General features: G+C 51.4%; 1 protein-coding gene across 3 annotated transcripts; it reads right to left on the minus strand.

Moving 5' to 3' along the window:
• Positions 1-332: 332 nt before the first annotated feature.
• LATS2 (large tumor suppressor kinase 2) lies at positions 333-49,225 on the minus strand. 3 transcript variants are annotated; one of them, XM_060080314.1, is made up of 8 exons: positions 49,128-49,225; positions 39,384-39,935; positions 12,296-12,428; positions 10,015-11,294; positions 8,532-9,114; positions 7,416-7,598; positions 5,747-5,853; positions 333-2,537 (listed from the first exon to the last, which is right to left on the minus strand). In XM_060080314.1, the coding sequence occupies exons 2-8, from the start codon at positions 39,726-39,728 to the stop codon at positions 2,040-2,042; spliced, it is 3,129 nt and encodes a 1,042-aa protein (XP_059936297.1). In that variant the 5' UTR covers positions 39,729-39,935; positions 49,128-49,225; the 3' UTR covers positions 333-2,039. The 3 variants fall into 3 exon arrangements, with proteins under 3 accessions (XP_059936297.1, XP_059936295.1, XP_059936296.1); XM_060080312.1 differs by having other exon boundaries at positions 6,993-7,598; XM_060080313.1 differs by lacking the exon at positions 49,128-49,225 and adding an exon at positions 48,674-48,907 and having other exon boundaries at positions 6,993-7,598.
• Positions 49,226-69,860: the final 20,635 nt, after the last annotated feature.

The following is a 69,860-nucleotide window of genomic DNA, read 5'->3' on the forward strand; positions in this document are numbered from 1 at the left end:
GGTGAGGCGTGAACCTTGTCCTGTCCGTGTGACTGTCCCGAGCAGGGGAATCAGCTCCCACTCACGATTTACCTGACACCCCACTTAACCCGCTCGACAATCTAATGCCGTATACTTGTCACCACCTTCACGAAGAGAAGCTGGTCACACCACTGCACCCCTACTTGGACCGTGTGCTGACCTGAAACCCGATCTCCTCTGGGGGGGCTCCTCCCCCTCCCCCTCCCGATGTCAGCCCTGGCTGTGCGTGAATCACAGGAAAGCCTGGGGGAGTCGCAACACGTGACACAAGCAAGAACTTACAAATGCCAATGACGCGTGACACCCGTGGATTTGGACTCAAAACTTTAATAATCAATTGTGCCAGTAGAAGCTTTTCAAAGGCAATGATATATCAATAAATAATAGTTAAATTGAGTTCCTGAGAAAGAACCTACCACATGACGTCTGTCAGAGCGTAAATAACAACACGGCGTTACTGCGAAACTAGAGAAACGCTGACAGTCACGACGCAGCACAGCAGACCCAGAACCTGCCACTCACACATGTAAACCAGTGCACAGGCGTCTTCTTCTTCAGTTTGGCCATCGACAGACGCGTAAGTGTGCTGCCTAGAGATACACTAACTAATGGATACATTATGCTAAAAACCTCAAGGAAAAATACATGGAATAACATAATGAAAAATAGGATGCATCAGGTTTTTAAAAAGCAAAAAAAGAATTTAACGTTTTATTCAAATATAAATCACTTTAAATAGGAATCATACTAATTTGAAATAGGAATATTTTGTTTATCTATGTAGTTATATATACATTTACACTCCTAAGAAAATATGTATGGCTTAAATATCTTTTCTTTTTCAACATCACTTTGCTGTTTCACAAAGATTAAAAAATGTGCTTCTAAAACCAAGTTAAGATGGATCCTTCAAAGCACACTAGAAAGCACACGTGCTGATCGTGGGCACGTAGGGGGCAGGCTGCCTCCAGTGAGAGAACCCCAAGATCCCTGCCCTTCCGCGGGGCGCCTGCCGGGCGGGGCTCCGGCTACCCGTGGCGGCTGTACCACCAGGACAGCATCCTGACTCGCGAAGCAGACAGAGGTCCACGACTAACTTACATTTTTTTGGCAGAGCTAAGAGAATCCCTTTTGATGTACACAAGTGTAGTGCAGGACAAACGTCTTTGCCCCCCAAAGAATCCAATCACACCCACGACACATACAGTCACATCAGCTCTCAGGCACACGTGCATTTCCTCAACGAGAGAGGAGGGGTGCAGTCACAGCGAGGAAGTCACCACAGGACGACACGGCATCAGCACACTGTCCAGAATTACTCACTCAAAACGTATTCACAGAACCCGCTGTGAATGGCAAGACACGGTCACGCTTTAATAGAAAAACCCTGTTCATGCAGCGATCTCTCCACACTTGGCATCTGAAGTCACACCCGCGTGATCACCTGCTCACACTTCCTATTATACTATAATATGCAAAAAGCAAACAGAACAAAACAAAAGCAGCTTTTAACATATATCACAATTTTGAAATGTGGGAAAAATATAAAACAAAAACCACTGTGTGAATAAAATGGTATCAGTAACATCAGAACAGTGTTATCTTTTTTTTTTAACATTATTGCACAGAGATTTCTTATCACATGTTCTTCAATCTTTACGTCTTTCCCTAAATGTGAATAAGTGCTGTGGATAAAATACAAACGTAGAAAATAACAGCAGCATGATTTGTCAAAATTAATCCCTATAATTTAGTAAGAAAAATGGCTATAAACAAAATAAGTGCTCTTTCTAAACTGTACTAATTTTAAAAAATATTGTTTTAATGCAGTGAAGGTCCTCAAAAGCCAATTCCAGGCCACGTTGACACCCGCCCCGCCATCAACCAGAATGTGGAGAAGACGTCAGAGGCGAGTCCTCTTTCAGAAGCTTTTCTGCTTTGGTTTTGGGTGCAGACCAGACTTTCAAGGGGCAATGGGCCGACTGACCTGAAGGGCTGACCCCCCGGTCCCCCAGGGTCTACACGTACACGGGCTGGCAGCCCCCGGCCTGTGCCCCTGGGGCTGGGCCCCCCGCCGCTGGCTGCTCAGCCGCAGGCCCGGCCTCGGCCACCGCAGGCTTGGGGCACCGGAACGGGTAGCCGTTGTCGTCGAAGAACCTCCGGAAGGTGAACTCATAGAAGGCGTGCTCGGGGTGCCGGCTGCCCGGGGGGCCCAGCGCGTCCCAGGCCTTGGAGCTGTCCTCGCTGCCGTCCTGCCAGGGGCCCTCCTCGTCCACTGGGTCGAAGTTGGACGTGTCCATGGGGTGGCTGATCGTGGGCACGTAGGGGGCAGGCTGCCTCCGGATGTCGCTGGAGAAGTCGATGGCGCCCAGGAACGGGTGGGCCTTCAGGTCGTCGGCCCCGTTGCGGCCCAGCCGGTGCTCAGCCGAGCAGCAGAGCTTGGCGATGAGGTCCCGGGCCTCGGGGCTCAGCTCCACCTGCGCGGGGATGTGCAGCGTGCTCTCCCAGTTAATCACCTGCAGGGACAATACACCCGGTGTTCCTTCCTCCTCAACCTCGAGGCCGATGAGGGCCGTCCCGGGACAGGGTGTTAAAGAACGTGATCATTTCTTAACATTGCTAATCATCAGGGAAATGCAAATCAAAACCACAATGCAGTACACCCCCTCACAATGGTCAGAATGGCCATCATCAGAGTCTACAAATGATAAATGCTGAAGAGGGTGTGGAGAAAAGGGAACCCTCCTACAGTGTTGGTGGGAATGTAAACTGATACAGCCACTATGGAGAAGAGTATGAAGGTTCCTCAGAAAACTAAAAATAGAGCTACTATATGATCCAGCAATCCCACTCTTGGGCATATATCCAGACAAAACTATAATTCAAAAAGATACATGCACCCCTATGCTCACAGCAGCACTGTTTACAATAGCCAAGACATGGAAGCAAAATGTCCATCAACAGATGAATAGATAAAGATGTGGTACATATGTACAATGGAATCCTACTCAGCCATGAAAAATGAAATAATGTCATTTGCAGCAACATAAATGAACCTAGAGATTATCATAATAAGTGAAGTCAGACAGAGAAAGACAAATACCATATGATATCGCTTATATGTGGAATCTAAAACATGATACAAATGAACTTATTTAAAAAACAGAAACAGACTCATACACATAGAAAACAAAGTTATGGTTACCAAAGGGGAGAGGGAGGGAAGGAGAGACAAATTAGGAGTTTGGGATTAACAGATACACACTACTATTCAATATATATAAAATAGATAACAAGGACCGACTGGATAGCACCGGGAATTATATTCAGTATCTGGTAAGAACCTATAATGGAAAAGAATCTGAAAATAATATATATCTGAATCACTTTGCTGTACACCTGAAACTAACACAATATTGTAAATCAACTATACTTCAATGAAAATAACTTTTTTTAATTTAAAAAGATCTTGACAATTTCACGATGGGAGAACAGAACAGACGTAGGAGGATCTGAGCAGCTACAAATGGTCAGTGTGGTTTCAGGAGGAGCCCACGGCCTGAGGCACAGGGCGAGGAAGCCACCCCCATCTGGTGGTGCTCAACCACACACATCAGCCATCAGGACGCTCACAGAGACCTGTCTGCTGTGAGGAGGAAGCCTAAGGGACTTCTTGTTTACACCTGGAGTCAGGATAAAGCAAGGCCAGTATAACCAGGAGTGGCAACGGGGGCAGGCGGTGCAAGGGCTGGCTTGAAAATGAGTTGTTGTTTCAGTAGAGCCGAAGTTATACAACTCACAGAAGAAAACATAAAGGAAAACGTTCACGATGTTTGGTTTGGCAATGATTTCTTGGATATGATACCAAAAGCACGGGCAATAAAACAAAACAAATACATAAACAGACTTAGTCAAAATTTAAAACTTTTGTGCATCAAAGGACACTATGGACAGAGTGAAAAGACAAACCATGGAATGGGAGAGTGTATTTGCAAAGCATATAGCTGACAAGGAATTAATATCCAGACTATATAAAGAACGACAACTCAACAAAAAAAACCCAAAGAACCAAATTAAAAAAGGGCAAAGGACTTGAATAGACGTTTCTCCAAAGAAGATCTACAAATGACCAGGAAACACATGAAAAGAGGTTCAACATCACTGAACCTTAGGGAAATGCAAATCAAAATCACAATGAGATACCACCTCACACCCCCTATAATAACTACTATTTAAAAAAAAAACAAAAGGAAATTAAGTGTTGGCAAGGATATGGAGAAACAGGAGCCTCTGTACACTGCGGGTGGGAATGTAAAATGGTGCAGCCACTATGGAAACAGTATGGAGGTTCCTCAGAAAGTTTCAACATAGAATGATCGTAGGACCCAGCAATTCCACTCCTGGGTACATACCCAAAGGAATTGAAAGCAGGGACCAAACAGATACTTGTACACATACTTATGTTCACAGCAGCACTACTCACAAGAGCCGAAAGGTGGAAACAACCCAAACGTCCGTTGCCAGATGATGGATTAAAAAAATGGAATGTTATTTACACACAATGGAGTATTACTCAATATTACATACAATGTAGTATCATTCAGCCTTAAAAAAGAAGGAAATTCTGACACAGGCTCCAACATGGATGAACCTTGAAGACATTATGCTGAATGAAATAAGCCAGACACAGAAGGATAAATACCGTATGATTCCACTTATATGAGGTCCCTAGAACAGGCAACTTCATAGAGACAGAGAGTATTGATACAAGAGCTGTTACAGGGACAGAGGAGAGGGAGGAATGGAGTTAAGCTCCTGCTTGGGATGGTGAAAATGTCTTGAAACAGGCAGCGGTGACTGTTGCATAACACTGTGAATGTACTTAACGCCACTGAATTGTACAGTTAAAAGTAGTTAAAATGGTAAACTTCATCACAATTTTAAAAATTGGGTTATTATCATGCAAATTAGTAACTAGTTCAGCAATTCAATTAGGATATAGATAATGCCAAATTCCAATTTCACTGTTACTGTAAAGAAACCAAGCCTTAATTTAGGGTTTTTCTAATTAAGAGGTTATTAATTTCGGGTCCACCGTGGACTCCGGGGTATGTGAATACATCCTAGAACTGTCAGTGAACATGTGTAAAGGCAGTGTTCTGAGAAATTCCAAAGGTTTCATCAGGTTCTCTATTTAGTCTTTAAGTAATCAAGTCATTCATTTCAGAGAGTAAATGGCTACCATTCTAAAACGAATTCTTTAGTACTGAGTTATTACTTGACGGAGTAATTTTTTAATTACTTGAAATGAATATCAGAAATGCGCACAACTAGCCTGACACATAACTTATAATTGGCCAACGGTAATGACAGAACATCCAAGTATCAAACCGATTTCCTCGGGCACAGTCACAAAGCCGTGTTGGTTGCTGCACGGGGCACCTGCCGCTGGGCCCAGACCCGCGGCCTCGGTGCTTCGCCCACTCCTAGTTCTCACCTGGAAGCACCACATCGGCAGGCGACCATGGTTCTGGTTCACGCGCACATCACAACTCAGCTCTGACCCTGTGCCTCTACTTACCCAGATAAAAAATTAATAGGTAATAACAAGAATACTTGAAAACATCCCATGACATACAACTGACGTCCCGACACTATTCGGAATAAAAGGTCAAATGTTGGCCTAAGCCTCCTGGGTTCATCAGAAAACCACGTGCCCCGTTACCTTCAGCTGCGTCTCCGTGGGAGTCGGCGCCAGGAAGGGCGGCTGCCCCACCAGCATCTCGAAGAGAATCACGCCAACACTCCACCAGTCGCAGAGCTGGGTGTATCCTGAAAGACAGCGTCACTCAGCTCCCACCCGGCACACGTCCTCCTCACACACCCCGAGAGAACCGGCTCACGTCGGCGGGGAAGCTCCAGGCGGCGCACAGGTGACGTCACCGCCCCACCCGGCGGCGCGCGCATGACGTCACCGCCCCCCGCATGCGGGGCTTAGAAGAGTCCACGAGAAAAACGCTGCCGGGGCGTCCACGGTCTCCACGTGGGAGAAGCGTGGTCACGAGCATTTTCTTATTTTCCACCGTTAGTCTGTGATAAACACAGGATGCTCTTGTAATAAAAGGCTTTTTAATTTTAAAAGATTACTGTTATTGTTAGTAACAACAGTAACCAGAATTTTAGGTTCTTAAAGAACACGAACAGACGCAAGTTAAAATCGTAGAAAGTAAAAAGCAGAAATTCTGTGATCTGAGGTCAGGTGAGACCAGTGATGAGGCTTCCCGGGGAGGCTTCCTGGGGAGGTTTTGGGAGAACCGGGGGGAGGAAACTGGCAAAGGGAACGGCTGCCACCTGTCGCGCCCCTTGGGGGCACCGAGGGAGCCAGGCCCCCCCGCAGGGCTGCGGCGGCCTGGGGCTCGGGCCGGGAGGCCTCGTGGAGGCTGCGGAGCAGGCTGATCTTTGATTTTGTCCCCCGTCCCAGTCCGAGCCCCGCTCCCGTCTGCTGTCACCGAATTCTTGCTAAGTGTCACCTGCAGCCCCTTCCCGTCTGGCCCCGGAGGCTCCGCTGGGCTGCTGCGAACCGGGGGTTGGGGGAGACGGCTGTCCTGCCCCGCAGGCCAGCACCCACCCCTCCCTCTTTGAAAGGAGGGGGAGGGGGAGAGCTTTACTGGGCAGGGAGGTTAATACTCTAACCTCTCAAGGCACTGCTGTTACACGTGAGGCGGTGAGAGGCTAGTAACCCGCGCTGGGTCACACAGCTCACAGAGAACACGGGCGAGGACCGAGGGTCCTGGCTCCAGTGACTGGAAACAACACGTGAGGACAGACAGGCCACTGCTCTCTGGGTTCATCATACGGAATCCCATGAACAAACGCAGCGCTGCGGGCCCTGCCGCTGACTGTCAGATGCCTCTCGTGCTCGGCCAGGCGCCCGCTGGATGGGACGGGGCGCTGCTGTCCCCACATCTTACCTTGAAGGTGCTTCTGGGCCTGCGGCGGAGAACTGGAGGACACGGTGTTTGTATCCTCACACCCGCTGACCAGTGAAGGTGGTTGACCCAGGTGGGACCCCCCGCATCCCCCGCCACAGTCCTGTCTATCACAGGACTCTGTCAAAACCAGTTCTGGAGCGACTCCTCTGGGCTCCGGGGAGCAAGCCCACCTCGCACCCAGCCTGTCAATTCCAGCCCAAGGAAGGGCAAGCGGAGACGGGCCAGAAGCGAAGGCAGCTCCCAAACAGAGGGACACACACTGGAGGCCGTGCTCGCTAAGGAAAGAATCCGGCTCTCGGGCTCCCGTGAGCACAGACACAGCGGGGACACTTGGAGTCTCTGGAAGCGGGGGCTCGGGACCCTCCGAGGCCCCTGGCTTGGGCGCAGGGCCGGAGCACGCACCGTTGCGCAGGAGCACTTCCGGGGCGATGTAGTTGGGGGTCCCGACCAGGGAGTGGGCCAGACACCGCTGGTGCTGCCCCCACGCCCGCTGCTCCAGCGTCTTGAGCCGCTCTCCACAGCGGCAAGTGGACACGGCGTCCCAGAGGTCGCTGGGCTCCATGCTGTCCTGCCTGCTGTGACTCCCTTTCACCCAGGAAGCGGGGTGAGGAGAGAAGAGAATGAAAAGGTTAATTTTCACTCTTCAACGGTGCAACAAACCCACAGCTCCAAAAGGAAGAGTAATCCAACCCGGCTCCTGACACAGTGAGAGAAAGATTCCTCCCGCCATCTCGCAGGTGGCTGAGGTCCTGGGTCTCACACCCAAGCCGTGAGGTGCACACCCGGGCCAGCATGGGCGGCATGGGGGAGGCGGCCGCAGGGGCTGTGCCCTGTGCTGGGTGACAGTGCGGGGCCGGTGGGAAAGGCTCAGGGGCCCCAGAGCCTCTCAGGCCCGTCTCAAAGGCTAACACCACCTGTTTGATAGTCATGTTTTAAGACGGGCATGGAAAAGAGTGAGAGGATTTAGAAAATATGAGCACAAATGACTTCAGTGCCGAAAAATGGGAATGAATAAAATGATTTAGGATTAGTTTTGCGTTAAAAAATAGAAGCCTGAGCTATAGAGTATTAAAATAACTATTATAAAAATTCAAGCCATGAATAAGATAATGACCAGCGGTTTCTGACTTTTCCAGGTAGCAGGACCACAGGAGGTGGAGTTAAGCTGGCTCCACAGCCAGGTCTGTGCCTGCAGGTAGATTCAGGGTGGCTGTGAGAGAGGGCTCCTTGGGAGGCTGGGAGGCTTGTTTTTTAAGGCTTGTTTTAATAGGGCACAGTGATGGCTCCTCAGCAAGGCCCCATGGGACCCTATGGCCTACTGTCCTAAAAACATATTAGTAAAATTTGAAGCCACTAACTTACAAAAAAAAAACCACCTCACACATCATACGACTGCTTCAGGGAGAAAAAAAGGATGTCACACCAAATTATACAATCACCCCGTGAGAGCTGTGCCCCAGGAGGGGAAGGAAAGGCCTGAGGCGGCACAGCTCCATCCACCCTGGCCTGAGACGGTACCTTTCTGGTAGTATTTGGAGTTGTGCGTCCACCTGAACCCAGTGCAGAGGCCAAAGTCTGTCAGCTTGATATGGCCATCGAGATCTATAAGAATGTTGTCCGGCTTGATGTCGCGGTGGATGAAGCCCATCTTGTGGACGCTCTCGATGGCCAGTGTCAGCTCCGCGATGTAGAAGCGGGCCAGGTGCTCGGGGAACACCTCCATGCGGATGAGCAGGCTCATCATGTCGCCACCCGGGATGTAGTCCATGACGAAGTACAGGCTGTCCTTGTCCTGGAAGGAGTAGTAGAGCTTGACCACCCACTCGTTGTCCGCTTCCGCCAGGATGTCCCTCTCGGCCTTCACGTGGGCCACCTGGTTGCGATTCAGGACGTCCTTCTTCCTCAGCGTCTTCATGGCGTACAGGGCGTGCGTGTCCACCTTGCAGGCCAGGCACACCTCCCCGAAGGCGCCGACGCCCAGGGTCTTCACCTTCACGAACATGGACTTGTCCATCTTGGCCCTCCTGAGCCTGTTGTAATTGGATTCCTTCTGGAAGAGGATCTTCCTCATCTGCTCCTGCTCAGCTTCGCAGAGCCCGGCCTGTGCAGGAGGAAACAGGGGAGGGTCACCCTGGGGGAGCCCAGGGGGAGGGGGGAAGAGGCCCCAGAACGCAGGGGACCCCAATCGATCCGCGGAAACCAGGGTGCACAAGAACGGGGTCAGACAGTACAAGCGAGAAAATAACTCTTTGTTCTTTACATCCACACAGAGTCACAGATCTGGAATCGAAAGGGAAGACATAGTAACAGGGACTTCTTTCTCCAGGTGACCTTAGGCTCTAAAAACTACAGGAAGCTTATATTAATAAAAATCTGGGGGAAAGGGGACCACAAAATTCCTGGAGCTCTAAGAGCAGTGTAATAATTTAATAATAGTTCAGGGGAAAATGGGAAAACAAACAAAGCCAACGAAAATGGGACAGCGGGAAGGGCACAAAGCTTATTTTTAGAATTTGGAGTTGCCGGCTCTCTGTGATTTAAATTGACCATGGCACTTTAATCTAAATAATTTCATTAATAATTACCTTTTCTAACAGTTTAGTGCCAGCTAGGGTATATTTCAAACCTTATTTGCTAACTATAGACTTAAGCAATAGATGAATCACTACTAGATATATTTGTCTTTATAAATCCCACAATTTCAATGTATAAAACCTCCAACTTTCTACTCTTTCAAAATGTTTCCTTAGCAGTTAGAAAAACTTGGTGGATTTGTGCACGAGTAAGGACACACCATAAAAACCAATGCGTTCATTTACGTGCCGGCACATCAGGCAGAGCCCGTCCCCTCTCGAGAGTGAGGGGGAAGGGGAACGCGATGTGCTGGACTTCTCCAGGTGGGACCCCCGACACCAGCCCCGCTCCCCGGGAGACCACCGGCCTGGAGGGGAGGTGCGTGAAGCAGAAGCAAGAAGGGACCCGCGGCGACCCCACGACCCACCTTGGCCATCTCCTGCTCCAGCTGCAGCCTGCGAGCCACCTTCTGCTGGTAGGTCTTCAGCACGTTCTCCACATGCTGCTCCATAAAGAACTTGAAGGCGGACGGCGAGTAGCTCTTGATGCGCGACTCCCGCTTCTCCTCGTCGCGGCAGCCCCTGCGCACGGGCACCGGGGACGTCTGGATCTGCTTGCGGTCCTTGCCCGCCTTCTCCCCTTTGGCACCCCTGGGGCTCCTGGGGCTCCCGTCGGGGGGCTCGGCGGCCCGGCTGCCCCGGAGGCCCTGCTGCAGCCCCGCGCACAGGCCGTCCACGTCGTACTGCTCGGCGCGGCCCTGCGGCCGAAGCAGGTGCCGGGGGTAGGGCGGGGGCCGGCCCCGCGCCTCGGCGCCCCCCGGGGCGGGGGGATGCTCGTCCTGGGGCTCCAGGCCCTCGAGCGCGGGGCCCGGTGGCGGCACCCAGGCGGGGTGCGAAGGCCCCACGGCCGTCTGGGGCTCGGGCCTCATCACCCGCACGCTCTTCACCGCGTGCAGGATGTGCGCGGCCGTCACGGCCGTGATGGCGTTGGGGGAGGGCGCGGCCGCCGCCTGGTGGCCGTTGAAGGAGCCGGTCCTGCTGGGGCCCGGCTTCTGCAGCGAGTCCCGCCGGGCCAGGCCGGCGCTCGGCCACTGCGGCGCGGGGGGCGCGCTCTGCTCAAACCGCTCGGCGCCGAGGCCGGTCCGGGAGGAGGTGGCTAGGCCCGGCGGGGGGCTGTCGCCAGCGAACACGGTGCCCCGGGGGCCCCCCGCGTGCACCGGGTGGGGCTGCTTGGTGTGCGGGTGGGGTGCGTACGCGGCGGCGCCGCCCGGGGGCGGGAACGCGAGGCCGGGCTGCACCTGCACCTGCACGGCCGGGCCCTTGGCGGCCAGGCCCGCGTACCCGCCGACCTCCGGCGGGGTCTTGCTCTGGAAGGAGGGGCTGCGCTGGACGCCGTAGCCCAGGGGCTCCCCGGGCACCAGCAGGGGGGCCCTGTAATGCGGGCCCTGCAGCGGGGGCGCCGGGCCCCCAGGGCCGGGGAGGCTCATCCCGGCGGCCTCCCCGGCGGCGGCGTAGCCCTTGGGTGGGTGCGGACGGCAGTGAGGCCCGACGGCGGCGAAGAGAAAGTCCGGGTACTGGCGGGGCGCCTCCTCCAGGGCGGCGGGGCCCTCGAAGGCCGGCCCGCTCACCTGGGCGTAGGGCGGGAAAGGGTCACCTGCTCCTTCGAAGCTCGGCCTCCGCGGCACAGAGGCTGGCGCCAGGCCCTTTCCTGCAGAGGAGGGAACGGGAGGCTGACGCCGCGGCACGGCTACTCCGCGGCCGAGGGCCTGGGAAGGCCCCTGACGCCAGTGACGGCCACGTGGGCAGTGCCGGGCTCCCAGTCCAAAGGCCGTGCCCTGCCTGTCCGAGGACGCCCCCGCGGAGCACCTGGCCGAGCCCAGACCCTCTGCAGCTGTGCTTCCAGCAGAAGCCACAGCAAATGACACTGTTCTCAGGCTAAGATGATGCATCAGAAAGACCACGAGCAAGGCAGGTGCGGGGTCATCAGAGAGTGGGCGCTGCCTCCTGAGGGGCTGGGCTGCAACACAGACCCCGGGACCCTCAGAGTCTCGACACGGTGGCCAGCGAGGCACTGTTTAAGGGAACTCCTCAGTCAAGAAGAAAACAGAAACCTGTGTCCTCTTCACAAAGAAGATACGGCTACAAAGCCCGTGCAATTTCCCCCTCAGCAGATGAACTGGGCTTATCCAAGGTCTCCCACAAAACAGGGAACACTCCTGTTCAATATCCTGAATCCCTTACTACACCCAGGGACCTCAGGTCACCAAAGTGGCCCCATCTGCTCTACCAGCAAACAAAAAGATTCAGTGACAGCCAGCAAGGCAGGACATCTGGTGTTGGGGCCTCTGGCCCTCCCCAGGGGCACCAGGGGGCTTTCCCACACCTCTGCCCAAGGTGTCCAGCTCTGGAGGCACCTGCCATTGGGCAGCCTGCTCTCAGAGGCCACAGAGTGGGAAACGGTGTGTTTCAGAATCAATGAAATAAGCCTCCCCTCAAAGACTCCCCCACAAGCCCAAGAGAAAGCAGAAAGAACCTGCGGGGTTGCCTCATTTTAATATCCAGTGAATTTTCCGATCTTTCATAAGCAAAACAAGTCCACAAACCCAGCAAGTAGGAAGCACCCAGCTCAGCGTTATATCTGCCACCCGCTGTCCCCACCCTTGGGCGACCGTCAGGATGGCCCCTGCCCGCGGCTCCCAGCGTGCTCACCTGGGGAGGTCTGCTTGACGACCCGCACAATCTGCTCCTTGCCCGGCTCCAGGTAACCCATCTTACTGATGAACTCCAGGGCGGCCTCGATGCTGCGGCTGCCGGTCTGCTTGAGGGCCCTGCCCGCCATCTCCTGGGGGTGGGGTGGACACAGAGACGTCAGTGGGGGCCTGGGTGTGCGTGCCCTCGACACGAAGCCTCCAGGACTGCCTTCCCGCCCTGCGCCCGGCTCCAAGCCAGCACCACTGGGGCCAATGACAACCTCACACAGACTGACCCCCAGACGGCGACGATGGGCCTGGAGGACCATACGTCCTGCTCCTGCTGAGAAAACTTCTGTGACTAGACTGAAATTCCCGTCTGGCCTGTGGAAGTCAGAGAACTGGCCTTCCCCACCCCAGGCTTCCTGGGGGAGGGATCCCTGCCCCGAGGGGAGAGCTGCACTCTACTGTTTACAGTGCCCCGTGCCCATGCGGGCGGCAGCGGGCGAGAGAGGACATCAGCCCAGGACAGGCCCCAGCACTGCTGGCGGGATGAGCACCCGGGGAAGAGGGCCGGAGGACGGAGAGGGACCAGGGACTGATCACAGGCCAGACGGAAGCACAGCCGGCTCTTCAAGGACAGCCGGGATTCGGGCAGCCGGAGGGCTCAGTGGAGGAAGGGTATTCTTGGCAGCAGGTGGTCAGAGCAGGGGCCTGGAGCGGGGAGAATGGGGAGGCGGGAGGGGACAGCGGGGAGGCACCACAGACCGGGCCCCCTATCTGAAGGCGGTCGCGGGAGCTTTCCAAGCAGGGTCAGGGGTCCGTGAGAGGATGGGCCAGGGGCAGAGCTGCAGACACCGTGGTCGGGTGCGCAGGCCGGAGGGGGAGGGCTGCGAGGGCTGTGGCCCAGGCGCCCGGGGTCGGCTCTGCAGAGCTGTGGGCAGACAGGGGAGCCAGCCTTCAAGGATGGAACCCGGAGGGGCAGCTAGAGGGGATTCTGTGGACAGACGGGGGTCTTCTGAAGGTGGAGGGGTGGGTGGGCGGGGAGGAGGGGACTGCAAATGCAGGAAGTGGGTGGTGACCGGAGGGGAGGGGTCTGAGAGCAGCAGGGGTGGGAGAGCCTTGACAGAGGCTGCTGTAGCTCGGACCGGAGAGGAGAAGGCAGTGAGCAGGCAGCAGGACCCCAGGCCGACCCCAGGTCCCCAGAGGACAGAGGCCGGTCAGCAAAGAGCCACGGCAGGAGCCCAGGAGATGCCCCGGACCCTGAGGACGGATGAGCCGCTCTCCCCGCCTGCCGGGCCAGGGGCTTTTCGCGGCTAACAGAGTGGACCTGTCCCCGCGCTGGTGTGTCTGCCCCTCTGTTAGGACTGCGACAGCCTGGGGGCCTGACCCTCCTGTGGCTCAGGGCTGTGCCCACCCACCTAACACAACGACGGTAAGGACTCCGGTGCTTCACATCCACTGACTGTGTACATAATATTAAACCCCATCCTGGCCGGGCCCCACGGGGTGGCTGGACAAAGCGCGCACGCGGCCATGACCTGTGCCTGTGTCCTCGGGGAGAGGCAGGAAGAGCCCCGCCCGCGAGCCAAGGGCTGGGGGGGAGGCGGCCTCTGGGGGCAGCAGCGGGAAGGGACGGCTCGCGAGGCTGGGCAGCGGTAGCCAGAGCTGCCTTGGGATCGAAGGAAAGGGCACGAGCTGGGGGAGAGCCAGCCCCCTGCGGACAGAGCCCATCTGCTGTGCCTGGGACGGGACTGAAGACTTGGCTTCTTGCGGGTGACCGGCCACACGTGTGCGTCGCTTCAGACCGGCTACGTGTCAAGGAAGCGGCGACCCTGAGGACGAACCACGCCGGACCGTGTGTGTGTTCAAACTCCCTGCTGCGCACTGGCCTCACAGCCTCAAGATTCCAGCCTTCCTTACGCTTCGCTTCCAGTCGAGGAACTTAACCAGCAAAAACACCGGGAGGCAACCACAGGTTGCCTGCTCACAGGGCTGGGTTTTTTTGTTTTTGTTTTTTGCTTTTTTTTTGCGGTACGCGGGCCTCTCACTGTTGTGGCCTCTCCCGCTGCGGAGCACAGGCTCCGGACGCGCAGGCCCAGTGGCCATGGCTCACGGGCCCAGCCGCTCCATGGCATGTGGGATCTTCCCGGACCAGGGCATGAACCCGTGTCCCCTGCATTGGCAGGCGGACTCTCAACGACTGCGCCACCAGGGAAGCCCCCACAGGGCTGTTTTGAATCGCACAACGAACCATACACCCATCACACACCCGCCCATGCTAACGCGCCCTCCTGTTTAGTGAACAAGACAGTCAGGCAGTGTTGCCCTTGCCGTCTGTGCCTTCCACCAAATTGAGCAAGTGTGCAGTTTCCGTACATTAACTCTCAGAGACACCACGGCCTTTTGCTTTAAAAACTGCAGGAAGGGACTTCCCTGGTGGTCCAGTGGGTAAGACTCCGCACTCCCAATACAGGGGGCCCGGGTTCGATCCCTGGTCAGGGAACTTGATCCCGCACGCATGCCGCCACTAAGACCTGGCACAGCCAAAATAAATAAAATGTAAGTAAATAAATAAATACTAAAAAAACCCCACAGACTGCAGGAAACTCGGGATCATTTTTAAATCTTTACATCAGGAATCACAACCCTGTCTTGCCTCCACCCCCCAGAAAGCAGGACCCCGTTTCTCTGACTCCAGTGCCCAGATGTCAGGCCGGCAGCGTGGCGTGCCGCTGTAAGAGCGGTGCCCGGTGCCGCCCACAGCCTGCCCCTGAGCTGCGCCCCAGCCGGACGGCACGCTTGCCCCCGGCCTTCGGGAGCCAGGTGCGCAGGGGCCCAGGGTCTGCACGGCTGCCCCCGCGCCACCCCCTTGCCCCTCGGCTTCTAGACCCACGTCCCCTCCCGCCTGCCCTCCCTCTGTCCCTTGTGCTCCACCCCCCGAGCTGCCCGGCTTGAAAGTCCCGCAGCGCCAGAGCCCGGGGGCAGGCAGCTCCTCACGGCCGTTTCCCGGAGCTTCCAAGAGCCTGAAGGGCGGGTGGCTGTCTGTGACGGTGAAGGAAAGGGTGACCCAGCCTGCCCGGGGCCCGAGCCAGAGACGCAGGCCCCGCGGGGCGAGTGGATCCCGAGCCAGCCCGACACACCCAGCACCGCGCAGTTCCCGAAGAAGAAGAGAAAACTAAGGCCAAGCAAACCCGCAAGGGGCCTCTGAACTGTGAGTGGGTGACGAGAAGATGAGGCACCACTCCGGCCCTCGGCCCCGGCGTGGCCCCTGGAGGCCCCGGCCCGACAGCAAGGCCGCGGGGCAGGGCGCCCACTGAGCGCTTCCGAGGAAAAAGATGTTTTTTAGAGTAACTTATAGGTAGGGGATGAAGAAGAAATTTGGGCTAAAATTAAACACACATGGAAAATGCTCAACCTTACCAAGGATCAAAGAAACACTTTTAATAAAATAGCGTTTTATATTGAATTGTTAACACCAAAACAAAACAGTTATAAAGGCAAATGGGCTGGTGAAACTCTTCACAGTCATATATATTTGGTCCTTTGAGGTGACTATTTGTTAACAAGTACCAAAAGTTATTAAACGTGCGCCCTGATTTAATAATTTTACTTCCTAAAATTCTCAGGCCAATTTAAAAGAATCCTATTTTAAAAGTCAACTTGCATAAAGATGTCTGTCCGAATTAGATATAATACAATAAATCAGCCCCTCAAACAGAACCGTGTGGGGCAGGAGAGGGCTTAAATAATCCAATGAGAGAATGATTATGTTAATTATAATTAATGTATTCCCTGGGATACACTTAATGCAGCCCAAGAATACTTGCTATGGCCAAATTCTCTTACTGGACAAGCACTAAGCATCTAATATTCTCCTCTACAGAGTGCACAGCAGTGAACAAAATGTGCGACTTTCAATAGGGTAAACAACATGAAGAAATAGTGACGTGCAAAATGTGTCTGAGCATCGTCTACAAACAAGGGCTTGATTAGAACACGAGGAAAACAAGTCTGACAGTTTTATGTTGAAATATGCAATGATTTCTTCTTGTTAAAGAGCGTAAGATGATGGGAAGACTTATGCGTACGTCCAGTTCCGTTATAATAAAGCTGCCAGTGTTATCCAGCTACATAATTGTGGGCAGATGACAAAAATCCTCCAGATCACAGCTGAGTCCAGTGAGAGGGCAAGATTTCACAAGGTCATCCCAAAGCTCCCTTCAGCTGGAAAGTTCCATGATTTCGAGGGACGTTTGCTAAAACATTAAGGATTTTCTGTTGGCACTATTGAGATAGGTGAGCGGAGGTGTGACCCATTCCAGGGAAACTACCACAATCCCCTATGAGTTTACACACACACACACACACACACACACACACAGAGGAAATGAGAATGGTATCATAATATTGATTAGTGGTGTGATTAGTGAAGTCTGAGAACCTAAATAACGTCTTTATTTCAGTCTATCCAGCAGGTTATTCCAGTTGTCCTATTATGAGCCCAATAATAAAATACCTACTTTGCTTCTATTTATCATAATTTGGCTACACAGTCAGCAGGAAGTACTGCTTTCTAAATGCTCTTGCAACTTCACAGGCCCTTAAATAAGTATTTTACTTGGGTTAATATTTAACTACAAAACCATTCTTACATCTTCGTGGGATTTGTTCTTAAAGGAGCACTACACTCCTGGATATGCCTGTTACGGTAACTTAGGTCCAACCTCTTTTTGAAAAAAACACTCCCATTTTTGTCAATAATGAAAAGCCATAGAGAAATAGAATATAACATACAAAACCACTTTGCCGTGTTCCAGGAAAGGGTAGGGAACCAGTTTTAATAGCACATGTGCCGCCCAGGGTCAGGGCCTCCTAAGGACGGTCAGCGGCATGAACCTGCCCGTGGACACAGTGGGCCCGCCGCTGGGCTCAGGGAACAGGCTCTGCCGGGCCTCCCCAGCATGCCCCGCCCCCCCCCCCCCCCCCCCGTGCTCTGTCAGGAAGCCCCTGACCGCACCCTCACCAGCACATGCCTGCTTTTAGGGAGACCGACAGGTCCTCTAAAACCTGGCTCGCACAAGTCACCCAATAAATAGGCACACACACAAAACCACGTGCCTCCCTTTCACAAAATCTCTAGGACAGTCTCTTCTGCCCCAGGAAACAAGGAAGGAGCCAGACCGTCCCTGCCAGGGAGTGACGAGCCCTGGCGTTCTGAGTTCTGGGGGAAGCAAGGAGCCTGTGGCAGAGAGCACAGGGGTGGACGGTGCGGGCCCCTCAGAAGACAGGTTCCAGGGGGGAGCTGGTCACCACCAGCCAGAGGGCCTGGCGACACGAGTGGGTAGAGGTCCGTGGTGTCCCAACACAAAGAACGTGACGCTAAGTTAGAGAGACAGGCGCGTTCAAAGCCTGAGCCGAGGATGCCAGACGGAGGGTGGAGCTGGGGCGGGCAGAGTTCAGAAGAGAAGGTCTCAGGCAGAGAAAGCCTGGGGACAACACAGCCTCACTGGGTGGTCTGAACTGGGGCACGCGGTGCGACCGGGCCCAGGGCCAGCCTTCCTGCTCCCCCGCTGGGCAGGGCCCCGGCTCCTTTCAGGGCAGATCAGAGGTCAGGACAAGGGTCCAGAAGGAAGGGCTTGCCAAGCTCTGCACACTTGGTTCTGAACTGCACTGTGGACTCTACAGGGTAGAGAGAAGACACCGGCGAGAAGGCAGGCCCAAGGGCCTCCGGCCACTGTCCTCCGGGGCCAGGAGGGGAATCGAGGAGGGGTTTAATGGGAAGCTTCGGCTCACACCCTTGTTGGGAACTCTGTCGTCAGAGGTACAAGGTTTTCACGAAGGAAAGGATTCGGTTGTTGTCTCAGCCCACGATGCTGGACGACGAAGCAGGAGGTGGCGGTCCAGTGCGTGAGCAGTGGGACCCTGGGCCCAGGAGACGGGGGCGGGGGCTGCCCGCCGCCTGGTACCTGCGGACACAAGACGGAGCCACGAAGGCCAGACCTGTGCCGCGACTGGGCGTCAGGACGCTGGGAGATGGACCAGCCAGCAGAGCTCAAGCGCCAGCGGCTCAGCGTGATTCTGGAAGAACAGATTTCTTCATCAGCTACAAGCCAGGCTTGGCTCCCGAAATTCAGGGGCCTGAGTGTGTGGGGAGACTCTTCCCGTGCAGACAAGGGCCACCGTCAACTTCTGCCATTCAGACGTCTCAGCCACAGACAGCACATGCGCCTCCCCACCAAGCATCCTTAGTCACAGACCTTCGAGCTCCTTTCTGCGCTTTAAATGAGTAGCTGCGCTTTTCCTGTGTGTCCTGTAGCCCTCTGCACGGCCTCCGTCCCACTTTGCTGGGGACCATCAGCCCACGGGCATCAAAGGGAAGGGACGTCTAGATGCAGATTTCAGGGAGCTCTCTTCTCTGTGGTTGTTTTTTAAAATGTTACCAAGTAAATGGAGTGATCTAGAAAGCTATGGGCTCATTTAAGAAGGAAGACAGTCTTCTGCTACTTCTACACCCTTGAAAGATACAGTGAAATTTACAAAAATGTTTAATTATGAAATATGGTACTGAAGACAAATTTCCAAGCTAGTTTTTATGTAATTTTCAGAAAAAGTTAGGGAGTTCCCTGATGGCCTAGTGGTAGGATTCCAGGCTTTCACTGCCGTAGCCCGGGTTCAATCCCTGGTTGGAGAACTCAGATCCCGCAAGCCTCACGCGGCCGAAAACAAAACCAACCAAACAAAAAAAACCCCAAAACAAAAAACAATCTATTAAAAAGAAAAAAAAAAGCAAAGAAAAAGTTACAGTGTAACCTTGAAATGGACATACACAGGCACATAGCTGCTTTGCAGGCACCCTTCTGGCCGACTCAACCCCGTGGTTCTGAAATCCTTTAAACTGGGACTTCCCTGGTGGTCCAGTGGGTAAGACTCCGCACTCCCAATGCAGGGGGCCCGGCTTCGATCCCTGGTCGGGGAACTAGATCCCACGCGCGTGCCGCAACTAAGACCCGGGGCAACCAAATAAATAAATAAATATTGTTTAAAAAACATGCTTGAAATCCTTTAAACTGATTTCAGGGTTTAAATGGATGTTGACCCCCAGTGTGAAAGCCCATTGAGTGGGCCGGGACAAGGATGCTGGCTTTTACCCTGATCGAGGCAGGAAGCCACCTAGCGTTTGGAGCACAAGATCCGACTTCTGTTTTAAAAGGGTCCCCTGGCTGCGCTGTGGAGAGCACAGTCTAAGGGGGATGAGGGAGCTTAAGGGGCCGGCGTGACCGTGCAGACGCACCGACTGTCCAGGTCCCCACAGACTCCTGCTGGGTTCCCGGGAGGGCCCTCGCAGCCCAGGGGGACCTCAGCTCCTCTCGTGCTGCAGACCAGCCTTTGGGAGGGTCTCTTCAACGGAGGCGCAGACTCGTGGGCCTGTTGGTGGGAGGACTCGGGACTGAGACAGGGAGCGGGAGCTGTGCACGAGTCTCCGAGTCTTGGAATCGCCCTGAAATGCAGGTGCTTGTATTTTATCAAAATCAGGAGACTGGGACTTCCCTGCTGGTCCAGGGGCTAAGACTCCGAGTTCCCAATGCAGGGGGTCCGGGTTCAATCTCTAGTCGGGGAACTAGATCCCGCATGCCGCAACTAAAGATCCCGCACGCAGCAAAGAAGATCCTTCGTGCCACAACTAAGACCCGGTGAAGCCAAATAAATAAATAAAATATTTTTTAAAAAATCAGGAGACTGAGGCTCAGAATGAGTAATCATTTCCCAAGTTCATACAGTCAGTGGTAAAGTCAGAACTCAAAATGCAAATAGTCAAAAGAAGTCCAACATCATCAGTCATCAGAGCCTGCACTTTTTAAAACAAGGGGCCATCTCACACTCATTAGATGGACAAGTTATTAAAATACCTGACACCACCAAGTGTTGGCTAGGACAGGGAAGACCGCCCCGCAGAGGCTGAGGACGAGATGCTGACCCGTAAACCACACAGAACACTGTGACAGCTTCTGGTAAAGTCAGGGATGCTCACATCCTGTGACCCACAAACCCCACTTCCGGAGGAAGTCCCCACGTGTTCACAGGAAGACACACAGGAGAACGCCTGCTGCACTTCTGTCGAGAATGGAAAACTGGAAACAATCTAAACACCCATTAGTGGGATAACGGAGACGTCAGCGACGGTGAAAGGACAGCAATTACAGTGAACGGGAGCCTCGACCATCAACGTCGACAAGCCTCAGAAACATGATGCAGACGGAAACAGGAAGCTGCAAAATCATATTATACAGGGGTTTTTAAAAACTTGTAAAACTGCACCGCAGATTGGTTACAGAACGCGTCTGAAGCAACAGCACCGAACACGAATGGGGATGAGGAACCCAGCCCGGAGGCACAGAGAAGCTGCTCCGTGTGACACGGCGCTTCTCCCGAAGGTCTCCGGAACAAGGTGGGAGACGGTTACGTCATTCTCTCTGCTTCTATAGACGTCTGAAATATTACATCGTCATCAGTCATCACAGGCATGTGTGACAGGAAGGCCAGCCCCGGTGCTGCCTGCCCACGCACAGCCTGTGCCCCTTGTCCACAATCCCGCCTGCTCATCCTGAAGTTCTCGGGGCCAGAAGCTGCGTCCTGCTCACATCTGTGTCCACGGCTTGGCAGACAGGAACTGCCTGGGCACTCGGAAAGCGATGAACGAACGGAGGAACAGACGGGCCAAAGCCCAGCCCTTCCTGCCCTGGCGGCCCCACCTTGTGAGCGCGCAGGGGGCGGGAAGAGCGCCGTCCTGCGTGGTCTCCGCCCTGGAGGCTCTCAAGGCGCCGAGTCCCACCCCCCTCCGCACCTGCTCCTGCCTCAAACAGCCCCTCCTGTGGCCCAGCGGGTCCTGTCCATCAGTGAAAGAGTTAATGAGGGTCCTACCCACTGGCTGTTGCTTACGGGTGACAACGTTCCAACAAGCTGGGTGCCCCATAATAGACCAAGGTCTGTCATCAATTCACTGGAATACGACACTTTGTTTTTTTAGACAGTGTGTCGGAGAATAAAATGACACGGGGCAATGCTTACGATATACTGTAAAGTAAAACAAGCCAAGCACAAAAAGTGGGTCACAAAAACATACACGGGGCTTCGGCTCATACCTGCTGCATCAGCCGCCAAATCACTCTCATCATTTTCCATCCGTGCTCTGACGCGACAGTCACAGTGGAGGAGGGACCTCAGGACGTTTTGGAATAGAGAAGCCAGAGGGAGGGGGTGAAACGCCCAGGAGCAAGCTGTGAGCCCACCGGGCAGGAGAGGATGAGGACCCAGGGTCCCACCCGGCCCGGCCCTCCCCTCCCCTGGGGACACTGAACCCGAAGCTCCGACCAGAGACTGCAGCACAGCGAGGGGCAGACGGGTCAAGGGAGCCAGGACACGGCCCCTCGGCACCGCCACACCTCACGGAGCTGAGGGTCTCCCCTCCCCCGGAGAAGCCAAGCCCGGACGTGGGCAGCAGTGAGCCCGGCCTCCAGCCAGCCACCCTACAGCGCAGCCCCTGCCTTCAGCACTGTGGCCATCACCCCCACGTACAAACAGCCTCCAACACAAGCCAAAGCAAACAAACCCAATAGCACATACGATATGACCTCATTTTGTAAATTAAAAAAAAAATCACACCAGATACCAACATGTTCACGGTGGCACCTCAGAGCGATGGGGGCCTGACGATCTTCCAGAAACGCAGCCAAGTAACCACCAGGTTCTCTGGTGTTGGGACCCACGACCCCCCCTTACTTCCTCTCACCTCTTCTTTGGCTGCTGTTTAAAAATATGTTTCCTTCTCTCAGCTCTATGGAGACGGGCTTCTAGAGACCATGTGTGTGTCAGCTCCGGCTGCGGGTCAGAACCCGTGTCCTCTCCACCCTCCACGGACACGTGTGACACCACAGCAGGGATGCTCCTCGTTACAGGGACGCCTGGCTTTCTCCAGCTGGTCACGTGCCCACAGGCAGCAGACTAAACACCAGATGATAACTACACATGTGCTTGGAGGTGCACGATCGTTTTCTCTGAGAAAACAGCTATTTTAACCCACCTTGGGACAGGTCCGTACAATGGGAGGCTCTGCCCTCGGCCAGGAATTTCAACATCTGGGCTGCTGCAGGGTTAAGAGTTCCAAAGACGACAAGCTTCATCAATACCTGCCGGAGCTCCACTAAGAAATCTTCCAGCCAAACTTTCTACCTAGCAGCGGTCCCACTTTAAAACGATGCTCTTAGAAAATGCCATTAGCACCCCTGTCGGAGAGTCGCACGTACAGGCTGTTGGCAGATTTGTAAAGAAATGAGCAGCAGGAAGGCCTGTGGAGTGAATGTGTGGACAGAGGGCTCTGCATCTGAGCCCCGTCCTGTCCGCCACAATCACCCCGAGAACTGAGTGTTGCCAGCCACGTGTCAGAGATGCAAAAACCGAGAGAGTAAGACGGATTAGCAACTTACCCAAAGCCACAGTGACAGCAAGGACTAGATAGGAAGGAGAGGCACTCAAAGCTCTTGTAGCGGGGCTCCCCTGGTGGCGCAGTGGCTGAGAGTCCGCCTGCCGATGCAGGGGACATGGGTTCGAGCCCCGGTCCGGGAAGATCCCACGTGCCGCGGAGCAGCTGGGCCCGTGTGCCACAACTACTGAGCCTGCGCTCTACAGCCTGCCAGCCACACCTACTGAAGCCCACGTGCCACAACTACTGAAGCCCCTGAGCCTAGAGCCTGTGCTCCGCAACAAGAGAAGCCACTGCAACGAGAAGCCCAATGAAGAGTAGCCCCCGCTCGCCGCAACTAGAGAAAGCCCGCGCGCAGCAACGAAGACCCAGCGCAGCCAAACATAAACAAACACACACAAAAAGCGCTTGTAGCTGTTACAGAGCAACTGGCGGCGCTCGAGTCGGCGGCTTCACGGTCTCAGCTGCGGGGACGCGGGGGTGACAGGGAGGCGCCCCCTCGGGCAGGAAGAGGCCCACTTCCCACACGCTGCCCGGGCCGGGTAAGGCCCAGCTGCGGTGGCAGGTGAAGCAGAGCTGCTCCGGGGCCTCCAGTGACTCACCAGAGCTGTGGCCTCACCGTGCCAGTTCCAGCTGGACGGGAGCAGGCGCCCTGACGTGATGCCGAAGGATATGCGCATTTCTTAGACTGAGCAATGGGCTCCAGGGAATACGTATCACTATACCTTATAGAAGCTCCAGAATCCATGCAGAGAGTCTGATTTTCTGTAGACAAGCTCTAAAACAAGCAGGAAAGGTAATGAAAGGCTCTAAGCGACACACGGCCCTGACCTTGTTAAAGGCCGGAACAGAACCCTGTCTTACAGGGGCCCTTCCGTGTTGTGTTGGAATGTTCTTTTTATTTCCTCTCTGGAATGTCCTTGTTCTTGTCCTTCCATTAAATGTCAATAGATCATTTTAAAATTAAACAAGGAAGTGGAACTAAAATGCTAAATATTTAGGGGAAAAAAACACCTAAAATAATTCTAGAAAACTAGAACAGGCGGTGAGGTCTGTAACGCAGCTGCCATCACCAAACCTGGTGGAGACAAACTGTCTGCCTGAAACACGCCCGACGCTGAGGCCGGAGCCAGAGGAGGGAGGCCGGAGCCAGAGGAGGGAGGCCGGAGCCTGAGGAGGGAGGCCGGAGCCAGAGGAGGGAGGCCGGAGCCAGAGGAGGGAGGCCGGCAGGTGAACAGTCGCCCGCCCACCTCACCCCGCATGGGGCTCCAGCGCTGCAGTATGAGTGCCACGATCCCTCGGCCAGGACTCCTGTGAATGGCTGTTTCTGGAGGAAAAGCGTATGCTGGATCCTTTCCTGAAAGTCACCCACCAGGACGGCTTTCTGGCAACTCTCAGGCAGCATGGAGATGCTGAGACCCCCGCGGCATCGCACCCTCCATCCCTGGGTGAGAGGCGTGACTGCCAGCCCAGCAGCGACACGAGCTCTGCCGGCTGCTCTCAGGCTGAAAGTCTAATCTGAGCGACAGGCCAAACATCCCGGGGCCAAGGAAGGAGGAGTGAGACACTCAAAAAAAATAAAAGTTTGCTGAGTAGCTTAACTTTACAGATTCAACCAAATGAAAACTCCTTCCTCAGAAATTCACAAATAACATTCTTTTTCCAGCGGAGCGACCTGACCTGCACTAAGATCGAGTCTGTTTTGTGACAATTAAGTTAGCGCTGCGTCTCGTTTCCCCCCCGGGAAGCAGGTCCAGCAGCCCACCTGCCGCCTCCTCTTCTCGCCTGCCGTGATCACGCACCTGTGTGGTGCCTGGTACGCAGAGCGGCAGTCCGCACAGTAGCGACCACAGCTGACAGAGGAATCGGACATTTAGAAAAATGAGACCATGTTGTCTTTTTGCTTGAGTTTTTAATTAAATATTTTAAATCTCTCAGAAAACTAAGCTTGTTTGTTTTTTCATTGGCACACTTTCCTGGAGAACAGGAAGCGTGGGTTTTCTTGTGAGTGATGCCGGCTGTGCTGCAGGGGTTGAGGCCGGTGGCCGTTCATCCCTCCCCTTCCAGATAGAACCCACATACGTCAGGTGTCACCTCACACCGGGCAAGAGTGGCCAGCATCAAAAACCTACAAACAGCGGATGCTGCAGAGGGTGTGGAGAAAAGGGAACCCTCCTGCACTGTTGGTGGGAATGTAAATTGATACAGCCACTATGGAGAACAGTACGGAGGTTCCTTAAAAAGCTAAAAATAGAGCTACCGTTCAACCCAGCAATCCCACTACTGGGCATATACCCTGAGAAAACTATAATTCAAAAAGAGACATGTACCAAAATGTTCATGCAGCTCTAGTTACAATAGCCAGGACATGGAAGCAACCTAAGTGTCCATTGACAGATGAATGGATAAAGAAGATGTGGCACATATATACAATGGAATATTACTCAGCCATAAAAAGGAACGAAACTGAGTCATTTGTAGAGATGTGGATGGACCCAGAGTCTGTCATACAGAACGAAGTAAGTCAGAAAGAGAAAAACAAATACCGTATATTAACGCATGTATGTGGAATCTTAGAAAAATGGTACAGGTGAACCTATTTGCAGGGCACGAATAGAGACACAGACGTAGAGAACGGACTTGTGGACACAGCAGGGAAAGGGGAGTGTGGGATGAACTGGGAGATTGGGATTGACATATATACTACCACGTGTAAAACAGATAGCTAGGGGGAACCTGCTGTATAGCACAGGGAGCTCAGCTCGGTGCTCTGTGATGACCTAGAGGGGTGGGACTGGGGGGGGGGGAAGGGAGGTCCAAGAGGGAGGGGATATACATATATATATATATATATATATATATATATATATATATATATATATATATATACACACACACACACATACATATAACTGATTCACTTAACTGTACAGCAAAAACTAACACAACATTGTAAAACAATTCTACTAAAATAAAATAATAACAAAAAATAAAAGAACGTCCCCGGAGCACAACGGCGACTCCGCTGTGACATGGGCAAGCCTGGCAGGCGTCTCCATCAGCCGCGAGGACCTTGTGGTCCAGGTGCGTCCGGCTCCCCGGTGCCTCAGGGTCGGGACTGCGGGCGCCTCCCGGTCCTGGAGCCGTGGGGAGAGTCCTGAGAGGGGGGGTGTCAGGGGAAGGGGCCCTGCGCCCGGCCGGATAAGCGTTTCCGTCCCCAGGCCCCCGCCCGGACTCACCGCAGACCGTCCAGACATGGCCACCTGGCCACAAACACCTGCGCACAGACGAGGCACCCGGGCCCAGCTGCACGAGGTCAGCAAGGACCGGCCCCTGCCACCCGGAGGCCACGGGCTTCCCCTCCGCACTGCGCCTCTGGAGCCCAGACCAGCCCCGAGGCGTGTCCCCGGTGCCACGTGGCCCTGGGAGGCGGGCGCGTGGGGCGGTGCGTTCCATTCCGGCCGCCCCTGAAAGTGAGCGGTTTCCAGGACGAAGAACGTGGAAAGGCGCGGCTGCTGCGCACACCCAGGGTTCCAGAGAGAACAGGCCCTGCTCCGGCTCGGCCTCCAACCCGGCACGGCTCCTCGCTTCCCTCCCGCCCCCGGGAAGCCGGCCCAGGAGGGGAGCTCCCAGGCCCCCGGACCCCGGTCACAGAGCAGCACCGGGTGCGGACCGGCCGCCCTCTCAGCCCCACGACCGGGAGTGAAAACCTCCACTGGGCCTCCTGTACTTTCGTCCTCGAATCGGAAGAGCTGACCTCACCCAGTGACCCTGCGGTGACCGGGGTGAAGGTAGAGGGTCCGTCCACGTGAGGAGGAAGAGGACAGACACCACGGAGGAGCGGGGACCCGGCCCGGGGCTCCGCGACCCCGCCCCCGCCGCCCTCCCAGCCCGGCTCTAAGCAGACCGACCGAGTCAGAGGACGGCTTCTACGGGCTGGTCGGCAAGCAGGGGAGAGACCAGGGGTGTCACACACACAGACGCAAGTCACTCCAGATAGGAGTGTTTCCACAGCCTTCACGCACGTGTTTTTGAGAAACTGGAGCTGTTAGTTACTCGCCCTGATTGAGAACAGAAGAGCCTCACTTTGCTCACAAAGGGATTTTCCAGATACTCTGGCGGCAGAAAAAAGCGTCGAGGCTCTGCTTTCAAAGGAACAATGACTTTTTCTGGGACACATCTATTATCTTCATCATATGTTTTAAAAAAAAGTAATAAAAATTCCCCTTTTTACTCTTCAGTGGGATGCTTTGCCAATGGCTGGCGTTTGGTATTCCCCATTTAGGCAATCTTTTTTTTTTTTTTTAAATTTTATTGGAGTTGATTTACCATGTTGTGTTAGTGTCAGGTATACAGCAAAGTGATTCAGCTATACATATACATATATCCATTCCTTACAGATTCTTTTCTCATATAGGTTATCACAGAATACTGAGTAGAATTCCCTGTACTATACAGTGGGTCCTTGTTGATTGTCTATTTTATATATAGCACTGTGTGTATGTCAATCCCAACCTCCTATTTTATCCCTCCCCCCATGTTTCCCCTTTGGTAACCATAAGATGTTCTTCGATATCTGTAAGACTGTTTCTGTTCTGTAAATAAGTTCATTTGTATCTTTTTAAAAATTAGATTCCACATATAAACGATATATGTCTTTCTCTTTCTGACAACTTCATTTAATATGGTAATATCTAGTTCCATCCATGTTGCTGCAAATGGCATTATTTCATTCTTTTTTATGGTTAATATTCCATTGTATATATGTACCACATCTTCTTTATCCATTCATCTGTCGATGGACATTTAGGTTGTTTCCATGTCTTGCCTATTGTAAACAGTGCTGCACTGAACACAGGGGTGCATATATCTTTTTGAATTATAGTTTTGTCTGGATTTATATCCAGGAGTGGGATTGTTGGATCATATGGTAACTCTATTTTTAGTTTTCTGAGGAACCTCCATACTGTTCTCCATAGTGGCTATATCAATTTACATTCCCACCAACAGTGAGGAGGCTTCCCTTTTCTCCACACCCTCTCCAGCATTTATTGTTTGTAGACTTGCTGATGGCCATTCTGCCTGGTGTGAGGTGATACCTCATTGTAGTTGTGATTTGCATCTCTCTAATAATTAGTGATGTTGAGAACTTTTCATGTACTTTAGGCATCTTTTTTAATTCCTTTTTTTTTCTTTCTGTTTTTCCTTTTTTTTTTTTCTTTTTTGGCCGCGTCGCACAGCATGTGGGATCTTAGTTCCCTGACCAGGGATGGAACCTGCGCCCCCTGCACTGGAAGCACGGAGTCTTAACCACTGGACCGCCAGGGAAGCCCCCCGCGCTTTTTTTTCTTAACATCTCTGGTGCAGTCCCTAAAAGTTCATTATAATTCGAATAAAGAAAATTTTACACTTAACTGTTTTTCCCCCTTTTTCTTCTAGAGCCAACTTGTCCCAATGCAGGAGTGATAATCCTTTGGGAGGGTTGTGTCGTGAGAATAACAGTAACATTGGCAACAACTGAGTTTACTACCGCTATTTACTGTGTTTTCTTTTTACCCTTTGACCCCTTCACCTATTTCTCCTCCCACCCCACCTGCCTCTGGTGACACGGATCTGTTCTCTGCATCTCTGAGCTTGCTTCCTGTTTTGTTTGAGGTTCCACGCGTGAGATCACACAGTACCTGTCTTTCTCCATCAGGCTTATCTCACTGAGCAGGTCCACGGCTCCTGTCACACACGGTAGGGCTTCCTCATTTCCATGGCCGAGGACCATCCCACTGTGTGTGTCCATCTGACCTTCTCTTTGGAGGTGGAGGAGCACCGGGGTCTGTGCCGCACCAGCTTGTAGGAGCGAGTGGGTGCTCACTCGGGGTGCTGTCCTGGGGCTGGACACCTCCGCACCCCATGCTGGCCCCAGGATTCAGCTTCCCTAGACAACTTGTTCCTGCATCAGCACTGAACCAGGGCTGGAGCACAGGGCTCAGGGGCCATCCCAAAGCCCCGGGACTGGTGTCCACATGAGGGACAAGAACTGGCTTCTACTTTTCAAGGGAAGCGAAAAACCCAAATTATAATATGAAATCTCCTGATTTTGAAAAAGCGACAACAGACTTTTTAAAAAATGGGTAAGGGCTTCCCTGGTGGCGCAGTGGTTGAGAGTTCGCCTGCCGATGCAGGGGACACGGGTTCGTGCCCCGATCCCGGAAGATCCCACATGCCGCGGAGCGGCTGGGCCCGCGAGCCATGGCCGCTGAGCCTGCGCGTCCGGAGCCTGTGCTCCGCAATGGGAGAGGCCACAGCAGTGAGAGGCCCGCGTACAGCAAAAAAAAAAAAAAAAAAAAAAATGGGTAAGACACCGTGTGGGGCAGAATAAAACACAACTGCCCAAGAAATAAAGCGTTAGGGTCCAGTCTGAGAGCCCTGCGTCGCACAGCCTGGGCTCGCACGGTGCCCGCGGTGGGGACCGGGTTCACTCAGGATCAGCTGCTCACCCGACAGCGCCTGCAGGCGGGGAGCCTGCGACCCTCAACAAGAACACTGGGCTCCTGAGTCGTGAAATGGAGGACCGACAGTGAAACAAGATCTGAGGGCTCCAAAAGAATGGGAGAGAGGTCCAGTTAATGACACATTCTGTGCTACTGGCTACGAGAAAAAGAATCGGGGGACTTTGGAAAAAACAAAGCAAGTATCTTGGCATCCTGTGGGGATGCCACAGCGAGTTACAGACCTGCACAGAGAAAAGTTCAATATTCAACTGTGAAAAAACATGAACGGACTTAAACACAAGAAGAAAAAGAACCAGTATATGGAAAGAAACAGCAATTCATAGAATGATAAACCTAAAGCCTTTAGTAAAAATCAAAAAGTTGTTTTCTTGTAAAATACATACATATTGGACTTTCCTGGTGGTGCAGTGGTTAAGAATCCACTTGCCAATGCAGGGGCGCAGGTTCGAGCCCTGGTCCAGGAAGATCCCACATGCCGCGGAGCAACTAAGTCCATGCGCCACAACTACTGAGCCTGCGCTCTAGAGCCGGTGAGCCACAACTACTGAGCATGTGTGCCACAACTACTGAAGCCCGCGTGCCTAGAGCCCATGCTCTACAACAAGAGAAGCCACCACAATGAGAAGCCTGCGCACCGCAATGCAGAGTAGCACCTGCTCTCTGCATCTAGAGAAAACCCGTGAGCAGCAACGAAGACCCAACGCGGACTGAATAAATAAATAAACAAATAAATAAATAAACACACACACACACACACACATACGACTGAAGGTGCTTATCTATCAAAATATTGATGTTAAAAACGTAATCTTATCAGTGGCTGTCTTTCAGAGGTAAGATTTTCAGCTGCTTTCATTTTCATCTACAATGTCTAGAATGTTCTATAACGAACATAAATTACGATTTTGAAAACAATACACCTATAGTAGTCATGAAATTATGAGTTGCCCTTTCCAAGCTGGTTGACATTTCTAGTGCACGAGGTCTGGGCAGGGAGTGAGCGAGGGTTTGACCGCCTTCACTGGCACAACTGACCACTGCCCGACAGAGAGCTAACGTGGGCCACAGAGGGACTTTCATTTTCCTGTAGCCGCATTTAAGAAGAAACAGGTAAAGGTGGAATTAGTGTTAATACGTTATTTACCCCCATATATCTCTTTCAAGTGCAATCAATATTAAAGGTACAGAGGGCTTCCCTGGTGGCGCAGTGGTTGAGAATCTGCCTGCCAATGCAGGGGACACGGGTTCGAGCCCTGGTCTGGGAAGATCCCACATGCCGCGGAGCAACTGGGCCCGTGAGCCACAATTACTGAGCCTGCGCGTCTGGAGCCTGTGCTCCGCAACAAGAGGGGCCAAAATAGTGAGAGGCCCGCGCACCGCAATGAAGAGTGGCCCCCGCTTGCCACAACTAGAGAAAGCCCTTGCACAGAAACAAAGACCCAACACAGCCATAAATAAATTAATTTAAAAAAAAAAAAAAAAAAGGTACAGAGATATCTTACATTCTCTTTTTTGCACCAAGTCCTCCAAATCAAGCGTGTATCAGGCTCAGCGCAGACTTCAACTCAGACGAGCCGCCTGGGTCAGCGCAGGTGCCCCCCACGGGCAGTAAGGGCCTGGGAGCCTCCGCCGGGCCCACCGAGCGCCCACTGCAGAACTCGGCAGGCTGCAGCTGCCCACTGACTGGCCATCTCATTCTGTTTTGCTTTTTTTTTTTTTTTTTTTTTTTTCTTTTTGCGGTATGTGGGCCTCTCACTGTTGTGGCCTCTCCCATTGCGGAGCACAGGCTCCGGACGCGCAGGCCCAGCGGCCATGGCTCACGGGCCCAGCCGCTCCGCGGCACATGGGATCCTCCCAGACCGGGGCACGAACCCGTATCCCCTGCATCGGCAGGCGGACTCTCAACCACTGCGCCACCAGGGAGGCCCTGTTTTGCTTTTTGATTCATGGATTTTTATTTATTTAACAGGTTATTATCAACTACGTCAGTATTCCTTTACGTCTAAGCTACTATTTACTACTCCCAGTGAGTTCTGCACGGTTAATGAACTAGAATTCAAGTACACTGACCGAGAAGTTTCTGTTGGTGTCCCGGGGCCAGCACGGGCGCACCTGCGGGAACACCATGCAAGGCATCTTCAGAGGGAAGGCGCCCAAGCTGGTGGCACCTTCTTGTTCAGCAAGTGCCTTTCAGCACCTCCCCAGACGCAGGGTCATTCGGGTGTTCAGCTCTGTCCATGACGCGAGGCACAGCAGCCTGAAACCCTGTCTGGTTTTTATTGGCTCGGGATCAAAACTACTGACCTACCCAATTCGGGCCTCGACTGTCCCCGTCAGCATCTAGAATCACTACATGTGAGTGGCCGGCTGATTCACGGAGGGCGGGGCCTCCCCCCCGCAGCACGGAGGAAGGACCCCCGCACGATGCTCCAGGCTGGAGGGACGCGGAGCTGCGTGTCCTGCATCCTACCGATCCTCGTCGGCCGCTCCATCGACCATGGGAGAGCCAGGTGAAGGCTTCCACGTGCGACCATGGATTTGTCTATTGCTCCTTTTAGCTCCCGCGTGGCACACCTCACCCCACAGAGCCTGAAGCTTTGTCTTCAGGTGTGTTCTCCCTGGTACATCATCCTGACGTACTGGCCCTTTTATTATGGTGCCCCTGTCTCAAGTAACCCTCACCGTGGAGGGTACTGTCTGATTTCAACGTCGCCACCGCCATCTACTTTATGTTTACGTTTGCAGGGCAGACGTTTCCCCCAGACTTTGGCTTTCAGTCTCTTTGTGTCCTTGTCCTTGTAACAGGTGTGCCTTGTAGACGGGACAGAGGTGGATCTTGCTTTTTTATTCAGTGTGACAGTCTCTGCCTTTTGATTGGGGGGCTTAATCCCTTTACGCAGCGAGTGTAATGATCACTATGGCTTCACTTAGGTCTGCATTCCTGCCCACGCATCTGGCTTTCACTCCGCCACTCCGCCCTCCCCGGCTCCTTCCGCGCTAAGCAAACGCTGCTTTAGTCGTTCGCTTGAATTCCTCACTGACTCTGCAGCTCTATCTCCTCCAGCTGCATTTTAGCGACGGCTCTAAAGGCTGCAACGTGCATTTTTAACGTACCACAACCTACTTAAATGTTGATTTCTAATTGTGTCAGGAAAAATATAGGACCCTTGCTACAGCTGACCCGGAGCAATGGGGGTCGGTTAGGGGTTTCAACTGCCCACACAGCCGAGAACCCGTGTACAGCTGTACAGTCGGCCATCCGCACTCGTGATTCCATGTCCGTGGATTCAACCTACCACAGAGTGCGTGGGACACATGTGCTGAAGAAAATCTGTGGATAAGTGGCCCCGTGAAGTTCAAACCCAAGTCGTTCAAGGGTCAGTGGTATCTCCACTTAAGCCCCACCCCCCGGTGCGCGAGCCGCGACAAAGCGAAGCCTCGTTTTACTGAGATCTGCCTGTACCTGAACGTTTTCACCGAATTCGGGAAGTTTTCGGCCATTACTGCTTCAGATGTTTTTCTGTCCTTTCCTCCTTCAGGGATTCCAGTTCACACACGTCACACATCCTGGACCCCTCGTTACTGTGCCACAGGCCGCTGAGATTCTGTTTACTTCTCTTCAATCTTTTCTCTGTTTTTTGCTTGTGTGATGTCCACTGATCCATATTTAATTTCACCGATTCCTTCTACTGTTGTGGGTTCTCAGCTAATTCACCTATGAAACGTGCCAGGTGGGCCAGCGAATCCCTAAGACCCCGTGTAAGCCACCACGGTTGCCTGGGGGGTCCTGATGGAAACGGGGATTCAGGGAAGGGAGAACGCGGCTCACGCGGGAACCCATTGCCCAAGGAGGCCACACAATGGACCACAGAAGAAGTGGGCTTTGGCGGGGTGCGATGCAGCGGGGCTGCCGGGGAGGCCCCAGCAGGAGGACGGACAGTGCGTGCGGGGCAGTTACTCGGCCTGGAGGCCGCCGGCATGTAAGGAGGGGGATACGGCCGGGGCAGGCGGGTGTGCCTGGCAACGAGAGAAAGGACGGGGTCGGATGAGGAAGCGCAGCAGCTCCCAAGGGGGTGGCTGCGGCCGCGTTTCAGGAAAAGGCCACCGGGAGGAATGCGGGTCGGGGGCCTTCTCAGGATTATCTAGGGTAGGGCAGGGTGTTAGCACGGAAAAGACAGAGATGTGAAAGCTACTTGGGAGGAAAACATAGCAGGCATCGGGGAAAGTGTTCATTAAACAATGACTGAAGGAGCGGCTCTGGTCAGGGACGATCCGAGACAGATCTCACTCATTGCTGGAAGGGTTGAAAGCGTAAGTGCAACTTAAACACTTCTCAAGAAATGTGGCGATCCAAATAAAAACTATAAAAAGGCTCTTATCACTTGCCCTAGTAATTCCATTTCTAAAATTTATTCCCAGGAAATCAGTGAAATCCGTTATGATTCCCACAGAAGGCTGTTCATCGCCAGCGCTGAGCTGCTCAGACGAGGAGGCCGCGAGCCCCGCGTGGTTTGATGCCATGTCAGCCCGGGCACGAGCCCGAAACTCCGCCCCTCGCAGTGGCCAGGCCTCGCTGCAGCCCACCGGTACCTCCTGCTTCCCTCTCCCCTGCCTGGTCACTGGAGCTCCTAACAGTTCCGACGTGGTGCTGTCCAACTCAAATAGATTTTTACTCAAACAAACTCTTAAAATGTTTAATATGCCTCGGTTTACCTTTTAACACCAGTTATTTACAATAAATTACAGAACATCTGTTTGAACAATGGAATATAACACAGATGTTACAAACAAAAATGTGTATGATGAAACCTTTATCCCTTCACTTCTGAGGGTTTGCACAGTTTTAGGGCCTAGAGGATGGTGATCAGAACAAAGCCACTGCTTCACAGGTCTGAAACCTGAAGGGAGAGATGGTTACTGAACAAAATACACAACTACACACATAGAAACAAATTCTGATAAAAGCCACGGAGGGAACTTCCACTGTAATGAAAGAACAAAAACGGGGTTCCAGTTTAGACCAGGGATCAGAAAAGGCTTTTCTGAATCCATGACACTAAGACAAGCCTCCAAAGAGGAGAGGGCATCACCCAGGCAAGGGGGGGCTGGAGTTGGGAAGCCTGAGAAGAGGCCACACAGCCGGCGGGGCCAGGGTGCTAACCGCGGGAAAGGGCGGGACCTGAGGCTAAGAACTCGTCCCCAGCACAGTGGGAAGGTTTCCGGAGGGAAAGGACAGGATCCTTCCTTTCCAGAGTGACCGCTCGGAGGGTTCTGTGCAGGGAACAGATGGGGACAGGAGCCTGTGGTCCCCGGCCTGGCAGGAGAGCTGAGTGAGAAGGTGAGCAGGGAGAGAGTCAACGCGTATATTTCTGCAACAGAAGAACTGGGATCATATCGTACGTGCTGTTTTGTGATCAGCCTGTTTCTACCTGTCACCCCGGGCTCATCGCTCCTTGATAACTTCCCTTAATTTCCTTTAACTAGAAATAAAATGTGGCCACTTTCATACCAAAATGTTCAGAGTGGTCATATCTGGGCTGATATAATTGCAGGCAATTTTTATTTTCTCTTTATACTTTTCTGTATTTTCCAAAAGTGCACAATGAACGCACGCTACTTTACTAACCTGGGGAAGCCTGGGGGAAGGTACGACACAAAGGTATGATTTGCTCGTGTCTTGTGAAAGTAACTCTAAATCCTATTTAGAAAGGTATAGTTTATCTTTCGGCAGGGCTGAAATTAATTTGAAAATCAAAAAAAAGAAAAAAAAAAAGAGGGGGAAAAGGCAAAGGCTGCTACACCCACAGTCATTGTTAAGACAGTTTCCTGTTACAGGACTGACATTCCTCAACTCAAGTGTTTCTTTTTTCCTCCTGCTCTTATTAATATTTCAGGGCAGTGACAACCCTGAACACTAGTCCCCTTTCCAGAGGAAGAGGAGGAAACACACGAGTCACCTGAATCCCTGCATCTCTCTCATAAGCAAAACCCCGGCCTTAGAGTGAGACCACCCGAGGCCACCTGTCACCAGGATGAAGGGATGGCAGCCTCGCATCGGCGCCCCTCAGGGTCACCCCCTGGCCCTTTCCTGATAACGGACAGCAAGGCAGAGCTGTGCGTCTGTCTGTTCCAGTGCCTGAGACTTAAGGGACAGTTTAGTGGACCAGCGGCCGGAATCCTCTCTGCAAAGCTTGCGTTTCCCACCATCACTGCTCCTGCTGAATGAGGGGCACAGCCCCATGTCCACGCGGGGCCTCCAGGGCACAGGGGGGGTGCACTCGTCGGTCCAGCCCCGAGAGGGGTGGCCAACCATGGGCCTACGAGTTAGAAACGATGGACCCCGGGACCCTCCTGCAGGTCCAGTGGTTAAGACTGCGCGCTTCCAGTGCAGGGAACAGGGGTTCGATCCCTGGTCGGGGAAGTTCCACATACCATGCAGTGCAGCCAAAAAGAAAAAAAGAAGAAACAACGGAGCCTGGAGGTCTGACCAGGGTCGGCTCAAACCCGGAGGCAAGAACCAGGGTTCCTGCAGGAGGAGAGCTGATCAGACGGGGACGAGGGGAGATGGCATCACCGCCGACAGTGTGACACGTCCACAGAGCCCCGGCGTGAGCTTGTCCGGGGGAAGGGGGGCTGGGCAAGCGCGGCCGGGGGGAGGAGGGGGGCGAGAGGAGGGGCCAAGCCGCTGAGGAGGAAGCCCCTCCGCGGGCACCGCTGGCCTCCCTCCGCTCAAGCATGTGTGACAGGGACGTGCGACCACGCTTAACGCGGCGGGGGGAGCCCGAGTCACTGGGGTCGCAAGTGGAACCCTCTCTGACCGCTGCCACGCGGTCTCAGAACAGGGCGGGGACACACGGGCGCAGCCACCACCAGGCCTGTCCTTCCGCTCTGACAGCAGCGTACCCAGCGCCGCGGCCTCTGCAAGAGGACCTGGGTCAAGGGGCGCCCTGTGTGACGGGCTGAGAAACGCGATCCTTCGGCCCTTTGTCGCGTGAGGACGCCAAGAAGTCTCTCCCTTTTCCTACTGACCAAATCACCCCAGCCTACCTGGTGCTGTGCTCGGGTCCCTGACCACTGGCTTTCTTCCTCAGGCCGAGCTGGGCACAATAAATCGATTTGTTTGTTTACATTGCTTCCTACCTGCATTTAGTTAAAAATTTTAATCATTTAAACACATACAATAAAGTGAGGAAAACTGGATTAAGTCAGGATTAGGAAAATTATACCAACAGAGAAATTCGGGGCCAGGGGAACATAGCCGCGCCAGGCCACAGCCCTGGACTCAGCACCGCCCACGGCAGAGCAAGGAGGGAGGCCGGGGAGGGTCAGGACACAGGTCATCCACAGGGAAAAAGCACGAACCAGTCCCAGGACTCCCGTCTGAAAGAAATTCCTCACCTGAGTCCCCCTCTGGGGACACACCATGATGGAACGTCCAGCTGCTCTAAGGGCCCAGGAGCCATGGGCATCCTTGCTCTCCCAAGGCCCCCACACAGACTCTGGGCAGCCCCAAGGGCTGCAGGCCCGTCCGGAGGGCGCCCTACCTGCGCTAACCCGCCACGATGCGGCAGGAGAGTGCAAATCAGTGCTTCCGAGAAGCTGCAATGTCACACACACTAACCTTGCTGCAAAACTGAATTAGCCGTTTTTAAAACTGTCTCAGGAAGAAAAAGAGAGAACACCTGGTAATATGGTCGTTTGGAACCATAAAGATTTAAAGTGAAACTAAATTTTATAAGAAAGATAAAGTCAAAGCTAAATTTAAATCGTCACTTGTGCTAATAAGAGACTACCCAATGAAACAAAACGGATGCTCATAATCAAAAACATCTTTCCAACTCCTTAAATCTATATTTAAAGAACAGCTCCTTCCTTAAGAAATATTAACCTATTGGCCTCTTTGTTTTCCCTATAGAAATTTTCATAAGTCTTTAGTGATTTATGTGCAAAAGATTTATGAACATTACATCATTTGACATAGACATTATACCATTATGCAGTGAACAGTCTTTTACTTTTTTCCAGGAACTGAATCAGAGTCCCAATAAAATGTGGGAAAAAATGTGTGTGCACATGCAATAGATAAAACACTGCATATAAAAGTGTGTTACCACCAACAAGGACCTATAAGACCTTGGGAAAACTGGGAGTTTACTGCCATTCTTAATATAGGGTTAAAATGGCATTTAAACTCAAAATATAAGAAAACAAAACTGAACCTAAATTAAAAGGCAATACAACAGGAGACAAGGGGAAAAGCTGCACCAACAGGAATTCTCTGTACCTGTTAAACACGGGAATTCTAATCTCCTGCTTTATCCAAGACTCACAACTCTAGAGGTACTGCTGAGCTTTTTCTCACATTATTTGGGTTCACATAATGACTTTCCAACCAGAATTCTCTGAAAGCAAATGTACCCTCTAACCAGGCCAGAAAAAGTCTGAGTTGGAGGGTCAGAGCGCAGGCAGAGTTGTTTTAAGTCATAAAGTAACACTGCACACCAAACTGACGGATTATTTCAGGAGCATTAAAAGGGTAAAAGGTAAAGAGTCTTTTCTACTAGCAATTAACATAAATTAAATGTTGATGGGAACTTATGGGTGTCCCGATCCTTAATTTTACCATATCTGTGTTTTACTACAAACGGCACCAGCTTCATGATTTTTTGCACTGTAATTATCACGAATGGATTTTACCACAATGAGATCCCACCTGTATTCTGGATCATTTGCCTCATTTGTTTGTTTTTATCATGACCGCAAGAACAGCGGCTCTGATTACCTCTTTTGTTTGCAAGGGATTTACACAAGGTTTTCAGCTTTGTTATTGGGCTGAGTATCTGCAATCTCACCCACTGTTTCCCTGGGACAGCTCCATCCTATCTTCAAAAGCATCAAGTTCTGTGGGTCAGGGGACAGCTTCATATTTTCACAGAGAGAAAGGCCACGGCTGTGTAGTCAGCTCGCACTGCTAACCCTCTGCGCCCACTATTCACAGCCTGGGCTTCAAGAAAGCAGCTAGTTACCCAGGTCAATCCCAGCACATCCCGGAGGGTCAAGGGAAGCCCCACAAACAGCGCCACTAGTTTCCCAAACAGATCATCTGAGAAATGTAAGTTTCTATAAGAAACTATAGAAACTATAAGAGGGCTAAGGTAGCTTTTGGAAATAAAAGAGGGCGTTGTTTCTCTTTCCTCCCAGTTCCCGTGACTGTGAGGCCAGGAGTACGTAGTTAGGCTGTTTCTAAGAAACTACAGGTGCCCAAGCCATCCTGATGTGCTCTGTGCATGAAATCCTACTCAGTTTGCAAGGCGGCAGACGTGCCTGGTCTATTTCCACGTTCATGCAGCTCTGACTTTCACACGACAGGTGGTGATACAGCGCTTGCTTTCAGAAGCCATTTCATAAGACAGTTACATGTCACGGACACGTTTTTACCTGGTTGGACATGAGCTCCATTTTACACGGTCCTGCCCCTCGGTTCGGACTTTATTCAGCTACGTGAACAGCACAAGATCGTAAACGCACGGCCCCGCGTGTGTTTCTGGGTAACTGATGTCTCCTCCATTAACTGGCCTTTATTCTTAAGCAGTGAGAAGTCAGACTGTGTTGTCACCACCTTGATGATCTCTCAAGCTTTTTATTTTCTAGTCTTTCTCATTCCCTTAATATAGTTACGTCTCCTCTAATAGCATAGATGCTACCTTTTAAAACAGGAGAAAACAGAGGCAAAGAGCCGACTCATGTTAACCAACCTTCCCCTTAGCTGAGTTAGAAAATGCACAAACCAAACACCAGTTCAAAGAAGCCAGTCTCTTCCCCATGACAGCTCAGAATAAGCCAAATAAACCCCAAGGAGAGGGCTACGTGGGAAAGCCTTCCCATCCTCACAGGGACAGGACAGAAAGTGCACGTGACACAACTTCAGGAGAGTTGAGAAATCTCTGGATCTTGCCTGAAAAGGAAAGCAGCTAACAAGATGGTTTTGGAGAGAAGGTGGAAAACAGTGCAATGGGACGCAGAAAGGGCCTCGGGTTTGTAGCCTAGAAACCCCTCTCCAGGGACCTCTGCTGGTCTCCTCTGCACCCCAGATGGGCAGCCTCCCGGGAGCGTCCACCCACCTGGTCACAGCCCGCGTCCACCAGTTCCTGCAGCATTTGTCGGTTTACTTCTGCGGCGGCCGAAGGGCCCGATTCATTAGCAAAGGGCAGCAAGGAGTATCTGATTTCTCTCAGGGCTTTCTGGTAAGGCCCGAACTTCGGGGCTGTCCTCGTCTGCTGCTGCTGCTGCCTGGCCGCGTCCTTGCCCCCCAGGGCCTTGGCATCCAGGGCGGCATCAGTGCCCGGCCCCGCGGGCGGCCCCGGGGCGGGGGTCTTGGGTGGCTGCTTCAGCCCCTCGCGGATCTCCTGCAGCCGCTGCCGGCTGTTCCCAGAGTAGGTCGTGGCGGGAAAAGTCTTCGGCCGCATGGTTAGTCCAGTTTCCTTTGACCATAAATACAATCTTCTTAAAGTGTCTATTAGTTAAAACGAAAACGAAACCGCCAACAGTATCAGTTAGTTGTAAACACACTTTCACAACAAGGTTGTTTTGAAAATGTTCTTTCCTTCCATTTTTGCAGTTCCTGCAGAGAACCGACCATTTTCCAGAGGCTTCATTTTGAAGATCATCTCTACCTGAAAAGGAAAACGAGAGGTGCTCAGAAATGGACAATGATCCTGAAAATATTCCACTTGGAAAGCTAAAGAAAGAACACACCACCTCTCAGAAAAGATAAAGACACGGTTCAACTCTGCTTAGAGCCCGTGACAGGCAGGGCCACCCCAGGCGTCTCCTGTAACATGGAACCTGCAATGACATTCCGCTCCGGAAGCCAACGCTTTCTTATAAGTACTCAATCTGGGGCAAGAACAACAGTAGTAACAACCGACAGCTCAGTTAAAGTTCTCCTGTGTAACATGACCTCACTTGGAAATCCACAGCTTGAGGGGTCAGCGGCTGGTCCACATCACGTCCCGCATCCCCACAGCTTGACTAACCAGCCTCTCCACTCACTTCAACCGGGGGTCCTTCCACCTCTTGGGAACTCTTTCTTATAAAACCCTCCCAAACCTCCTGAAAGAAACCACAGCCTGTCACGCTGAAGGTTCACACAATGTGTTATGAGACTTTGAGGGTCACGACTCCTCTGGTTTTTTTATAAAGTGGTCAACTTCTTACCGGCATTTTGACCTAAATACTAAAATAAGAATGTCTCGGGGCTTCCCTGGTGGCGCAGTGATTAAGAATCCACCTGCTAGTGCAGGGAACACGGGTTTGAGCCCTGGTCTGGGAAGATCCCACATGCCGCGGAGCAGCTAAGCCCGTGCGCCACAACTACTGAGCCCGCACGCCTAGAGCCCGTGCTCTGCAACAAGAGAAGCCACCGCAATGAGAAGCCCACGCACCGCAACGAAGAGCAGCCCCCACTCACCGCAGCTAGAGAAAGCCCGCGCGCAGCAACAAAGACCCAACACAGCCAAACATAAATAAATAAATAATAAAAATAAAATGAGAATGTCTCGCTTGTGGAAACTGACACTTGCATGGAGGGGTCTGGTAACAGCATGTGGGTGGTCACGCGGTGACCACAGTAACAAGGGCTGTGTAGATGCAAGTCGTCTGCATGCGGCACTCACCCCTCAGCAGGGAAGCAGCCTCTCTGTACAGAACTCGCTGTCACGAGGGCACTTCCCACAATGCTTATACCTGCTGCCGGCTAACTCACTGAGCGCTGCCATGCTGGCAGTCAGAAGGCGAGCCCAGCCCTGACGCTGCCTGGCAGCACCTGGCTCAGGGGCTCAGGGCTGCGTAGCCTGGGACAGGTGAGGTCACCGCCCTCCGCTCCGCCCAACAGGGGGCAGAAGCGGGTGAGCACAGAGTGAGGCTCAGCGTCCCGTGGTCACTGCCGCTCTGTCCTGAGCTGTCCTGCCCTGGAGGCAGCCCACGTGGCCGTGACCACAGAACCCAGTGAGCAGACAGTGAAGGACAATCACTTTGAGTTTTAATGAACAAAGGAAAACTGATCCCTTCTTGGAGCATCCTTTAAAAGGCGAGGGGCAAGGGGTCTGGACTTCTTTCAGTGAGGAACTTAGAAACTGTAAAATGGAACTATGCTTCACAACCTTTTTCACCCCTTTTTCCCCGCTGGGGTCGGGAGATAGCTAATGTTTATCCAGTATTTACTAAGCGCCAGGCTCTGTTCTAAGCATTTCATGTGAATTAGCTTACATAGATCTATTACATTACCATACACAACAGTAAACCTGAAAACATGACATAAAATTACTATTCCTTTCTTAGAGATGGGAAGATGGAAGGTCTCAAAAGGTTTTACCTGTCCCCTTTTCTCACTGTAACTATAAGAAGATTCTATTTAGAAAGTAAGAAGCAGGCTACATAAAATTTTCAACATGAAATTCGTATTTTTAAACACAACATCTAATACGTTAAAGTCGCTGAAATGCCCTGAGTACGCGATAGTGACCCACTGGCTGAGACACAGCTGAGGCTCCCGGGCCGTGGACCCGAGCCCAGAGCCCTGCTGCACTGGTGTCATATGGGGCACGCTGCACCTACACTCATTCTCAGTGACCTCGTGGTCTAAGCATCTGTTCTGAAACACCTAACTGTCTAAAACCACAAGTTCACATTCCAACAAAAATGAACAGATTCTCAAGGAGCTGCTGAGCACGTCTGGAGTCTGAGAACAGACGGGAGCTGTACCTTTTCCTATGATCTTCACACAAACCACTCTGTTTCCAATCTGTAGTTCTCTTCCCTTCCTTTGAAAATGGAAATACAGAAGTCATAAATCATACTGTCCTCGCAATAAATACCCGATGTGAAGGAGGGGCCTGACAACACGCAGGGAGGGTCCTTCTGGAACCCCTCCCCAACCCATCCCCCCTGCAAACGGTCACAGCGCAGAGAGAGGAGCGGGTGAGGGAGGCAGATAAACTGCTCCAAAGAAAGAGACGCCCAAGAGGAGAGAAAGAATCATCTGACAAATGGGAGAATAAAGGAGAAAGGCAGAAGCAGCTCCGGAGTGGAGAGAACTAAACCTCTGTGCAGGGAAGGCTGGAATTCCAGCCCAGGGAACAGCATATGCAAAGGAGGAGAGGAATGCACCATCCACAGGTTCCTCCACCAGCTTGAGGGCCGCGGAGAGGCCTTTCCTCGAGTCTGGAGGGATGATGCTTGGGAGGCGCCCAGGGGCTTGATGGGGAGGACCTTCCAGATCACGGCCACGTCTGGACTCCACGGGGAGCCACCGTCTGAGGCCGAGCTAAGAAGTGACACAGCCAAGCGCCCTTTAGAGAGTTGAGTCAGGAAGCCAACTGGACAGAGGGCTGGGAGGGACAAAGCTGGGACAGTCCAGGTGGACGACAGGAGCCTAGGTGAGAAGCACGACACCCCCGGTGGACAGGGACAGCTAGGCGGGGGAGCGGCAGTCCTCAGAGCAGCAGCAGGCTGTGATGGGCCTCAGGCCGCTGCCAGGCGACACAGGCAGGACAGGCAAAGCGGCTCTCCACTCGGCCCCTGGAGATGGTCCACGGAGAAGGAAAAAGAGCTGTAAGAAGGTCAAAGCCAGGACACAGGGCCGGCCTCCCTGCCTGGCCACGGAAGCAGAGAGAAGGGTGTGGGGCCGCGAGGAGGATTCTGAGTAAATTCCCTGGGAGTTACTCTAAAAGGGAGAAGCACTGAAAGCTGTGACCCACAGCAGAGGGTCTTCCCGCCCACCCAACCACGGAGACCCTGCGGGCCACCCACAGCCCCCCAGAGCACTGCCAAGTGTGCCCGCCTTCCTCCTGAATCACCTGAACTGTAAGCACCACGAGGGCTGGGGCTCCCCCACCCGCTGCCCGGAAGCGTCTGAGTCTGTCCCCGCGATCCTCGACTGGGGGTAAAACCTGCCCCACGGCGCTCTCGGGAGAACACGCAGCACGGGCTGTGGACGGGGACGGCCCTCGAAAAACACAGTGCCCTTTCTCTGAGGTTTCAGACACAGTGTTCCTGACATTTACACAAAACTCCTATAAAAAGTCGCACGACTGCGGTGTATTACTCGGCCAGAAAAAGGAATGAAGTTCTCGCACCTGCTACGACGTGGATGAACCCTGAGGACATTACGCTGCGTGACATGAGCCAGACACCGAAGGATGAACAGTGTGTGATCCACTCCTATGGGGCAAATCCAGAGAGACACGGAAGACTGGAGTCACCAGGGGCTGGCGGAGGGGGAGTTGTTGTTTCATGGGTCCAGAGTTTGTGTCTGGGACGATGAAAAAGCTTGTAATATAGACTGTGGTGCTGACTGCAGTGCCAGCCTTCATGTATTTAATGCCTCTGAACTGCACACTTAGGAATGGCCACGATGACGAGCATTATGCAAAGTCATCTAACTGTTCACATCCAGCTAGTGTTTGATCGCGTTCCCTCACTAAACACAGCTACACAAGGAAAGGCCGGACCTCAGAACTGGGTGCTGGCAGTGGACAAACTCTCCTCGCAGGAGGTCTGAACCTCCTGCCCCTCCGCACTCCACCCGGACACTGAAACACACAACGGGGAGGGGCTTCCCAGAGCCATGCGCCTGCAAATCCTGGGGGTTTAAGTGCCCATGTGTCCCACAAACATTCCAATTATAAAGCCAAGCAGCGCGGGAGAGACTAGACATTTCTGTGTCGACATCTGTGTTTCTACCCAAGCTAAGAAATACCAGGTGGAGGTACCCCCAAACAGAATCTGGATCAGACGTCCTGGTTTCTTTTCTTTTTTCCCCCTCAACATTTCATTATGAAAATTTTCAAACATACTGGAAAGCTGGAAGAGTTATTCAGTGATACGTCCTAAAGCCGCGCCTGGGAAAGCTCCTGTGTGCAGGGGCGGGCGGGACCCACGCGGGACCCACCCCCTTCTCATCGCCTTCCCACCTCGGTCTCCCGGGCATACCTGGCTCCCTAGGTGAGGACGTAGGACACCTACAGGCAAACTGGTCCTGCCTGAATAATGTGGTAAGGAGGAAACTCTCCTTCAGTTACACAGAGAATGAAAGTATTTTCTCAGCTTGTGACCTTGTATTTTAGACGTTAGTTTGACGACAGTTGACTTCATGGTGAAATTATGAACTTCTGAGAGCATTTTTCATGAGAATACTCATCAGTCAAATTAAGACTGCAGCTGGAAATGAGCTACTCTGACACTCTACTGTATCATTTTAATAAGCTCTCTCATCAAGAATTTTACAAATACAACCCTAAAGCCTCATGGATGGGTCTTTAAAAAATCGGGGTAGTGGAATTCCCTGGTGCTCCAGTGGTTAGAACTCTGTGCTTTCACTACTGGGGCCCAGGTTCGATCCCTGGTTGGGGAACTAAGATCCCATAGGCCACGGTGCAGCCAAAAAAAAAAAGAAAAGAAAAAAAAAAACAGGAGTAGCAAGCAAAGTAATCTAATTTTAGAAATTTCTTAGGTATCATCAATTGATTTAAATATACTTTAAAAGAAACTACAGGGCTTCCCTGGTGGAGCAGTGGTTAAGAATCCACTTGCCAATGCAGGGGACACGGGTTCGAGCCCTGGTCCAGGAAGATACCACATGCCGCGGAGCCACAACTACTGAGCCTACGCTCTAGAGACCACGAGCCACAACTACTGAAGCCCGCATGCCTAGAGCCCGTGCTCTGCAACAAGAGAAGCCACCACAGTGAGAAGCTCACGCACCGCAACGAAGGGTAGCCCCCGCTCACCACAACTAGAGAAAAGCCCGTGCACAGCAACCAAGACCCAAAGCAGCCAATAAATAAATAAATAAAATAGTAAAATAAACTACAAGACACTGGAATGTTAAAACTGCAGTACTCTTGGTGTGCAAAGAAAGCCCCTGTATTATCTCCTAACAATGAAGTGTTATTCTCTCATGCCTCTTAAAAAAACAACAACAACAAAAACTGCAATACAACTCACAAGACAAAAACAACTCATTTTCAAATCTGGAGCTGTGATAACTACTAAATCCTATTCCTAGTATAGGTGGCTCCTGTAAAAACTTAATATGAGAGCAATATTTTAATCATCCCTTAATTTAGCCCTACCAAACCCAGTTCTAGTTCTTAAACCAATCCTGGAAAATGCTATCAGATGTTGAAGAATTTTTATTCTAATTTCTCCCAGTACTTCACAACCCACACTGGCTGCCAAACACACACTCAGCCCCGACCAACGAAGGAACCAACCAAACCCACGGACTGCAGGACCCGCACTAAGGACACATACTGGCATTTTTTACACAGTATTTCTTGGACCTAAAATTCCAGTTATTATTTAAATCATATCCTTACTATAACTAACTAGCAAAGCTGAAATAAACCAGGCAGCCGGGCCAGGCCTGCAGCCAGATGCTGAATGTCAGAACCAAACACCACTGTGCTGCCCAGGGCTGCCCCAGCCAGGAAACCCTCACAGGGGATACCCCTCACCAGGAGGGTCCCTGAGGACGTCTCTCCAACCAAGAGCGCAGTCACAAGGTTTCAGTGGGTACAGAGGTCTCCACTCGTGCCAAAGGCTGTACCGGACATTGTGTGGATTCACTCAGGTAAAACTGGGCCTCACCTCCAAATAAGTTTACGATCCAGGGAAAACAAACTACCACATGCCCTGTTTGCTTTGTACATGATATCTGTATGATATATATATATATATATGTGTGTGTGTGTATACAGATATACACATACATACACTTAGAGGCACACATTATGAATAACAGCATAAAGAAATGGAGCCAGAGAAGTCTGTACTCAAGATGACCACGTGGAACGACCAGGCTGTAGATAAATCTGTCACCTGTTCTCTGTAGCAATCATAACAGCAAGCAACCCAACAGGATGGGTTCCCTTATATTCCATTCCACACCCCGGCAGGGGCTTTCACTCTTTGAGGAGCCTCACCTCCTCTGAAACCCTCTCCCCTTCAAGTTTCGGAAACTCCGCGGCCAGGGATTGGACCACCCATGCCACTGGAGAGTCACTGCTGTGGACAGAGGTGATACATGACCATCCAAGGAATCCCAGTGCACAGGCCTATTTGGAGAAAACCTCCCAGAGAAAGGGTCGCTTCACCAAAGTTGGAAAGGCACAAGGGCTATGATTTGATGGAGGAAGCGTGAAGCTATTCTTGGAGTCCGGAACTTCCTGTGAAAAGGCTCAAACGTAGAAAAGATGAACAGGCAGATAATGTCGGGGAGCAAGGCAGGTGCATCTGGGTACCTTTAATGAAAACACAGGAGTGACACTCCTGAGACAGGATGGAGTTAATTAATTAGTAAGGAACGAGCTGGTCCCTAGCACTTCTGCTCAAGACCACGGCCTGGAGACAGGGAGGTCAGTACTCCAAAGAGAAGCCCACTCCATTCAAAAGCCAGCTTACATCCTCGAAAAGATTCTCACCGCGCTAACGAATTTAGAGACTACAGGATCTGCTCTATGCCACAGCATAGGAACAGGTAACAGTAAACACAAACCACTGCTACACAATATGAGAGTTTTCCCTTGTCCTCCAGAAAATTTCCTATGAATGTCAAATATTGGCATATGAACAGAAAGTATTTAATTAACTTAAACAACCACTTGTCACTGTTAGGTTGACGTGGTCGAGTGGCAAGCGAAATAAAGCTTTCGTAGAGTGACCGGCAAACATTAAACAACGTCCAGTTTCCAGTCTAATTTTAGCACCGTAACTACTATCCTTACTTCCAGCATTACCTTGTTCTAATCATACTTTCAAAATGAAACTGTAAATCAAACAGCATTAGGCTCAAAAGTACTAACACTAACACTTAGTGACATGAGTGGCCAAACAGGGCTACCTCCGGGCTCTGGGAGCTGTGACAGGTGCTCTCTGTAATAAAGCCCACTCCCCGCCCCACACAGAGCGTCAGCCACCAGCACACAGTGGGGATGGTGACCCCTGGACCCGGGACACCCAGTTCTGTCCATAGGGATTACTGAGCAATAGGCTTTTTTTAAAAAAAGGAAGGAGATTCAGGGAATTTTTCATGCTGGAAGTCGAAAATGTTCTAGAAATGTTCAAGCCCAAGCTCTTCGTTCTGTTGATCAGAATATTTTGCTCCTTTTTAGAGCAGATTTACAGTCAAAACAAAGTAGATGCAGTGAATTTATCTTCTGTATTTCTTCAAACCTTTTATTTTTTTAAAGTCAGTAAGGAACATTATTTAGAAGTTTCACATTATTATAACCATGAAATAAAACATAAAAGCAGCTTTTCAAAACCTGTGTTAGTCTGGTTTTTCCAATACAAATCAGAACACCCCCACAAAGTTCCCCCAAATGTTTCCTGGGTGTTTACGGCGAATTTGTCAGCTTCAACACCCCTCCTCACGTCCAACCCACACATGCAGTGGGATTTAGGAGCCCGGGGTTGGCTACTTACAGCACATCATTTAAAATAACAAGGCATCTTATTGTGAAAACATTCCCCTCCCACCAAAGGAAAGTCCCTCCCCCAACCCTGCGATTTGCTAAAGAAAGAAAGAAATATGTACAGCTCCCATTTACACCTAAGTCAAAACGATTTCAAATTAGATGAAGAGGCTAGAAGAATCTTTTCCGGTTCAAAAATTCCGAGATTTTCATAATTCACCTTAATAATTTTTTATGACAGCTTCTGCCCAGATTATCATTTTAAATTGCTTGACATTTTGAGATTCATTAAGTGTTCAGCAATTTTAATTTCAAAGGAATGCTGGCATATTCTTTAAACAGTGCTATATATACCTGGATAATGAGACCAAATTTTATGACAGGCTGAATAACACAGTGTCTTGTTAATTATAATTTAAAACAGACTTTCTTAAACAGTCTGTGCATTCTTATTTTGAAGATTTTTCTGTTACTCTCTTATTAATACATTTGCTAAAGAAAAAACTTTTAAAAGATACAAAGTAGCTTAGTCTCCTGATTGAGCGCTCAAAAATGGTGATCCATCACGCAGGGATTTTACTTAAGATTCAACTACAACTATGAATCAAGCTCTCTTGAGCACAATTTCCCTAATAATGGGCCAGAAGTTACTTTCTCCATTACTAAGGGAAGGCCTGTCAACCCCTAGGTTAAAATTCAAACTGAACACCTGTGCGAACATCACACATTTTGTGACTTTCCATTCAAGTTTCTTAGTAAAATGGGGGCAAACTTTCCCCTACAATTGCACGTATCTGCTGAACACTTTGGGAAGAGAGCTGTCTGGCCACTGCATTTCTACCTGCCAAGCGCTGGGTCTCACACAGTCCCGGGCTAGTGAGTTCTGAAGTCTGGACTCCTGTCCAGGGAGACCCCCTCCCCTGCCCCCCACGTACGTGTAATCTGTCCACACGACGAACCCCGCACACAGCGCGCACCGTCCGGGTCCCACCGAGGCCTGCGGGCGGGGCACGTGTGTCTCCCCGGCCCCACCTGCCTCCGCCGGGTCGCCAGGCGCCGCGAACTGGGTCGGAACCCGCGTCCGGAGCCCGGCGGGCGCCGAGCTCAGGGGAGCGCCGCGGGAGGCCGGACTCCGGACGGGGGTCGGGGTGGGGGTGGGGGAGGGTGGGGGTGGGGGAAGGTGGGGGAGGGGAAGACCCGGGGGCGCGGCCCGGGGGGAGGGGCGGCCCGCGAGGGGGAGGGCGGTGCGGCCTCCGTCCGGGGACGACCTGCCCGCGAGGGGCCGAGGGCCGAGGTGGCCCGACGGCGCGGACCCCCCTCCGTCCGAGCGCGCGGCCCCGCCCGCCGCCGCGTCCCGAGTCCCGATCCGGGCCCCGCCGCCCCGCTCACCTCGCGCCGTCTACGCCGTCCGCGGCCGCCTGGCCCGCGGCTCCGGGGCCTCGCGGGGGACGCCGAGCCCTGGGGCGGCCGGCGGGCGGGGACGCGGGGCGCCGGGCGGACGGGCGGGCGGGCGGCCCCATCTTCCGGCGCTCGCGCCGCGGCCCAGCGCGCAGCCCGAGCGGGACATTCGCTACATTGTTGGCATTCCTGGGGCGTCACGTGACCGCCGCGTCAGCGCCGCCCCCGCCCGCGCCCGCCGGCCGCCCAGGGGGCGCGGGGCCCGGCCGCCGTCCGGCCGCCCGTCCGTGCGGGGCCCGCGGCCTCAGCCGCCGTCCCCCCCGCGGCGCTGCCGTCCCGCGTCCTCCCGCGCGGACGGGCTCCGGACTGTCTGCCAGGGGACAGCCCGGGGTCCCCGCGCGCCGATGGCCCGGCCATCGCTGAGCGCCGGGATCCGGCTCACCTGCGCCCCGCCCCCCGCGAGGCTCACCTGGACGCGCGGCGCGGCGCCGCCTCCGCCCTCACCTGCGCCCCGGGCACTCGCACCCGGACAGGCCTCCCTGCCCCCCGCCCCCCCCGGGGCTGGCCCCCTCCTCCCTTTGTGTGCAGGTAAAGGTCCTGCCCTTGCTCTGTCTTCAACGACAGAAACATAGGTAAATGAAAGAAGTATATCGTAAATAAAAGGAATTTAATGAACTTTACAATTTATGTGCGAGACACCTAATCAAATTTTGGGATTACAATGACCATTATAGAATTGTTTGCAATCGTGAAAAATCAGGAAGAACCTAAAAGTCCAGCAGTAGGGAGCTGTGGGAAAATAAAATATGTAAAATAGCTAAGTGAATGAACTAGCTGCACTTTTCAAAGGGTATGTAGATAGACTTCAAAAATCATTGTAGAGTGGAGAAAAGGGAGTTGCAAAACTATATGTACACTATGATACCATGTTGATAAGTAAAACCCCACAGAACCTATGCTAATCACGTTCTTTATACAAATAGAGTCACGGACTGAAAATGTACACACCAGACTCATGACAGATGTGGCCGGTGTAGAAAGGAGTGCAGAAATTAGACTCAGGAGAGGAACGTAAGGACATCGACTTTCTCTCCAGTGCTTTATTTCTTTATTTGAAACAAATTGTCCAAATCTTAAAATTTGTTGATTCTGATTAGATTCAATAATGTGTACTGTGTTATTCTTTGTGCCTTTTAAAAAAATATCTTAAACATTTCTATCTATCTATCTATCTATATAAAACAAATTGGAAATAGGTAATTTTCCAAACAGAGGCTTACCTGAGGAAACTGATACACCATATAGAAGAACATTGCGTTTATTGACATGCAGTCAATCATGTCTTCGGGTTTTTTGTTTTTTAAATTTTCTTGAGGACCTGCCATGAACCATGGATTAAACCAAGCACCATTGGTACTACAGTGAGCAAAACTACACGATTTACCCACTGGTGGAGCTTACACTCTTGTTGATGCGTTCAAAACACATAGCGATAGGACTTCCCTGGTGGCACAGTGGTTAAGAATCTGCCTGCCAGTGCAGGGGACACAGGTTCGAGCCCTGGTCCAGGAGGATCCCACATGCCGCGGAGCAACGAAGCCCGTGCACCACAACTACTGAGCCTGCTCTCTAGAGCCCGTGTGCCACAACTACTGAAGCCTGCACGCCTAGTAGTTCCTCAACGAGAAGCCACCGCAATAAGAAGCCCGCATACCGCAACACTTAAATAAATAAATAAAAATTAAAAAAAAAAGAGGGCTTCCCTGGTGGCACAGTGGTTGAGAGTCCGCCTGCCGATGCAGGGGACACGGGTTCGTGCCCCGGTCTGGGAAGATCCCACATGCCGTGGAGCGGCCAGGCCCGTGAGCCATGGCTGCTGAGCCTGCGCGTCCGGAACCTGTGCTCCACTATGGGAGAGGCCACAACAGTGAGACGCCCGCGTACCGCAAAAAAAAAAATAATAAAATAAAAATTAAAAAAAAGAAATATAGTAACAAAATAGGGTACAGGATCTAATTTGGTGAAACAATATAAGTACATGCATTTATATTTAAGCTATATACATAAAATATAAATGATATATATTATATAGTATAAAATATATAACGTATATTAAACAAGCAAAAATATGTATATATGTCCAGTAAAGTATGCAGCCAAATATTAAAAGTGGTATTCTCTGGATATAGTGATTCTGGGTGATTTCTGTCTTATAATTCCTGATACTTCTAAATAGGATAGTTAAAAACTGTTTAAATAATCAGCTACATAAGTTCATCCACATAATGCATCCAGTTGCCAAGAGGAGAAAAGAGAGAGCACAAGTCCCACTGAGCACAAAGCCTGTGGCAGTGGCAACCTCTCCATGTATAAATTAATTGATTAACATATGTATACTATGTGTGTATGCCAGGTGTTGCCCTAAACTTGTGTATTATCTCATTTAATCCTCTAGTCAACCATGTTATCAACCCCATTTTATAGAAGAAGACCCTAAAATACACAGAGCCCAACTAACTCACCAGACACCAAAGAGCTGGGATTCCAACCTTGGTAGATCTGATGCCAGAGCTTGGAAGCACTGAATTATAAAGCTGTCTTCAGGTAATCTCAAACAGTCATGATCGCAATGTACTTAATAATAAGGAAACTGCAACCAAGTCAGCTCCCTTTTACTTTGAGGGGAGAGGAATGGTCTTTGTGGAGTGAGGAAGGGGGGCCCAGGGCCTCCCGCAGCAGACAGAGCAGAGGCTGAGGGCTGGCAGGAACCAGCATCACCTCACCTGCAGATGCGGGGCCAGGATGTTTTAGGGGTTCTCCCTGAGGCTGCTGTGCAATGTGCCCTGAGACTACCTACCTGCTTCCCCTCCCCGACCCGTGAATGCAAGAAACCTGATTATGACTCAGCCTCTTTATACCTTAGTGCCTGGAAAGCAGGCTCTGGTCTCTAGACACAATTTTTGTCTTTTTGGAAAGAAAAGGCCTCGTTGTTAATAATCCGTGGAGGATGCACAGCAAATCTGCCTAACTACAAAGAATGTTCTCTATGGGGAGTAGTGAAAAAGTAGAGTAGGGTTAGATTGTGAAAGGCCTGGAAAACTAGAAAGAAGATGTGCTACACTGATTTAATTTTTTTTATACCCATGTGGTCTGTCTCCTTAATTAGATTATAAATATAAATTCCTCAAGAACAAGGACCATTTTCTCCCCGCAAAACTACATATAGAGAACTTAACTGCTGATCTGAATGCATTGAATGAACTTTTAAAGGCTCTTTTAATGTCTGAAATATCAACATTTTAAAGATCACCTTTTTCTCAGAACCAAGCACTCTGGGTCATCCAGGGAGATCTCCTGGTACACTCTTCTTTGGAGATTTTGGTTCTGCAAAATTGTAGGAACTTCTAGAAAGACTTGGCAGTACCAGGTTTATTAGTTGGGGGATATGCTTTGATGACAAACTCTTTTTTCTTTTTTTTTTACTGTCTTTTTTTATTGTAATAAAATATACATAATATAAAATTTACCATTTTATCACTTTTTTCTTTTTGCGGTATGCGGGCCTCTCACTGTTGTGGCCTCTCCCGTTGCGGAGCACAGGCTCTGGATGCGCAGGCCCAGTGGCCATGGCTCACGGGCCCAGCCGCTCCGCGGCATATGGGATCCTCCCAGACCGGGGCACGAACCCGTATCCCCTGCATCGGCAGGCGGACTCTCAACCACTGCGCCACCAGGGAGGCCCCATTTTATCACATTTTAACTGTACAGTTTAGGGGCATTAAGTACCTTCACATTGTGTGCAGCCATCACCACCATCCATCTCCAAAACTTTTTCATCTTCCCAAACTGACGTTCCGTCCACATTAAACACTTAATACCCTGTTTCCCTCCCCACCTTGATTGTTCTTTTGAGGGATTTTTTTGTTGTTTTCCTCCGTTAGGTAATCTTCTGCCACACAGCTTACGGGATCTTAGTTCTTCAACCAAGGATCGAACCTGCGCCCCCTGCAGTGGAAGCATGGAGTCCTAACCACTAGACTGCCACGGAATTCCCACTAATTTTCTGCTTTTAATCTGCTGTTGGCTATGAAAGATTACTTTGCTTCTCAAAACTGTATATAAACTAAGAGCTAACAGAACCTCTTATTCCTAAAAGCCTTTCCTATGCAGAGGAGAGCTAGGACCTTGTGATGCTATTTCAAGTATTAAAACATCTCTTGTCCTCAGTTTCTGGACATTTCCCAAAGGGTTTATATTACTGGAAGTCAGACTTATGGAAAAGTGGATTATCATTGTTTTTAAGAGAGTAGTCAATTAATAGATAGTAGATGAATAACCAGAAATGTTTCATACCTTATATTTTTTTCAAAAGCCTTTATGTAATAGTTCTACCACTAGGTTTCTTTTTAAAATTATTTTATTTTTTCAATTGTGCTAAATAATACCTGACATAAAATTTACCATCTTAACCATTTTTCCTTTTTTTCTTTTTCTTTTTTGGCCATGCCACGTGGCTTCCAACATCTTAGTTCCCCCACCAGGGATGGGACCCATGTCCCCTGCAGTGGACGTGTGGAGTCCTAACCACTGGACTGCCAGGGAATTTCCTAAATTTCAATTCTTACATGTGTTTTCCAATCTTAAAATCATGAGAGAGTAAACTTTCTCTGATTTTAATTTATTTCTAATTGCTTTGAGCCATTTTGGAAAAAAGAGCTTCCTGGAAAATTTGGTAAAAACCTCTAGGGCATATTTAGGGAAAGGCCCAGGGTCACAGCAGGCCTTACAGGGTGACCACCTTGCCAGTCTCTGCAGACCTGCCTTTCCAGCCCTTTCCAACACAGAACCCAGCTTCATTCTCCGAATAGCCACTCTGCTTCTCAGATGAATAATGAAGTATGTGATTGCATAAGTCAGAATTGCTCAATAATTTAAGACGTGTTCCCAGAAGACTTCAAAGAAACACTGTCAAGATAAAAATCACATTCTGCATTTAAAGAATTCTTATGTTGACACTTTACATTATTGAGAGACAATTGCTAAAACGAATTTTCTTTTCTTACCACATCCTCCGTTAGTTTACTTTTTATGCTGAGTGAGCTGTGACAGCGACACCAGCTATTTACTTACTTCTCATTACATTTATAGTTGGCTGCAACTTCTGTTTCCTTTGCAGACATGAGCAGAATGTTCTTGTGTCTGTAATTGAAAGAAAAATCCTACTGTGAAGGTCTGTATGCTCCTAGATGTTCTAAAACATTCCATTCAGAGTTTTAATCTAATCTTTTGCAGTGAACATTGGTAAAACTTGCTCTAGGAAGAACAAAAAGTGTAAGGCTCCAACTCTTGTCTCAACAAAATCAATCTCTATAACAAAATTAACATTTTCGAAGGGAAACATCTGAGCCAATCTAAATTGACTGGAAATATTTAATTGTGTAATTCTAAAAAGAACATTTTCATGGTCTATTTTTAACTTTTAATTTATAATTAACTACTAACTGTCCTTATGGTTGTCACTGAACAGTTGCTTTTTTTTTTTTTTTTTTTTTTTATTACGCGGGCCTCTCACTGCTGTGGCCTCTCCCGTTGCGGAGCACGGGCTCCGGACGCACAGGCTCAGCGGCCATGGCTCACGGGCCCAGCCGCTCCGCGGCACGCGGGATCTTCCCGGACCGGGGCACGAACCCGCGCCCCCTGCATCGGCAGGCGGACTCGCAACCACTGTGCCACCAGGGAAGCCCAACAGTTGCTTTTAAGACCATGTATTTTGCTTTATCAACCAGACCTGAAAAGAAAAACTGAGTGTTTTCTTCAGATGCTGGATAAATGGGTTTTGATCATGAAACCCATGATGAGATTATCATAAGGTGATTTCCTGTGCAGAAGTGGAAGGAGGCCCACGACAGACAGGCTGCCCAGCTTGACAGAGCAAAGGGAAGCCTACAGACGTCGGGAAGCAGGCATGCAGACTGCATCGGACTGCTTGGGACCCCAGGAGAAGAAGAGTTTCTGGGCTTGGGGGTTGGAACTCGAAAAATGTCCCAGAGCTAATGCCCTTCAGAAAGTCAGAGGTGAGAGGAGGAACGAGAGTTCAAGGCAAAGGTCTGGGAAGGGGGGAGGTCAGAAGCAAGGCATTTAAGACACGCAGAGAGCGGGCTTCTGAGAAGGCGGAGGGAAGGTGGGTGGCAGCTCCGTGACCACGTGCTGTCGCGTCAGTCCTCGGGGAACAGAGGAGCTGAGGAAACAGCTGGGAGCTGTCACAGGAGGTGCGAGAACATTCAACTGAGCTCAAGTAGAGGTTGGAGGTGAGAGGACTGCACTCTGGTGGAAGGCGTCACAGTGCCCAGTGCCCAGGGTTCACAGGGCAAAAGGGTGGAGCATGGTTTATGTCCACACTGAAAGACGACCTCAAGGAAAAGCAAGGTCTTGAGTTTTCCTACCCTTTCTCTCTGGTATTTTGCATAAGTGGGAATTTTTGGTGTGTTCATGGGTCACAAAAGTTATGATCTGCATCACAAAAATCCAATGTTTTCATTTTCACACTTTCAACTGCTTGCTAGACATTTTCCCGTTTGTGTCTCGACAACCTTTGAAAGTCAAAAGACACAAATATTTATTGAGAACTTACGACATGACAGGCTTGTCAGCCTCTCCAGCAGCATCTAATTTGTTCAACATTATTGGGCACCCAGATGTGCTAGGCCCTGGGGACAAAACAGTGACAACAGACATTATTGTGGAGCTTCCAAGTCTAGCAGAGAGGCAAATAATCACCAGGTAACACTACAAACTCACGGAAATTTTGGATTGTGATTAATACTGTAAAGGAAAGACACACAGCTCCTTGAGCTCTTATCATAGAGGGGATGTGACCTGGTTGGTCTAGGAAATGAGGAAGCACTTTAGCTGAGATGCAAAAGCAGAGAAGAAATTAACAAGATGAACAGGGAAAGCATTCTGAGAGGGGGTGCGGTGGGGGGAAGCCCTGCGTGTGCAAAGGCCCTGTGGTGGAAGTAACAAGACCCAGCATCTCAAACACTGAAAAAGACCCTGTGATTGGAGTGCAGAGATGCAGGGAGAGATCGGAGGTGAGGAAGGAGAGGTAGGCACCCAGGGCCTTTAAGGTCACTTTAAGGATTTCAGTCTTTTTTTTTTTTTTTTTTTCTTTTTGCGGTATGTGGGCCTCTCACTGTTGTGGCCTCTCCCGTTGCGGAGCACAGGCTCCGGATGCGCAGGCCCAGCAGCCATGGCTCACGGGCCCAGCCAATCCGCGGCATATGGGATCCTCCCAGACCGGGGCACGAACCCGTATCCCCTGCATCGGCAGGCGGACTCTTAACCACTGCGCCACCAGGGAGGCCCGGATTTCAGTCTTAATACTCAGAACAGTGGGAGTCATGAAAGGGTCCCAAGTAGAGGAATGACAGGATCGGCTGTGTGGGAATGAGTGGTGGTGGGGGGGGGCGTGGAGACAGAGGGCCAGAATGTTACTGGTTGCAGAGGGAGGTGATGCAGCTTGAGCCAGGATGGTAACAATGGATGAGGGGAAAAGTAGCTGAAATGGAGAAATAACAGTGGTCAAACTTTGAGACCCCAGTGCTGGGTTGACCGTCTGGACCACGCGAGAAGGGCGTGGCTCCTGGGTTCTCACTTACGTAACTGGGGTGCTGGTGCCGTCCTGTGGACCGACACCTTAAATTTGTTTTTGGAGGTAACTTCTGAGCCGCTGTGGAGTGGATGGAGATGTTACGAAGGCCGTCGTGGACAACTGATTTGTAGCAGGGGAGATGCGAACACGTGAGTTGCCCTACAGGTACCGTGGATAAGGTGTGGAGGAAGAGCCTCGCCGACAGTGTAGATGGAATGGGAGGGGCCCTGACGCTGAGGAAATGCAACATTCATGGTGAAGCGGAGGGGGAGTCTGCACAGGAAACAGATCAGCTGCCAGGGGCTGGAGGAAAACAGGGCTTTTCAGAAACAAAAGGAAGAGTGTTTCAAGGAGGGAGGTATCAACCAAGATACAGGCTACTAAGAAGCAAGTAAAATGATAGCTGGAAAATGCTCCCTGGATTTAAAGACGTGGCAGCCACTGGAATCTTAGCAAAGAGCTCTTTCGGTAGAGGAGCTGCTAGATGGGAGATATTGTGATGAGCACAGTAGCAAAAGACAAAAAACTCTGAGACATACAGTTGGAAAGGGGAGGAAAGTGATCGAGTAGCAGCTGGAGGAGAATGAGAGTTCACGGGGAGGGCTTATTTTTATCTTTAATGGGAGATTGCTACCACTGCTGTAACGAACTACCACAAAGTAGTGACTTAAAGAAGCCTACGCTTACTCCCTGACCATGGGAAGGTAGGTCAGAAGAGGCCACGTGCAGCCTCCGGAAGCTTTGAAAAGCTCTCAACCTACAGCCGGCAAGAAAACAGGGCCCCGGGTCCTACAACCACAAAGAACAACCCAAATGGACAGGAAACAAAACTCTCCCTAGAGTCTCCAGGCTGAAGGCCGCCCTGCCAATGCTTTGGTTTTAGCCCGTGAGACCCGTGTTGGGCTTCTGGCCTCTGCAGCTGGAAGATAATAAACTTCTGATGCTTTAGCCTCGTTTGTGGAATTGTTACGGCAGCAAGAGGACACTGTCAATACTACACCCTCTGTCATGGCCGGGTTCTACCGCAGCATCTCCAAGAAGCTGTCCTTGATGGTCTCTGTTGGAAAGGACCACTTTCCTTTCCTTTGAGTTCCCAGCGGCACCTGCTGAGAAGTGTTTATTCCAGAATCGTCCTAGTTCTCCTGTTAGATTTTCAGCTCCTTGAGGTGAGGGCCCAGGGTTTGGGTGGGTACAGTAGCTGCCAAACTATCTAGCCCGTTGCCTAGTACGTAGAAGTCACTCAGTAATTTTTTTTACATAATAAATGAGCACACGAAAGTCCCCATGGACATGGCAGAAACAAAATAACCACAGTAAGTGGGCCTTTCTCACCTCATTTCCCTCAGGTGAAACAGAATCTCTCTGAAGTCAGAAGCCATTCCTTAGTCGGTGGCCCCAAAACCATTTGAATATTTTCTGTTAACAAGAAATATTATTCTTGTCAGGTAATTAGTTTTATTTGTTTATTTTTAAATAAATTTATTTATTTATTTTTGGCGGTGTTGGGTCTTCATTGCTGCCCATGGGCTTTCTCTAGTTGAGGCGAGCGGGGGCTACTCTTCGTTGCGGTGCGCGGGCTTCTCATTGCGGTGGCTTCTCTTGTTGCAGAGCATGGGCTCTAGGCGCGTGGGCTTCAGTAGTTGTGGCATCCGGGCTCAGTAGTTGTGGCACATGGGCTTAGTTGCTCCGCGGCATGTGGGATCTTCCCGGAACAGGGCTCGAACCCGTGTCCCCTGCATTGGCAGGCGGATTCTTAACCACTGCGCCACCAGGGAAGTTCCACGTAATTAGTTTTAATTCAGTTCCATTTCATGGCTTTCCTCAGAGGAGGACTTTGGAACTTTAAGGAATTAATACTAAACAAGAATGGATGAAGAGACACTTTCTCTTGTAAGTGGCTGCTGACCACCAAGGAATTATTTTTCTCAATACTGCTGATAATAGATAATACTAAGTTACATTCACACAAAACAGGACTTGGCTTATCCTGAAGGACTAAGACTGCATTTTAATGTTTCTCTTCCAGGGTGAAATTATGATGGAGGAAAGATGATGATGGTGAATATAAGTTGTACTTTGATCTAGAAAGAGAAACATAGATTAAAAAAAAAAAGCTTTCCCCCAGATCAAGGTGCATGTTCAGGGACCGTGCGCCACAACTACTGAGCCTGCGCTCTAGAGCCTGCAAGCCACAACTACTGAGCCCACACGCCTAGAGCCCGTGCTCCACAACAAGAGAAGCCACCGCAATGAGAAGCCCGCGCACCGCAACAAAGAGCAGCCCCGCTCACCGCAACTAGAGAAAAGCCCGCGCGCAGCAACGAAGACCCAATGCAGCCAAAAATAAATAAATAAATAAATTATTTTTTAAAAAGGGCAAGTTCACTTCCACCTATTCTACACACAACTAAAAGTGCAGAGACGTGAAGCATCTTGAAGAGCTCTCTAACAAATGTGTAACAACTCAAATATTGAACACAGCTACAGAAACCTGGCGAAATTGTAGAAGAAATCTGGCTGGGAAGGGAACAAGTGGCAGAATACAGAGGGAGAAGCCAAGAAGTGCAGCTGGCGGGGGCGGACGCTGGGAGGGAACCGGCTGTGAGGGGGCCGAGTGCCCGGAACTGCTCCTGCAAACACAGGCTGCTGCACGCGCCCCGCCTCCCCCTGCGCACCCCTCCCCCGCCCCCGACTGGGGAACCGTTCTGGACACATTTACCAGTCTCTTCTCCAGGCTAATTTTTAATTACTAAGTACAATAAAAATAGTGTAGGATCACATATGTTCCCAAGCCCAGGTCCTTTCTTTTTTTTTTTTTTTTTTTTTTCTTTTGCGGTACGCGGGCCTCTCACTGTTGTGGCCTCTCCCGTTGTGGAGCACAGGCTCCGGACGCGCAGGCTCAGCGGCCGTGGCTCACAGGCCCAGCTGCTCCGCAACATGTGGGATCTTCCCGGACCAGGGCATGAACCCATGTCCCCTGCATCGGCAGGCGGACTCTCAACCACTGCGCCACCAGGGAAGCCCCCCAGGTCCTTTCTATTAGCGGGCCCTAAGAGGGGGGCAAAAGTAAGAGAGGAGAGTCCTTGAAAATGCCCTTTGAAGTCCTGGCCTGATTCCCACGGAAGGAGATGCTGTTCTCTACATCCCACGTGTGGTCGCTTAGGAGGCCACGTCTGGCCCTTCTGGACTACATTCCCTCTGTAACTGATAACCGCTGGGTACTTGTGCTTTAGAGGGAACCCAGGAGATGGAAAGCCTTTAAGGTTCAAAAGACTGACTCTCTTTAGGTGGAATTTCAGGAATCATAAATATTTTTTCGTTCATTCATCCACCACATGTGTGCTGAATTCCAGGCACAGTGCTGGATGCTGAGATCACAATGGTGAGCAAACCAGACAGGACCCTGTCATCGTAGAATTTACAGCCTCCAGGAGGTGAACTTCCAACCAAATCACGTGGGGTCTGGCCTTCCCCAGGAAGTGGCCTCTGAGCGCCAGGGGGAGGGGCGCTAGCCAGGCACAGGGCAGGGAGGGCGGGCGCACGCAGCATCCTAGGCCCTGAGGCTCGAGAGTCTGCCGGGGGTTGGGGGACAGGATGCCTGGGGGGGAAGCTTTCACCGCTCTTGCTGGATGGCACCCCTCCATTTTCTTCACCAAACAGCCTCCCTCTTGGTGGCACTGGTAGGACCCCCAGTCGGCTTGAGTAAGGGTGGGGACTTATCCGCAAGCTGCTTTTGCAGAGCAGTACTGTTTTCACTGAGCGGTATGTTTAGCTGGAGGGGCCAGCGTGAGGGAGGATGCTGGTGACCTGGATCCTCCTCACCTCCCCCGTGAGCCTCACCCTCAGGCCCAGGGCCCACAGAAATGTTTTAATTTTGACTGTTTTAAAATCAGAAGAAGGCTTCCCTGGTGGCGCAGTGGTTGAGAGTCCATCTGCCGATGCAGGGAACACGGGTTCGTGCCCCGGTCCGGGAAGATCCCACATGCCGCGGAGCGGCTGGGCCCGTGAGCCATGGCCGCTGAGCCTGCGCGTCCGGAGCCTGTGCTCCGCAGCGGGAGAGGCCACAACAGTGAGAGGCCCGCATACCGCAAAAAAAAAAAAAAAAAAAAAAAAATCAGAAGAAAAATGTGAATGTACTAACAATGAATGTATAACAGTAAGTCCAGCCTGGATTATACTCAGGTATAAAGAGCAGTGTAATTTTTACGGCGGAAGGGGCCCAGGAAGGAGTGGTCATCACACAGCCCTGAGAGGTGCCGTGGAGGAAGCGCAAGGGCCGCTGGGCCTCCAGGAGGGGAAAGGCGGTGCGGCTCATCTACCCAAGAGCAACGGGAGGCACTGCGAAGTTCCACGCTGAGGAGGGCCATGGCCTCTGGACACCTCTGTGTGGACAGCGGATGGCAGGGCTGGTGGGGAAGAGTGGAGGCCAGGGCTGGAGCGGTTTGCGGGGCCGTCTAACAGAGCACCACGCGCTGGGGGCTCAAACGACGGACATTCCTGGCTCTCAGTCCTGGAGGCTGGCGGTGTGCCGTCAAGGTGTCCGCAGGGCTGGGTCCCACTGATGGCCGTGGGACAGTGTGTGCCAGGCCACTCTCCCGGCTTCAGTGGCCGCAGGGGTCTCCACAGCATTCTCCTCTGTCTGTGTCTGTGTTCAGACTTCCCCTGTGTGTACGGACACATAATCATGTGGCCTAGGGCCCGCCCTAGAGACCTCATTCCAGCTTGACTTCCTCTGCAAGGACCCTCTCTTCAAATGAGGTCACAGTCTGCGGTCCTGAGGCTGAGGACTCCAACAGGAATTCTGGAGGAACACAACTCACCCTGTACAAGGGGTCAGCAAACCGTGGCCCACGGGCCAGGTCTGTCCCACTACCGGTTCTTATGTGGTCCGTGAGCTAAGAATGGTGTCTACATTTTTCAATGATTGGGGGAGAAAATCAGAAAAAGAATATTTCATGACTCGTGAAAATGATATGCAATCCGTATTTCAGTGTCTGTGAATGAAGCTTTTGGGGGACACAGTGACGCGCACCCATTCGGTGCTGTCTGTGGCCGCTTTTGCCCTATGGCAGCAGTTGTGAGGGACATGGGGTCGCCCGCAGAGCCCCGGTATTTGCTGTCGCGTCCTTTGTCGGAAGCCTCCGCCAACCACAGCTGCGGGCTCGGAGGACGAGGGGGCTGCTGACGGGCGATGGGCGCAGCTTGGCCTCAGGGTTGCCAAGTGGCTCAGGAGGTGCAGGTACCCGCGAGGACCACCAGGTGAGGCCCCCCGAGGAAGGAACCATATCCGACCCGCGGTGGCAGGCGCGACTCGCCTAGAAATTTGCAGAGTCCGTTTTTGAGAAAACACTTCTCTGAGGAAACAAAACCCATCTGGAAACCAAACTCTGGCGGGTTGGCTGGTTCCGAGTCTTACCCGACGGGGCGGTGCGCGGAGGCCAGCGAGGCGTAGAGGGAGGGGACGGGCCAGAGTCGCGGGCGCCCGCTCCTTCCGCAGCCGGTGGCCCCTGGGGCTCTGTCCCCACCCTGGGGCGCCTGTTCCCGGGCCGCATGGAGCCAAGGTAGCTGGGAAGAGCCCTCCCCCATCCCCAGGGACGGGATGCCGCTGGGATGCGGGCAAGGCGGGTGCGGGGGCGCGGAGCCGGGGCCGGGCCTAGGCGGCCAGGCGCGGTCAAAGGCGCAGACAGTGGACCAGTGGACCGGGATCTGGTCAGGCGCCGCGGGTCCTTTCCCGCGACACCCCCCCAACCCCGCCCAACACTCCCCCCACCCCCGGCGTGACAGCTCAGGACAGACAGACCTCCTCGCGCTGCTCCGCTGCCAGGCTTCTGTCTGAGCTTTGCGTCCTGGACTTGCTTCCGAGGCTCCTGGAAAAGGCAGGGGTGGATGGATTAGTGGGTGAAGGCGAAGGAAGGAGAGGCCTTACCCCACTGTGGCCAACAGCGCTGGAACCATTCAGCCTTAGTTCCATCCTCAGCGCCGAGAACAGGGGCTGGCATGTGGGCAGTGACCAATAAATGTGGTAGAACGATTTAAGTTAACGGCTGTCCAACGGGGTGATTAGCAGGTGCCCAGGAATGCTATGTGTACGTTGTGTTTCTAATTATTTTCCTTGTGATTCTGATCCTTAATTCTTTTTCCCACTCATTGCTCTGAAAGCTCCATCACCCTGATCTTGAATGAGCTCCCCATCCCGCCACCTCCTCCAGGAAGCCTTCCCTGATCCTGGATTGCAAGCACATGACCTCTGGTCCAGGAGGCAGCTGAGTGGACCGGAAAGACCCAGCCTTTGGAGCCAACGGATCTGCTCAGTAATGAGATCTTGACCCAGTTTCTGGGAACTTTTCACAGTCCTGGTTTCCTCCTTTACAGAGTAGGGATTCATATCTGTCCCATGATGTCATGAGAACCAAAGGAGAGAGACATACGTGTGAAGTCCCCAGCGTACGGCAGGTGTTCGTTGAAACTTTTATCCAAGGAAAAATCCTGAAGAGCTGGAGCTTACCAAATATCAAGAGGGAAAAGAACGTCTTATTTAGAAGGGAGGGTAAAGCCGATAATCTTTCTGTCCGTTTTCCATCTAATGAATCAAATTCTTAATGTCACATTTGGGGAGGGAAGTGAATTTCGACAGAAGGTAACAGCGCCGTCTGCTCCCAGTTACAGCCCATAGCTGTGCATTCTTAGGAATCACGATCAGAAAATCTAAAAAAGGCATTTATGATGATTTTGTGACCAACATGCTATAGATAGTGAATTTTGTTTTGTAAAACTATTGAGCTATATTAAATTCTACATGCTGTACATACTGAAAAAAACAGAAGAATCTGGGGACTTTGAATGGAATTTCCCTAACCTCAGGAAGGAATACCGCAGGGTGAGCATCACAACGGCCAGCTGTGGAATTGATTCTCAGCCATTTCAAGGCCTGACAAGGATTTTGGTTGGTGAGAGCAGAGTGACATGTTGCGGACGGTCCCTGAAATCCAGGGCTCTGGTTCAGGGACAGTCCTCGTTGTCTTTCAATGCTGTTGTGCAAAGAGAAGAGACGTGGGGTTTACACGTTAGACGGGGAGCATGCAGACGACTTTGGACTTCCTGACATCCGAGAGTGTCTCGTCACCACTCCACCTTTTGTTGAGGGTTTTTACACTCACTGCGTAATTAGCTGAATGGATCAAAGTCGAGCCCTATCGTTTGTCAAACACACACGCACGCGTGCACACACACAAAATGGCCTTGATCTCAGCTGGAAACGGAGGTCAGGCTGGTTCAGAGGGGGACTCTGAGGCCACACCCCGTGTGGGCAGGTCACATGCCCATCGGAATGTGTCACTGAAAACCTCCCAGAATGTCAGGAACCTGAGACTAGGGGTGAAGAGAGATGGTCAACTGACTTCAGTTTCTTCCCCAAGAGGAGCAATACCCCCACTATGAGGACTGCGTGGAGGAAGCTGCCCTTTCGCTTCCAGGAAACAGCTCTCCTAACGGGCATGGTCTAAAGTGCCACGTGGGCCACCTGAGCCCAGACACCAGTCCAAGGGGCTCAGCCCTGAGAATTCCCTGGCAGTGCTGGGCGTTCCTGTGCAGTGAGATCATCACACGTAAGCGCTGCAAAGAGCACAGCTGGCAAAACACTGGTGCATGGGGTTCATCTGTGTGAAAAACAAGTACTTTTCTGCTCAGCTGAGAATAGGTTTCATATTTGAAGTTACCTTTGTGATTCCAATGCTAAACGCTGAGCACAGGTCTGGGTGACGCAGGTTACTGTATTGTTTAAAAGGCCCAGGATCCCACGGTCGTGTAACACTCCGTTTCCGTGGGTGCGCTGTTGACTATGGTGGGACAGGACTGCGTGGCAGCCGGTAGTGTCCGCTGAGCACTTCTGTGCCAAGGGCTCGAAGAGAATGAACACAAAGGACTGATGAAGGGACACCCCGCCACCCGCGTGGAAGAGGAATCATAACGGGGCGCTATTTACAGAGCAGCATCAGGACAGGAGTTCAAAGTAATAGACTAACAGAGCAAGGGCTGAATGCTCACGGGGTATCACAGCTGGAATCTGAAGTTCAAATGCGGGCAGCTGTGGAAAACACAAAGAGGTGCTAGGGGGCCCGCTCTGCTGAGAGGCCTGGGGGCTTGGAAACACGATTTTAAGATAGTTCTCGAGAGTTAGGCTCAGAGACCTATCATTTCACCCCCCTGATCTAGAAGGAAGAATTAAAGATTTTTTCTTATTGTATTCTAAAAGAAGTATCTGCTACCATTGAACTGTTATTTCCATGTAAAAGACAAAAAATTGGTTTGTGTGACGTTGCACAGTTGACTGACATTTGGTTTGAAGACAATTTATTCTTAAACACGTGGTACATGATAGGACAAAAGGCATTAACAAGTGGAATACTGGTTTCAAAACGGGCTCAGCCATTTATGCTTGGCTTCACAGCCTTTTTTTGGTGGAAGTGGTGTAGTTGAGTGGAAATCAGTGAAAGTTAAAATACCCACTGATAAACTGCATGTCACAGAGATGAAAAGGAGGCTCAAAGACTTTAATTTGCCCCAAGTCTAGTTAGTAAGTGGCTAAGCCAGGTTTCAAATCCAGATCTGGCTCCCTGTGTACTATGACCAGAGCGTGCCGGTGGCCAGTGCCCGTCTTCTCACCGCCTCTAAGAGAGTTGACAGGGCTCTCTCCTCCTGTTCCTCTTTATTAAACAACCATCTTCCTCCTGAGCTTGGAACAGCTTCCAGTTGGGTTTTATAGCCAGCAAAGCAGGGGCCGTTTCATGCGTTTCTGTACGACGGGCCAAGGTTGAGCTTCACTGAAAAGTATGCAGTACATTTGCAGTAAATCTACTTTTGTTTTGGAGCCACTGAAAATACTGAGGCTCACACCAAAACTGAGGAATTTGAAGATTATTATCTTTAAGAGCAAAGGCTGTCACCGTGATGATGAAATACCAGCAAATACCCAGGCCCAGATGGGAGGGCTGGTCCCTAAGCAAGTGTTGTTTCCACTGCCCTGCCCTTGGCCACCTCCCCTCCCGTCAGCTCCTTTGAATTCCAAGCAATTGTTGAAGTTGGGCTGGCAGTGCCCTGAGAGCCATGGTGGGGGTGGGTTTCCAACCCTCACATGTTTCAGAAATAAATTTCGGAAATAAATAACATCTCTCAATCTGGCTAAGCAGGATTTTTTTCATCTTTTTTGAGCCAGGAACTTCTTTAACAGTCTGGGGAAGCCAGTGGACTCCTTCTCAGAATATTTTCTGAGGCGTAAAATAAAATACATATGATTCCAAAGGAAACCAGTTTTATTGAAATACAGTGATCAAATATTTTAGAAATCTGGTGATATAGTAACATATGTGTTTCTTCATTCATGCCTTAAGATCGGTTGGCAGATCTGACAACTCCCCTAGTTTTGAAGCAGTGATGACCACAAATGGTCTTTCAAGAATAACTACAAAATTGTCATGTGATGTGAAACTATCTCTGATTTCTACTGGAGACAAAGGCACAGGTTCTGCTCTCCTGCCTGTATCGTGCTGCCCACATTTGTAACTGGAAGGAAATGCTAAGTTTCAGTTCGAAGTTGGAGAAGATAAAGACTAACTTTTCCCCGTCCAAGTTCACAAGCCTCTTGAGTTCGATCCACAGACTTTTGGGATCTGTGATCCTCAGGTGACGAGCCCTGGACTCGTATCCCCTGCAGGAAGGGCCAGCCTGGAAAGAGGCTCAATGCAGAATGAAATGTTACGGGTGATCACAGTACATCTCACGTCATTAGATTTCCTTCCATGTGGAATGAGCTTTCTGGAGGAATCAGTAACTATTTTGCAAAATTTGGGGAAAAAGGACAAGTCCTGCTAACAAAAGAAGGCTGTAATGAAGGCTAACCAGGAATCAAAGAAAGTCTAGAAGCCATAGATGCCTGCAATGACTAATTAAGAGGGAATTCTTACAGTACTGAGGGCAAATGGCTGAACTTGTGGTCAGGCAACCACATGACGTTTCCTACACTATCCGGCTATCAAGTGACCTGGCCCCTGCTGCTACACCTGGTCTGAACTCCTGTGGCCACACACAGCCCCTCTGTTCCTTTGGGGGGTGACGGCTGCCAGAACATTTTTTGGTTTTGGCTGCGAGCGGGCTTTCTCTAGTTGCGGCGAGCGGGGGCTGCTCTTTGTTGCAGCGCGTGGGCTTCTCATTGCAGTGGCTTCTCTTATTGCGGCGCGCGGGCTTCAGTAGTTGTGGCGCACGGGCTCTAGAGCGCAGACTCAGTAGTTGTGGCGCACGGGCTTTGTTGCTCCGCGGCGTGTGGGATCTTCCCGGGCCAGGGCTCGACCCCGTGTCCCCTGCACTGGCAGGCGGGTTCTCAAACTCTGCGCCCCCAGGGGAGCCCCAGACACAGAATTTTGAAGTGGTTGTAGTGAGGCCCATCCACATCTCACCCCTGGGTCAAAATGAAAGTGAGTCTCAGACTGGATTCAGATACAAACAGGCATTTATGAGACACTGGTTAGAACGCAGGCACAGAATAGTTCCTACAACCTGTTCTGGAGGCTCAAAGAAGTGCCAGCTCTCAGTCCTCTGCCCATAAGTCTGTCTGCCCCACACCCGCAGATGCAACATTCCTGAGATGCAAAGGCTGAGCCCCCATGAGGCCCCGCCCCAGGCCCAGCCTGAGGGGCACAGGCCACGGGCCTCTCCACACTCGCATGCCTGCTCTGGCAGTTTGACCGATCCCTACTTAAATACCTTTAATTTCACCAACACGAGCCCATTTTTGGCATTTATCGCGCTAAGTAACAAGACACCACTTCTACCCACAAAACCACGTTTGGGACGGCCAGGATGCTGATGAGAGAAGCCCAGGCTGTTGATGGAGTTGGGAGAGCGGAGGGCTGGCGAGAGCCCCGCCCTGAGGGTGTCCCTTCCTGAGTCACTGCCAGAGGGACCAGCTCCCAGGCGTACACAGTCTCTGCCCCAACACTTGGTCATGAAGACTTTCCAACATGCAGAAAACTCGGAAGAACTGTACGACGAACACCAACACACCAGCCTCTAATCAACGATTCTCAGACTGCAGCCTGCGTCGGAATCACCTCCCAGGCTTGTGAAAACCCACAGGGCAGGGCCTCCCTCCAGTTCTGATTCAGCAGTGGCTCTGGGCTGAAAATGTGCATTTCTAACAAGTTTCCAGGTGAGGCTATGTTGCCGGTCTGGCACAGCACTTAGGGAACCACAGACCTTGGTGCTACCTGAAAGTTTCGCCACATTTACTTTGTTGCACGTCTGTGCACATCTGTGTCTGACCTACCCGCCCTCCCTCTCACTTCTGCTACATTTCGGGGCAGGTGGCAGGCCTCAGCCCAGCACCCCTAAACGTGCCAACAGGACATCAACTAGATGCCAGTATTCCAAAATGGATTTTTTGAAAATTTACAGTGAAACGTAGACTGTGCAGTCTTTTTAAGTTTACTGAAATATAATTTACATATAGCAAAAACCTCCCTTTTCAGTATAGGGTTCTATGAGTTTGTTTGTTTTAATTTTTTGGCCGTGCAGCTTGCGGGATCTCAGTTCCCCGACCAGCAATTGAACCCGGGCCCTTGGCAGTGAAGGTACCGAGTCCTAGCCTCTAGGCCACCAAGGAACTCCCCTCTATGAGTTTAGACAAATATCTAAGCCGGGCACCACAGTCAAGATATACAACTTTTCCTATGATATAAAACGTTCGTTAAGCCCGTTCATAGTAACTTCGAGCCCCAGGTGGCCACTGATCTGTTTTTTTTTTTTAATTTTATTGAAGTATAGTTTGATTTACAATGTTAATTTCTGCTGTACAGCAAAGTGACTCAGTTATACACATATACATTCTTTTCGTTTGTTTTTTGGTTCTGTTTTTGGCTGCACCATGCAGCATATAGGATCTTAGTTCCGACTGGAAATCAAACCTGTGCCCCCTGCAGTGGAAGCGCAGTCATAACCACTGGACCTCCAGGAAAGTCTCTATATACATTCTTTTGTATATTCTTCTCTCTGATGGTTTATCACAGGATATTGAATACAGTTCCCTGTGCTGTACAGTGGGACCTTGTTGTTCATCCATCCTGTTTATACTAGTTTGCATCTGCTGACCCCAACTATCCAGTCCGTTCCTCCCCCAACCCCCTCCCTCTTGGTGACCACAGGTCTGTTCCCTGTGTCTGTGATTCTGTTTCTGTTTGGTGGATAAGTCCATTTGTGCACTGATCTACCTATGAGTCGCCTTTTCCAGAAGGCCCTAGGTGCCGTGCAGCCGTCTCCCCGAGCACACAGAACGGAGACTGAGCTGCCTTGTGGGTGGCTCACTTCATTGATGGCTGAGCTGTGTTTTAGTGCTGGTAGCAGGCGGTTGGCTGCACATTCTCAGAATTAGATGTGAAGCTGATTGGCACACACGTGATATCACACCGGCTGCACTGGAGTATTTTAAGGTGAATTACGGGGCTTCCCTGGTGGCGCAGTGGTTGAGAAGCCGCCTGCCAATGCAGGGGACACGGGTTCGAGCCCTGATCCAGGAAGATCCCACATGCCGCGGAGCAACTAAGCCCGTGTGCCACAGCTACTGAGCCTGCGCTCTAGAGCCTGTGAGCCACAACTACTGAGCCCACGTGACACAACTACTGAAGCCCGCGTGCCTAGAGCCTGTGCTCCGTAACAAGAGAAGCCACCGCAATGAGAAGCCTGTGTACCGCAACGAAGAGTAGCCCCCGCTCGCTGCAACTAGAGAAAGCCCGCACACGGCAATGAAGACACAACGCAGCCAAAAATTATTTAATTAAATAATTAAAAAATCTCCTAACAGCCGCCCTCGAGAGAATGCTGTGCACTAGACTCTGGCCTTCTTAGCCACGACCTGCACCTCACCTTCCCTGGGCCTCAGTCATGTTTTCTACGCTGTAGCTATCACTTCCTTAAAGTGACTTCATGAAGCCTGGGTCTCGGTGCCCTCCCTCGGCCTCCTCCTAACAACGCTGAGGACAGACTACTGTGTGATGCCACGGGTGGCCGGCAGGGCTGAGAATGTGAAA

The sequence above is a fragment of the Mesoplodon densirostris genome, chromosome 17 (genome assembly GCF_025265405.1).
Source record: "Mesoplodon densirostris isolate mMesDen1 chromosome 17, mMesDen1 primary haplotype, whole genome shotgun sequence".
Taxonomy (NCBI): Eukaryota; Metazoa; Chordata; class Mammalia; order Artiodactyla; family Ziphiidae; genus Mesoplodon; species Mesoplodon densirostris.

Excerpts from the sequence above, each read along its gene's own strand:
- LATS2 (XM_060080312.1), bottom strand. The coding sequence starts at position 39,728 with ATGCGGCCGAAGACTTTTCCCGCCACGACCTACTCTGGGAACAGCCGG. Across the intron at positions 9,115-10,014 it reads TGGAGCAGGAGATGGCCAAG|GCCGGGCTCTGCGAAGCTGA; the intron begins GTGGGTCGTGGG and ends CCTCCTGCACAG. Across the intron at positions 7,599-8,531 it reads CTCCAAATACTACCAGAAAG|GGAGTCACAGCAGGCAGGAC; the intron begins GTACCGTCTCAG and ends CCTGGGTGAAAG.